General features: G+C 36.7%; 1 long non-coding RNA gene across 1 annotated transcript; it reads right to left on the bottom strand.

Annotated features, from left to right (window-relative positions):
- Positions 1 to 35,828: 35,828 nt before the first annotated feature.
- On the bottom strand, positions 35,829 to 42,414 carry LOC129150055 (uncharacterized). Its single transcript, XR_008556825.1, has 3 exons — positions 42,206 to 42,414; positions 36,221 to 36,265; positions 35,829 to 35,912 (listed from the first exon to the last, which is right to left on the bottom strand). It is a non-coding gene; the product is annotated as an uncharacterized LOC129150055 (long non-coding RNA).
- Positions 42,415 to 72,089: the final 29,675 nt, after the last annotated feature.

The following is a 72,089-nucleotide window of genomic DNA, read 5'->3' as shown; positions in this document are numbered from 1 at the left end:
TAAAACCAGCTACATAGCAACCACGATTCCATCTGCAAAGTACCTACACAGCAGTACCTAGATTTGTGTTTAATTCAGTCACCAAGGGATAGAAATTTTGGAGCATCATCTCTAGAATTCAGTCTACTACAGTAACCTAAAAACACCCATTCTGCTTACTTTCTGTGTTAATAAATCAGTTATAGTTTTATCATAACTAAGTTATAACAGTTATTCTTTGAACTGTGCTATCAGAAAATTTAATATGTGCATATTTAAACACTAGTAGCCCTGTGCACGAATCCTTGCGCCGGTAACTCTCTGCAGGGCCTGGCCACTCCGCACCTGCTGCCCAGAGGCTCTCCACGGCCAGAGGCCCATCTGCAGCCGGGCTCGGAATGCTTGCCTCGTCACCAGGGTGACATTGCAAGCATCCCCCCCGCCCCGCCCTGGCCACTCTGTGCCCACTGCCCAGAGGCCCTCCGCAGCCGGGGTGGAATACTTGCCTCATCAGTGCGGCGATGAAGCAAACATTCCTCCAGGCCACTCATGCTGCCCACTCTCAGTGCCCCCCCCCCGGCCCTCCACCATGGGACTGGGGTACTCTGGCGAGCCTGAGAGGAATGGGTGCCACCATCTTGTGGCTATGGGCGCTGCCTGCCATCTTTGTGATGGAGTGATGGTTAATTTCTATATTACCCCTTTATTAGATAAGATATATCTAGAAACATTTGAATTTCTAAGCTGTTACTCTGTGTCCTTAACTGAAAAAGTTTGATCACTTTCATTTGGAGGTGTAATTACATTTGTATCTGATATTATTCTTTAGTTATATGGCTTTGTATGAGATGTTTTTCCAATTGATCTTTAAATTAATGATAGAAGCATCACAAATTATATTTTTTGTAAAAGTACCTTGCCTACCTTAATTGAAAGGATATTATAAAATTGCATGATCATTTCATTTAATAATGTCATTCCCTTTCTCTCAACATGGGGAATTGACTTTATAAATATTTTATATAATTAAAATAGCTACTTAAATCTTCTGCAGTACCTAGTACACTGCTAACTCCTAGTGTTGATTTGGATGCATTAGACCAGTGGTCGGCAAACTCATTAGTCAACAGAGCCAAATATCAACAGTACAACAACTGAAATTTCTTTTGAGAGCCGAAAACTGACTTCTGCGCATGGGCCACGAAGTTTCAATCGCACTGCACGTGAGCGCCCACACGTGGTATTTTGTGGAAGAGCCACACTCAAGGGGCCAAAGAGCCGCATGAGGCTTTCAAGCTGCAGTTTGCCGACCACTGCATTAGACTAACTCACCCTTGGAAAGCACGCATTGTCATTTCACAGAAATACAGTAAGTCTAAGTATTTTTGCTTAAAATATCCACCTGTCCAGTTTACTATTCCTACCAAGAATTGAAATACTAGTCCTTGGTTTGAATTCCTAACTTATTTTAATGTAAAGCAAAAATTCCCCATAAACTGAAATAAATTTTATGTGGGGAAATCAGCCACAATATTACATTTTTTGTTTTGTTTTATTAAAGCTCATGCTCCTTTTCCACCCCTGCCTTAGAAAAGGCCAAGCAAGACTGATAGTCTTTAATCACCATAATTTCACTGTAGCCTGCTTCTTTTTTTAAAAAAAGAATGATTAGCAGGCAAAAGGTAATTCCCTGCCTCTAAGACTATTATTAGTTACACTAGTATACTGTAATGCAGTATCATTTTAAAAATTGCATTCTCCCGGGTTTAATCAGTAATAAATCCTAGCAAAACTGAGGTAAATTCATCAGCCTTGTTAATCCACTAAAATCCTCCAAGATAGGCAGGGACACAGTTCTGAACACTTTCCTTACATTTTAATGAAAATATGTTCTCCAGCCTTAGATCTCATTTGTAAAGTTTAAAATGAATGTCTCCTTTTAAATCAAGACAACCGGGAAGTACGTGACTTTTTGACACAATCACTTGGTTAGCTGGAAACTTTGCCCTTGCCTCAAATTACTTTTTCAGCTTCGTCTCTTACTTCTGTCATCTATTCGACAAATATACCTGGGCTACAACGCTCTGTGCCAGGCAATAGAAATAAAGAGAAGTAAAACACCGCCCCTGTTTGCAGAGTGCTCAGAATGGTGGAGGCACAGGGAGACGCGGTGCAGTGTGGTGAGGACTGTGATAGACATGATATACCCAGCCTCCTGGGAGCATAGAACAGAGGCAGATGCGCCCTGGCCCCAGCAGTCAACCTGCCTTATTTCAAACCCACCATGCACGTTCCTGCCTCTGTGTCTCCCATCACAGAGCATCCTAATTCTGTGATGTGTTTTCATCGTTGTATAACTACAGGACATTTTTCACTTCTCAAATGCAACGGAAAAACTGAATTGCCCATAATTCCACTTCCCATTCCAGCACATGTACACACACAGTTCCCCAAATTGGAGTAAAGGCTTAGGTCCTTTGCATCTATATTATATAATATGTAACTCTAAATATGAGTTACGATTATTTGTAATTCCAAATATGATTTAGCCTGTTTTTTAAAGAAAGTTTTATTGAAACCCATTGCACCTTTCTTTATGTTTTGTCTATGGTTGTTTTTATGTTACAGTGGAAGAGGTTAACAATGACAGAGTTGCATATAGTCTACATAAATTAAAATATTTATACATTAGACAAACTTTATGATTTTTTTTCATTTTTAGTATAGTATTGTATACTAACAGTATCATGTAGTTATAAAATAAATTTAAATATTACATAAAATTTCTAATGCGTATCATCAATACAATTAAGTCACATTAGTTTCTCCATTTTCTTTTTCTAAGTACTTCATGCTATATCCCTTCCTAAGATTTACATTAACTTATTTTTTTTTATTCTCCAAATATACTAAAACATATTTAAAAAGTAATAATTTATTTTATCTGCAGAATATTCTCTATGAAACTTCCAAGTAATACACTATAGGTGTTTGGAATTTTATCTGAAAAGCAAAATATATGGTGATGAAAGGCAACTACACTTCAGCTGGAGAACAAAATGGAGTTTATCAATGTCATATTATAAAGTTGTACACCTAAAATACATGTAATGTTAATCAAAGTTACTCCAAAATTATTAGGGTGTATAATTAAAAACCTGAACACTGTTGTCAAGTGTTTAAAGAAAAATGATTTGATTTTAAGTCAATAATTCTATACCCAGAGCAAATATCAATTAAATGTAAAGGTAGAATAAAAATGTTTTTAAGTCTGCGGGCTGATGCTCTAGCCACTGAGCCAAAGGGACCAGGGCAGCAGACTGGATTTAAAAATCACCATTGATTATGTATTATAGAATGTACACCTGAAACCTATGTAATTTTATTAAACAGTGTGACCCCTAATAAATTCAATAAAAATAACATCTGAAAATCCACTAAAGTAAAATAAATCACCATAGAAAATATCTCCATTTTTTTTTATATAGAAGACTTGTCCATAAATGGTCATCAGGGTTTGAGTAGCACAAATATTTATTGGTTCTATTGTCACACTTGCCACTTAAAATGCACATTAAACTTGAGTAGAATAAATCAGAAATAATGGGCAGCAGCAATCTTTCTTAATAGGAGATTAGCTTAACTGAGGCTGCCACCAACATACCATCTGATCTGCATTTTTTCTTAGATTAAAACAATATACTTCAGCATATGGGCCTAGGTGGTGAACAATGGGGATTTTGAACATTTTGGCTTTCTTTTTTGGATTTCTCTTTTGTTTTGCTTTTGTTTGTTGTGATTTGTTTGATTTTTCAACCAATGTATGTTTTTATGCCTCTCGGTTAATTTAAATGTCATGCTGATTGAATGATAAAAGGAACCACATGCCTTTTGAAGAATATTTTGTTTCCTAATTTGAGATTGGGCAACAACTGATAGCTAGAAATTTTAAGAACATTTTCCCTGCCCCATCTCTTCAGTGGTAAGTTTAATGTGTTGACAACCACTTCTATTGTAACAAAACTTCCCCTCATTGTTTTTCACTCCTGTCCCTATTCTCCTTGCCTCCTGAGAGTTCATAGGTCCAAGTGCATAGATGGCCTCTTATATAACCATCCTGTGTTGCCCTGCATGCTAATAGCAGTAATAATGAAGATAATATCTAATATTAATCCTATGTTTACTATGTGTCACATGTTGCTCTAACTCCCTTATAATTATTAATTAATTTCATAAGAACATACATGTTAGGCATTATTATTATAAACAGACCATTTTATAAATGCTGAATCAGAAGAACAATATTCAGTAGCATTTTGAGCATGATAATTGAAAGATACCTTAAAGTACTGAGACAGAATATATCACTCTCAGTCAAAACAGTCTAAGGTCAAAATGGAACTTTAGGACAATTTGAGTAATGAAATGTTGAACCTCTATATCAAGACATACATAATTTATTAAGTTTTCTTTTCATTTAGAAAATTGTATTTTCAAATCAGAAATGCCATTATACTTGACTTGATATTTAAATATTATACCTTCTATCTATCCCTTATTGAGCTAGACATTTGCATCCAAACGAAGCCACTTACTTTTCTAAAATATATATTTTTATTGATTTCAGAGAAAGGAAGGGAGAGGTAGAGAGAGAGAGAAACATCAATGAGAGAGAATCATTGATCAGCTGTCTCCTGCATACCTCCTACTAGAGATGGAGCCTGCAACCCGGGAATCAAACTGTGATTTCCTGGTTCACAGGTTGACGCTCAACCACTGAGCCACACAAGCCAGGCTGCAATTGCCTTTTTAGATCTGTATGAAAAGAAAGGCTAAGATGAAATTCATCACTTCATTGTTTTAGTCTGTCCAGTCAGGGGAAAAAAATCAGCATTTTGATTACTGAATTGTTCCCTTCTCATCATTTTTACTGTGAGACACAAATGAGTGCCTCTAAAGTATTCTTTTCAGTGTTTTCTATCAGTTCTGATGTAAATCTAGTCATGACACTTCCTTGTTATTAGTTCCTTGTCTGCTTACATGAATGGCTTGCACAAAGTTGGTTCTGCCTATCAGTCAGACAGGACAAGAGAAAGACGAATTTCTGGAGACCTAGGACAGAAGAAGAGAGAACGGAAAAATGAAAAAGACATGCAACATCCGATTCAAAAGATGTGGAAGCCTTTCTTGTTCATAGCGTCAGTTCCTGTCAGATTTACTAGTGTCGCTGCCCAAAACACCCAAATGTAGGAGAACAGCCAATAGGATGGAAAGGAAATAGTGTTAAAGTGTGAGAATTTATTTCACTCTAAAACGTTTTAAAACCCAAAAAATCCTCAAACCTCAGACTGATTGAATTACAGTTCAGCTTTCTCACTTTTTTAGTTTTCCTACTAAGAAATAGTTTAAAACAAAACAAAACATCTGTGCCTTGGTTTCTACCTCTGAAAAAGGAAAATGATAATTACCTGTGCACATAAAACTTGCCATGTAGATTAAATTAATTCAGGCAAGAAAATACTTCAAATATTTTCTTAAATTTAGTACATGCTTAATAAATACCACTTATTAACAACATTATTTTTTTTTGACATTCAATTCAATAATACTTTTTGGAATAAATGATGAGTTGTGAAAAGTGATAAGAACTCAATAATGAAGTGAGGTGTTTGAGTAAGAGCCTAAATTTAATTTTTTTAAGCATAACCAATGGACAGAGATAGCAGGGGGGTGAGGGCATGTACAGGAGTGGCGTGGAGGGGCAATGGGGCATATGGACACATATGTAATACCTTAATCAATAAAAAAACAAATTAATTTAAAAAAGAAATAAAAAAAATTAAAGCAATTTATTACAAGTTACATTCTTATTTAGAATTAGCATAAATTAAGGAATTCACTTGAACTAGAATTACAATGAAGTACAGCTAAAATTTTTAATTGAATTAAAAAATCTTACAGTTCTATTGCCAATTTAGTGGACTGAAAGAATTAACTTAGAAAAGATAATTTTTACTCAAAAGATTTTAAGTAGACAGTTTCTCTACTGGTTAGATTTAAAGTAACTAAAAGACATGATCAGTTATCCAATCATTACCTTAAGTAAAGTATAAAAAGAGAATACTAAATTCTGTGAGACTTAGATGAAACTGATAAGCTTATAATTTGCTAAGGAGAAAGTTAGACTTCTTGCAAACTGATTTGGCAAAATGCATTGAAAATCTTAGCATAATCAAAATTTTGAATCAAATATTTTTTACATATTGCCAAATCTTTAAAATGATTATAAATATGAACAATGATTTATGTCAAGCAATATCTATTGCAATCTAGTATATAGTAACAAAATTGAATGTTTCAAACTGAGAAAAGTCTTCAATAACTTTTTTCTTATTGAATATTAAGGGAATATATATACTATTAAAGTATTTTTAAATCTTTTTTACAATTTATTGACATAACTGATATGCAAATATGTGCATGTTTAATGTATACAATTTGACAGGGTTAGCCTTGAATAGACATTTCTCCAAAGAAGACCTATAAATGACCTCCAAATCTGGGGCAAGTTATTATAATTGTTTTCATGTTAGTCTGAAATAAAATTAAACATAAAGAAAGAAATAAACAAAGACTATAAGTCAAAGCAAGTATAGCTTAAAATGTTCATGTGAATGGGCATAATCTAACATTCCTCTTAGTAAAGCCATTTTCCTTCATTTTTTTAATATAACGGATTTTTTTTTTCTATTGGACTTTAATACTGCCTCCCTTTTTTACATGGTGAAGAGTTAATCGTGGGAGCATGATTGAACTTACTTTTAAATTGGCTTATACATAAAATTGTATCTTCTTGCTGTGATTAATATATATATGGTGCCAAGAAGCAGAACTCCTCATAAACATATTCTGTTAACCGAACATGGTGAAGGGAGGTTATTACAAAGATAAAAGATAATTTTAGAGTACTCTAGAAGTTCTGATGTCATAGTGGCTCATAAAGAGGGAGAATGGTGAGTGAATTGACTATTTAAGATGGTGTGCTTTGGATGTGGTACCTACAAGATGATCAAACTTTCCATAAAATCCTTAATCCTTTATGGTATCCTATATAATAAAAGGCTAATATGCAAATCGACCGAAAGGCAGAACGACCGGTCGCTATGATGCACACTGACCACCAAGGGGCAGACGATCGACACAGGAGCTGCCCCCTGGTGGTCAGTGTGCTCCCACAGGGGGGAGGGGGGGCACCACTCAACCAGAGGCCGGGCTCATGGCTGGCAAGCACAGGGGCAGTGGCAGGAGCCTCTCCCACCTCCGCAGTAGCACTAAGGATGTCCGACTGCCGAGCAGGCCTAAGCCATCAGTTGGACATCCACCGAGGGCTCCCAGACTGTGAGAGGGAGCAGCCTGAGCTGAGGGACCCCCTGAGTGCACGATTTTTGTGCACCGGGCCTCTAGTCTTTTATATAATACTTGAGGCCCGGAGCACAAAATTTGTGCCCTCGGAGAGGTCCCTCAGCCTGGCCTGTGCCCTCTCACAGTCCAGGAGCTCTCGGGGATGTCTGACTGATGGCTTAAGCCAGCAGTTGGACATTCTTAGCGTTGCTGCTGGGGAGGCGGGAGAGGCTCCTGCCACCGCTGCTGTACTCGCCATCCGTGAGCCCAGCTTCTGGCTGAGCAGCGCTCCCCCTGTGGGAGTGCACTGACCATCAGGAGGCAACTCCTGCCTTGAGCATCTGCCCCTGGTAGTCAGTGCATGCCATAGTGACAGGTTGTTCCACCGTTCGGTCGATTTGCATATTAACCTTTTATTATATAAGATTCTTCCAAAAGAGTGTCTTTTTTTAATATTCCATGACTAACTTTCTAAATGTCAGAAAGAAAAGAGATATAGGAGGAAAATATTCTGCCATATGTGATCAATTCAAATCCTTGTCCATAAACACTCCTTAAACAGATGCATTTGCAAGGCATTGTTCCAGTAGTTATAAGTATCCAAAAGATGTGAGATATGATTTTTGCCTCCAAACAATTGCAAGGTTATACATCATATTAATATACAATTTTAAGTCAGCTAGAATGTGGAAAGGAGAAGGAAGGAAATTAACAACTCTGGGGGTGGGAAGCCTTTGTATATAAAATTGCATTAGTCTTTAAAGGTGAGAGATGGAGTTGAAAGAAATGGAGATAGGTAGATTAATGTAATAGTTAAGGGGGTACAAAGTAAGTAACAGTTTGGAGGAAAGAAAGCTGCCAATCATATGCAAGTAATTCTCTAGGGCTAAATGGAAGTGTCATGTGATTATAGGCTTATATAATGACATACAACTAATCTAAGATGTGGTAGATAGTGAGAAGCAGGACATTTTTACTAATTGAATCTGATTGTTTCACCTCTGTTTTTATAACTCTTACTAGAGGCCTTGTGCACGGATTTATGTACCAGTGGGGTCCCTTGACATGGCCTGCAATAATTAGGCCAAAACTGGCAGTCCAACACTGCCTGCCACTCCTGCCTGCTGCTCCTGCTGATCCAGGCCCCACTGCACCTGCCGCCATTGCCGCTCGCTGCCACTCCACTGCAGTCTCCGTGCGCCCATCCTAGGGTGATACCGGCATGCCCATGACTTAGAAGTGGCTGTGGGCTTGTGCCCAGTCAGTCCTGATGTCAGCCGTGAGCCTTGTGTCTGGTGCCTGTCTGTCAGCTGAGTGGCACTCCCACTGTGGGAGCACATTGACCACCAAGGGGCAGCTCCTGCATTGAGCGTATGCCCCCTGGTGGTCAATGTGCATCATAACAACTGGTCAACTGGTCGACTTGTCGAACGGTCACTTAGGCTTTTATATCTACACTAATAAAAGAGTAACATGCTAATTGACTGTACTTTCACAATGCCCACAAGCCAATCAGGAATGAGTATGCAAATTAACCCAACAAAGATGGCAGGTTAATTTACATACTCAGGCGCCGAGCAGCTGGGGGCGGGGACGCAGGCATCCCGCACCACCCCAGCCACTCCAAGCCTCTGGGCAGCGTGGGAAGGCAGAAAGGCGGCTCTGGCCAGAGCGAAGGTGGTGCTGGCAGCCAGGGGAAGGAAGGCACATTCTTGCACAAATCTTCATGCACTGGGCCTCTAGTATATAGATATTTAAAAACTCAGGTCTATGATAAAACTTATTTCCTATCCTCTAAGTTTGGTATTGAATTATTTTGCTACTTTACCAGTAAAGTAAAGTGTACTTTTCATTTTTCACAAATCGTGAATCCAGATTATTTTAAATATGAGCTTAGGCTATAACTTGTTATTTGAATATGAGTTTCTCTTATGAATAATGTGTACATCTTCAATTTTAGTTTTCAAATATCCCTGACAAATATGACTTCATTTTTTTAATGTTTACTAGTATATTGAATTAAAACCACTGAGATACAGAATTCATCCAGATTTCTAATTCACTAATGAAATGAAGAATAAGGGAGGGAAAGAAAAGGGAAGGGAGGAGAGAGAGAAAAAAAGAGAGAGAGAGAGAGGGAACAATAGGTAATGGGGGAAGGGAAGAGAGAAATTAGAAATCTTGGTTGTTCAATTGGTTAGGGCCTGCAGAAGGGGACTGTGGTAACAGGATTTCAACGTTGTATGAGAAATGTTTTATCCTTAGAGTTGCAATATGAATAAAAAGTTATTGGAATTTAATCAAGAAATTATGTAACAAAAGTTCTTACCAAATGCAACTGAAAGCACATCATACAACATTAAACATTTAGGTGTATGAGTTATACTTCACTGGGTTCTGATAAAAGAATTATTTTCTGAAAGATCTGAAATTCATACCCTCTGAGCTTCACATTGCTTATTTGTAAATAGAAGTAAGGTGTTTAGCACAAGACCCATGAAACAACAAAGTAGCACTTCGCTGGCATATAATATGCACTTAGTAAATGGTTGCAATTTTTAAATCATAAAACTTTACAGTAAGTCTTGGGTACTTAATGTTTACCTTACTTGTCCAACAAGGGGTAGAGAGTATCAAGCATTCCTCATGACCCAATCTGGATCTGGATTGACCCCAATTCTTACATTAGAATCACCTCTGCTCTGGAGAAGGCTCATTGACCTATTTCTGGTAACTTTATTATTTGGTCCTAAAGAACATATTCATTTGGATTAGGAGAGTTTGCCTTACTCTTTCTTACTCTGAAGGTTAATAATACATGTATCTACCTCTGCATGCACCACACTTCCTAATCATTGATAATAACTATTCATTTAGAATACACCAAACAAGGTAGGGACTTTCACAGATCCTCGTTTTTGCTAGTTCTGTTCTTTCAGGCTAAATTTCCCCACACACCCAGTCCCCACCCTGCCTTGTCCCTATCTCACAAAATCCTGCCAGTTCTTCAGAAACTCTCTCCCGTGTATCCAAATCTGAACTACTCACTTTCAAGTGACTCAATACCCTATAATGAGAGTAGTGTATCAAAATGCCAGGTGAAGGAAAATAAAAGTTAATTTTGGCAATGAGAGAAGCAAACATTTAAAAGTTTATGGGCACATGTGTCTAGAACAGTGGCTCTCAGCCAGAGGTAATTTTGTCCTCTACGGGACAGTTGACAATATCTGCAGACATTTCCCTTGACATCCTTGAAAGGGGAGAAGGTGCTCCTGGCATCTAGTGGGTGGAGGCCAGAGATGCTGCTGAACATCCTATAAATCACATTAGAGTCTCCCCACAGCAAAAACTTATCCTGTCAAAAATGTCAGTAGGGCTGAGGTTGAGAAACCCTGGCCTGGAGCAGAATATCAAGACCCCATTCTGCTTCCTCATTGCTAAAGTACTGAGCCCGGGAATGTGCCATTAAGACAGCTGTGGCTCTTGTCATCACTGTTGATCAAGTGTGCAAGAGCTCCTGTATTCACGCTGGGGTCGGGGTGGGGCAGGAGGGGCGGACTGAGGCGCCATGTCAGGTAAAAGGCTGTGCTGGTGAACATTTTCTATTTTATTTTTCTAAGGCCATAACGCAGCTTTCATGGACATGGACATATTATGGGAAAATGATACTCATTACCATAGTAATTTATGCCTGTCATTCTAAACATTAATTTTTTTAAATGTGATAATTTTTATGACATAATAATAAAGCTAAATGCATTTGTTGTAACCATAACTGATTCTGAACATTCACCATTTTATGGTTTTAATCTTCATAAGAACTCTGTGAGGTAGGCACTGTTATCTGCATTTTACAATATTTTGTTTATTCTCATTTTATCCTTACTTCATTTTTTCCCCTTTATCTTAGAATAAACTGGTAGTGAGGTGTTCCAAAGGAAAAGATGTTATTTATATGTAAATCCTTGTGATTTGTATAGTAATCTACAATAATAAAAGCATAATATGCAAACCAACCGAATGACTGAACAGCAGAACGACCCTCAGGGTGACCTTCCGGACAACCACACTATGACACCCACTGGCACCAAGACAGCTAAGGCGGGTGCAATGCGATTGGTTGGGGGCCCGGCCATTGCCCCATGATTGCCCTGCAGAGGGAGGCCCAGGCCACTGGCTAGTGGGGCAATCGATCAGTTGGGGGGCTCCATGATTGCCCTGCAGAGGGAGGCCTAGGCCACCGACCAGCGGGCTGCGGCAGGTGAGTGGGGCCTCCCTCTTTAGGGCAATTGATCACGGGGGTCCCGGACTGTGAGAGGGCACACACGCCCCCCGCCCCGAGTGCATCAATTTTGTGCACCAGGCCTCTAGTAAAAATAATAATAGAATGGTGGTGATAATGATAATGATGATGATAACAACTAACCTCACTCCGTGCCTTTTATGCTTGAAGTACATTGAATCTCTTTGCAATAAAATTTCTTATTCTAAGTACCTCACTTCTAGTAACTCAATTTAGTCTTCCCACAACACTATGGGAGAGATACTTAAAGATTAGAATAATAATTTTTAAACCACACGGAAATGCCCCAAATCCCCCAATTACTGATGTGTTGGGACTAAGGGAACAGTAGGCAGCCTGAGTCCAGTGCCTCCGGTTGGAATCACTCTGCAATAAAGAAGAAGCTTTATATGCTTATCAGTATCGATTCAATAAATCATTTATGAAAGTTGTGCTTGGATAACATTCACGAAAAGTTGCATGGAGCATGCAGTGATGTGTCATACCTGAGGGCAACTGGCTGGCTGCCCAGAAAAGTCTCCCCTTTAAGATTTAACTTAAACCTTTAACCTTTAACTTAAACCTTTAACCTCAGTCCAGAATTTGTATCAGACTAAGGCAGCCTAATTGTAAACAGCAAGGGGATCTATTTCTCTGAGATAGCTGCAGATAAACCAAGCTTGATATAATTAACCAGAATAATAACACAGTCAGCTTATAGTGAGAAGTAAAATAGGATAGAGAATTCAATATGTAATCTCTTTCTGGAGTTACTAAGTAGAAAATGCCGAACTTCATATTTGAAGATTTCTCGGTGAACATAAAGTTAAATTGGGAGTGTTAATAATAGGAATTCAATATTTAATGTTATCTTATTAAATTAGCTTCAGAGATAGATCGTTATCATAGGTTATGATCAAATCTTACGGTAGGGGATCTACTCTGTGTATAAGAGTAATTCCATTTTGATACATTAGTATTACATTTTCATCACCAAAACCTCTGTCATTCCACATATTTTCAAGTTAAAATGAGACACAATGATTCATTCCACTATTTAGGACAACTCCAAAGGGCCATTGGAACTTCGGTTTCCTAATTGGTGGAAGCCTTGTTTGTTGCAGCATCAGTGTTCAAATTCTCTTCCTGTCTTCCCTCAACTCTGTTCCATGTGCTTCTCAGGACACTTTCTCCACATGTAATTTGATGTCAGAGTCTGTTTTTTGGGATTCCAGTTTTAAGACAGTGTGAATTTTCTCTTTTTGTTTACTATCCCATGTGGCTCTGAAACTCTTTCCTGTTTATCCATAATGGATAACGGAGTGCCAAAATGACACTTACGTAAGAAAAAAAAATTAATAAAAAAAATAAAATAAAATAAATAAAATAAAATAAAATAAAATAAAATGTATGTGGAGCACATTTTGAAAGACTTGAAACATATGTTGTCCTTTATTTTGAAGGAAAAATCTTGGAATGAACCTTAAAAACTTGACCAATGTGGCAGGCTCTTGAATCTTTGGAGTGTTTATCTCATACCTTCTCAAGTGCTTGTTCATTACAAGTCCTCTTACGTATGCTTTCCTTCTTGTTCCGCTATTCTGAATAACATAATATTATCAAAATTGTAATCTGATGGGAATTTCTGTGGAGTGTTTAGGGGGCCCAGGTCCTGGAAATTACATTATGACTGACCAAGGGATACTATACTTGTTTGTAGGAATGTTATACACTAGAGGCCTGATGAAGGAAAATTCATGCAAGAGTAGGCCTTCCTTCCCCCAGCTGCCATCACCACTTCCCTCTGGCACCTGGGACCCAGGCTTTCCTCCTCTGGCCACCTGAAGGCACCTGGGATGCTGGCTGGCTTTCCCCGTGCTACCTACAGGCATGCGGGACCTGGGCTGGCTTCCCTCTGGCCCCGGCTTTGTCAGAAAGGACATCCGGAATGATGTCTGGAAGACATTTGGTCTAATTAGCATTTTACCTATTTATTATTATAGACTAGAGGCCCAGTGCATGAATTCGTGCACTCTGGGGGGGGGTCCCTCAGCTCAGCCAGCACCCTCTCGCAGTCCAGGACCCTTTGCTCCTTACTGCCCACCTGCTTGCTACTCCTTACCTCTCGGCTTGCTGCTCCTTAGCACTGCTGCAGAGGTGGGTGAGGCTCCCGCCACGGCCGCTGCACTCGCCAGCTGTGAACCCAGTTTCTGGCTGAGCGGTGCTCCCCGTATGGGAGCACACTGACCACCAGGAGGCAGCTCCTGCATTGAGCATGTGCCCCCTGGTGGTCAGTGCACGTCATATTGACAGGTCATTCTGCCATTCTATCGATTTGCATATTAGGTTTTTATTATATAGGATTGCAGTAATACTATACTTTTTCAGAGTCTCTCTGATTTTTATAAGTGCCAGATAAAACCTTTCGAAAATGGTAAATTAAATGAGGAAATAATGAGGTTTGCTATCCATGCATTTTTTAGATTCTTAAAGGTCTTATTAATTTCTGCCATAGGATGAGGTTTTTTTTTATTTTTATTAAATGCATTTTTATAGTAGCTGGGTGGATGCAGATGCATGTGCTTCACCTCTCCTGTGTGATAGCTGTTACCCATAGGGCAACAGACACATGGGTGTTCTGTCAATGACTGTGTATATCCATTCCAAATATGCATGCTGGTGAAATAACCTTTGAAAGGGTCCATGAACTCAGTAGAAACATAGAACTTAAGAGAAGGCTAGGTTCAATTTTTCACTTGTTCTAATATGCTTCTACTCTAAGAGGAGTGACGTAATAACACTTTGAGTCCATAACTATCAATGTCAACTTAGTCTCTATTTCTCAACAGTTCTTGAAATATTTGTATTCCAATTTCTCTGGTGTATTTTTACCCAAGTGAATGGCCATAGTCCTCTGTGGTGAGATAGATGAATCATAACTGTACATACTTGTTGTGCTATGATAATGCCCTTCCTCTTGGAAAATTGAACTTTTAATTAATCAGTGCAATACCAGGTCTTAAATTGACTCAAACCCAGAATGATAATTATTTTTCATTGCAACAGCTTCCCTCCAACTTCAGATAATCTGTAATTTATCATCACCATCTCTTACTATTAGGGAGTCAATATATCTGAACAGTAGTATGTTTTTTAAACTGTGGAACACAGAAGACATTCACTATTGTGCTTCTCAAAATTACTGGTGCCCGTCTCAACAAAAAATTCTTCATCACTCTCATAAACAGTGTCCTCCAGTCCTTCCTAGAGAACAGTTTGGCAGTGGCTCTTTTGATCTTCATCGTATATCCACCATAGCTTGTCACTTCCTTGAACCATTTTATTCCTGCCTTCACTATTTTCCTTGGTAGTTCTTGTATTTTTACTTTGTATTTGAATGACCATTGCTGTCTCCAAGCTTCAAAGAGTCAAATTAACCATGTATTAGCACTATCTGCTAGAGGCATGCAGGGTGTTAAATCCTGTAGTAAGAGAGTAATTCCATATCAATGAACTCTGTCTTATCCAAATTTATATTCCATTCCCCATATTCCAGCTCTCAAGATTTTCTCTCATATCTACTCTCCCAGCTCCTACCAGTATTCATTGGCTGGATCCTACAGATCCTTCCATTTATAATGTCTTTCCTCTCTTAATAGACCCAGTACTTCCCTGACTCTGTTACATTATGATTTGACCTTAGTTAGGTACTGATGACCAGCATTTAAGGTGGCTATTAATCTAGAGAGGAATGCCACCTATCTTGCAAGGCATTAATAACCCTCTGCATTAGCTCTAAACAAGAGGGTGTGCTCATCTTATTAACAACAAATGGGCTGTGTCTGCTGGCCCAGAATGTTTAGAAAACCTGAGTTTTCAAGTTCTTGAGCATATCAATACTTATGTTCATATCTCAAGTCTTTAAATCGACTTTTTCTCAATGAGGTCCCTGATCTTCACAAAACCAACACTCAAGAGTCTAGAATTTAACGTTGCATGGAATCTAATGAAGTCTAGTTCAAGATTTCACTGACTTACAGATGCAGAGATGAATATCATTTTATATACTGCCAGTGAAACCATTGAAATTTCCACATTTTCCCTTATTCTCAAATAATTACCCTCACTCCTCAATGTCTTTGTGGTAGTAATGGTACTGAGGCATGTGGTTTCACAGAATTAAAATTGAAATTTACTTCTTCCCCAAATAATCAAATGTCTGAGGTATTACACCCACCAGTATTCTGCCTTCCACCAATGCTCCAAAGAGTCATTACTTGTGAAAGTTTTTACAACCAAGTTGACACTACGTGCAGTTGTAATTCAGTTCTAAGACATTTTAATGTCTACCTCCTCAAATAATTTCTCGTATTTTAGGTCAGGTTACCACAGGAAAAACAACAACACACACACACAAACAAACCAAACCAAACAACTTTAAAAGTGGGTGTGTTTACTGGGAAGTTAGGGAGTGCTCTCAGAAAACACACACACACACACACACACACACACACACACACACTCACACACACACACACACACACACACACACACACACACACACAAACACACACACCAGTGAGGTAGCATGGGCAACAAGACTGGACTGAAGGAAAAGTTGGACCATAATGTAGTTTGAACAAAGGTTGAGATAGCACTTCAGAAATGACCCAAATTGGAGAGGAGTCCAGGTCTTTGTACCCTTGCAAAAGCCAGTCATTGGGTGTTTGCAGTCCATAGTGAGGAGGTGTAAACTTAGATAATAAAGTCCCTTCGTTTAAGAGCTCCATTAGCTCCCTGGGGCAGGAGGAGGACAAAAGTACCTGAAGATATGCTCACACACAAAACAATTCATCACAAGAGAAATAACAGTGATAATGAAAGTAAAGAGATACTGGAAATAAGTGATGATAACCCCAAAATTATAAATATAAAGTAATCTAAATACACCTATAAATTGGGAAGGTGTGAAATTATTAAAGAGATGCATGTCATAATAAAAGAATAGCACATTGTGAAAAATATTTTAAAAAGTAGACTACCTAGATGTGAAAAAATATAGTTATTTGAATTAAAAACTCAATTGACAGAATAAACAGCAGAGTAGCAAATTAGTGACAGAAAGACAATGGAGGAAATTATTTTTTATAAAAAATAACTAATTTGAGATGTCTTTATCAGTGAAATAAAATCACATCTTCTTTAACATACTGTATTGAAAGGATAGAAAGGCAAAATGAAAGTATTTAAAACAATCAGAAACAAAAGATATACAACAGTAATGATACTTAGTCTGATAATTGATCTCTCATCATCAGTAGCAGAGCCTGTAGAAAATGATCCTGGCCATGAAACTACTGAGGTGATATTGTAAACTGAATATTATATGCTCAGCTAAATACTATGACAGTGTGATAGAAAAATTAAAACATTTTAAAAAACAAAGAGAAAAGTCTTTACTAGTTATAGAGCTCTGTGGAACATGAACCTCAGAAAAAGAAAATTGAAGTTAGAAGTATGACTAGCAATGCTGAACAAAACATAATGGTTAACATCTGGTCACATATAAATATTGATTAAGTAAGAGTGACAAATTTGAAATTTTTCAAAAAGTGGAACTTAAATAATGAAAACAATATAACATTAAATAATTCTAAGATATGTATTTTATAGGGAGAATAATAAAATATTAATTTTGCTAATTTGTGTTGAACCAAATATACATGTTTAAAAACCTAAGGATGATCACTTACAAATTACAGAGAATATAATTATTCAAATCAATAGAGAAGCTGAAAGACACACAGAGACAGACACAAAAATACTCACACTCAATACCATGAAAGAATGAAGTAAAACTGAGCCAAATAAAAAAATATGGTAAAAAGAAAGTTCCAAGTGATATAATAAGAATATTTCAAGCTAATCAGGAATATAGCAATGACAGTAAACAAAAACATTTTTCAAAACAAATTTCATGTTATATATTTTTTTAATAAGTAAAACAAAATGATTCAGAAATGCAACTAAAATATGACACAGAAAGATTGAAATTTAAGGATTCCAAGAAAGTATTCCAGGCAAATTGAAAAAAAAAAATAAGTTGTTGCAGGAATGTTATCTATTATTAGTATAAAAAAGATTAGGTAAAAAGAGTGCCATTACATAATGATAAATTAAGCAGTTTATTAGATAGTACTAGAGGCCCGGTGCATGAAATTCGTGCACGGGCAGAGTCCCTAGGCCTGGCCAGCAATCAGGGCTGATCAGGGCTTTCCAGCTGCTAGCAGGGACCTCCCTTCCACAGCTGCCAGATGCCAGCTGCTGGCTGGGGCCTCCCTTCTCCGGCTGCCAGTTGGGGTATTCCTTCATTCAGCACCACCCCCTGGTGGTCAGCGCATGTCATAGCAAGTGATTGAACTCCTGGTCTCCCAGTTGAACTCCTGAGGGGACAATTTGCTTGAGCCCCCTGGACACAGCCTCCAGCCTCATGGAGGGGCTGACAGGCCCAGACACTCCAATGGCGGTGGATCCAGCCTCGCCGCTGGGCTCCCGTGGCCCCCAGCCAGGCTGACAGGCTTGGACACTCCAGCAGTGCCATCTTTGTTGTGTCGATTTGCATACTTGCTCCTGATTGGCTGGTGGGTGTAGTGGAGTGATGGTCAATTTGCATGTTTCTCTTTTATTAGTGTAGATGGCAGTGAACTTCATATACCTAATGTATGTCTACATGCATACATAAAATGTGATTGAGATGAGTATATTATGTATATCCTATAAGAGGATAAAATTAACTAAAGCTCATGACTTTATTAAATACTAGAGGCCCAGTGCACAAAATTCGTGCATGGGTGGGAGGATCCCCTCAGCCCAGCCTGCACCCTCTTCAATCAGGGACCCCTTGGGGATGTCTGACTGCCGATTTAGGCCAATCCCAGGGATCGGCCTAAACTGGCAGTCGGACATCCCTCTCACAATCTGGAAATGCTGGCTCCTAACTGCTCATCTGCCTGCTTGCCTGATTGCCCCTAACTGCCACTCCTGCCAGCCTGATGAGCCCTAACCACCTCTGCCTGCCAGCCTGATTGCCCCTCACTGCCCCCCTCTGCCAGCCTGGTTGCCCCTCAGGCCCCCCTTGCTGGCCTGGTTGCCCCCAACAGCCCCCCCCATGCCAGCCTAGTTGCTCCCAACTTTCCCCTGCCGGTCTGGTCGTCCCTCACTGCCCCCCTGCCAGCCTGGTCGCCCCACACAGCCTGCTGTTCAGTTGTTTGGTCATCCCTTATCCCCCTGCCGGCCTGGTCGTCCCACGCAGCATGCTGTTCAGTCATTTGGTCGTCCCTCACTAACGCCCCTGCTGGCCTGGTTGCCCCATGCAGCCTGCTGTTCAGTTGTTACTATGAGGGCGTCCTGACCAATTTGCATATTACCCTTTTATTAGTATAGATTACAATGAGAGATCAGCAATGGAGAGTATTCTCAAGAGAGGAAATGGAATAGATTGAGGAATATCAGTCAAAATTAAGCCGAAACCAGTTTGGCTCAGTGGATAGAGCGTCGGCCTGCAGACTCAAGGGTCCCAGGTTCGATTCTGGTCAAGGGCATGTACCTTGGTTGCAGGCACATCCCCGGTGGGGGGTATGCAGGAGGCAGCTGATCGATGTTTCTCTCTCATCGATGTTTCTAACTCTCTATCCCTCTCTCTTCCTCTCTGTAAAAAATCAATAAAATATATTTTAAAAAAATTAAGATTGTTCCTATACTCTTTCACTACTCACACCTTCAAACATTATGGAGAAACATAGAATTAATTTGCCCCAGACAGTACATAGGGGTAACAGAAAGACTGGGATTGCCCTCTAAAACTATTGGCTGGACAATATGTGTTTACCAAAAAGAGTGAGAAACAGTTGGAGAATAATCTCCTGCAAAGGTTAAAATGGAAAAATTTAATATTTCAATATCTTTCTATAGCAATATTTTTTCATCAGAATTAAAATAAGTTTAAAAAAAAAGAATGAAATTTTAAAATATTTATGAAATTTATAATTTTTGTACTGTGTTTTTCCAAAAGTAAAAATAAAGTGTTTTTCTATAACAGGTTGATTGAATGTAAATATTATGCAAAATATGACATTTATATTTTCTCCTAGCATTATGCAATATTTTCTCCTTATCTTTACATTGAAATAGCAGAATTCTATAATTTTATCTGTGTTATCTTTGGTCTTTTTCAGCCATTTGTGTGTGAGGTTGTGTGTATGTGAATGTTTGTGTATTTATAACCTCATTGCAGCTTGCTAATTTTGCAACCAGGACTGTAAATGTTAGGATTCATAGCAATTTAAAAATTGTAATTTGTCCATTATAGTAAGAATTTGAGTCATATAGAACTCATATATATGATTTGAACTTCATATAATTGTATAGTAATGATTTTAAATAAGTAATTTAATTTTCACTTAAAATTGTGAATGAAGCTTATCAATTACTATTTATATCTTATTAAAATCAATGAAAATTTATTGCATTTTAAATAAATGTACTTATGTGTAAAATGTTTTCATTTTACAAGTGATTTGAACTTCATTTATATTATGATGCATACACAAAGTTTGATTTTGCTACTTTTTGACATAAGTATGAATTATCTAATTTTAAAAGTAAATCAAGCAGGCTTAGCTATATATCCTATATAATAAAAGTGTAGTATGCAAATTGTCCCCTTGAACAGGAATTCATCAGAGAGTTCGACCAAGGGGCAGGGTCAGCTGGGGGAAGGGAGGGAGGCCCTGGCCAGCAGCCGGCAGCCACTAGGGATCCTACTAGTGCATGAATGTCATGCACTGAGCCTCTAGTCTATAGTAGTCAACCTTCAAGATGGCCCCAGGATCCTGACCTCCTGGCATGCATACTGTAGTATAATGTTTTCCTACATTCTACTGTGTTTTATCTGTGTGATCAACAGTATACTCTTTAGACTATTGTATATATAGTATATAGTTTCATTATTATACATTACATTTGAACTTAGGTTATAAAAGATTTTGGTCTCCATCTTGGGAATTTTCCCCTTCTCCCTCCCCCATCCTTGCCCCTTCTTCCATATCTCTCCCCTGCTCTGGAGGAAGCAAAGCTGCCTTATTATAAAAAGATATAGAGAGGCTGACAGGAAGAGCAACAGAACTCTCTGGTGCGTAGCCATATAGGAATGTGCTGCCTTGCAAACAGATATGTGAGTCAGCTTATAAAGAGGTCCTACCATCCCACACTGGCCTTGAGATGACAGCAGTGTGGTGCATAGTTTGACTGAAATCTCATGAGAGACCCTGAGGCAGACTTTAGCTAAGCCACTCCCACATTCCTGATACTCAGAAATAGGGAGACATACAAAAATATGTATTGTTTTAAGATGCTAAATTGTGGGGTATTTTGTTATGTAGCAATAGATAACAAATACATACATCAAGCAACATTTTAATGAATGGGAATTTACACAAATTCATACTCTTTAAAACTTAAAAGTATTATATCACTCTCATATTAAAACCATGTAAAAGAAACCATTTGTAATGCATTCAACTGAATGTGTTCCATATATGTTCCCTATTAACATGCAGATATAAATTGAGTGGTAAGCAGTTTGTTTTCACCTCTAAAATGCCTATAGATTTATTATTTAAAAAGCTAGAATGCAATGATCAGTAAGAGAGATGAATGTATTTATAAAAGGGAGCATATATATTTTAAAACTATATACAGCTTCAAATTAAAAGAAAAATTGCTAAAGTAGACTTAGTTGTATAGAACCAAAACCACTTTCATTCCTAAAAGCAGTCTCCACCTTAAGAACACCAGGTATAGCCCTTTTCTCTCCAGCAGGTGTAACCTGTTATTCTCTGCCTCATTTGTCCAAAATATGTTTATAAAGAAAAAAAAAAAACTTGGAAAAATATTCCTTATATTTCATGTGAGAAAAATGGAAATATGGAAGAAGAATTCAACTCTTGTTCTAGCAAATCTCTGCCCCATTTGCACCCATGATTTTTATCCACTTAAACATACAGATTTGAAATCCATGTGACAATCTAGGTAACTTTCTGAGCAAAGGAGAAGAAGTAAGTCAGAAAATATAAAATAAGCAATGGTATTATTCTCAGAATAAAGATTTCTAAGGGGCAGAGACCTGAAAACTCACTTAGAAGGTTGAGACTTCGACTCATTAATGAAACTAAAAGGGAGAGGAAAATAAAGAGATCTGCAGAAATGATGCAAAAACAAAGCAAAGACACTTAGTTTGGGGCAAAATCCTTGAAGAGAGTGGTATCATTTTGTAGATAAACAAATACAGAATTACATTACTATAAACTATGCAAAATTAATTAATGAGAGCAGAATATTTGAAAACATATTTTATTGACTTGAGCTAAAGAATTTATTATAAATTACACTTGAGGGTTTGCTATGTATTTAAGAATGCAGAATGATCAAGCCGGGTAATTGGGGAACTAGCCAAAAATAGAAACTGACTGCATATATTAAACATTATGTCTCTGTATTTTTAGGAAGCTCTTCAGAAAAGCTCATCAATCTTGCAGTACTTGGAATCTTGAGCAGTGGTTGTGTTAGACTGCCTTGCATGGTATTGTTGGCAATAAATAGCTATGAATTATTGGGCAGCTTGTCAACCACATTTATTTGTTCTTCTGGAAGAAAAATTTATCAATGGAGAAGTGAAATCTACTGCAAGGCCTCCTTTTTGGTATGAAATGGAACACTATGGGACAAGATCTGAGTTTCTTATTTGCCCTCTGAGATGTCAGTTTCTTTTATTGAATTAGCTAAGTTTTCTTCTTTCTAATTATATAATGTGTCTTATTTCTTATCTTATGTATTCTAAATTAAATGGGAAATTTTACTTTCTTTGTGTAGAATAAGATTAAATTACTGTGATCTGCAACAAGGGAGTGGGTGACTGGAAATAGGCCAGTATTCATGAAAAAAAGGAGTGTGAATGTGAGCTCTGTATTTTCCATTTTAGCCATTACAGTCTTGCTGACAGCATCAGAGAGGTGAGGTGAGCAGAAAACAGCTGTTGAAATAAAAAATAAAAAAGTATCTGAGAACTGAAATAGATAAGCAGCCCCAATTTTTAACTAAATAGGTTAGAAAAGCAGCATCATTCATAATAATTCTACATTGTAATAAACACTGTGTTAAACAGTCTGTCTTGCTTTTAAGCAAGCTCTGTAATTAAAAATGTAATGACTCGATGTGGGAGAGACGGCTCTGTATACCTCATGCTGGTTTTCAAGTTATTCTCATACATTCCTCCCTAAAAATCTTAATGACTTCAATAAACCTAAGTGATTCCTCTAGAACTCTAGTTTATTGAACTCTCCTCTATATTTACCTTTGCCCTACTTCAGCCACTACTGTCATGTTCTTGTCAATTTCATAAATTGAATCCTCCACTGTCTCTATTCTTTGCAGCTCTCTCCCTTATTACCACCTCCTTTGATTCCTGTGAACTTCCTCTACCAGGATACCATTAATGTGGTTCCATGAGATTTTTGTTGTCACTCAACTCATTGATGTCTTCTGTCCTAAATCCCATGATAAATCATTATAAAACTACTAGAGGTGCTTGGATTCATACACTGGTGGGGTCCCTTGGACTGGCCTGTGCCCTCTCACAATCCGGGACCCCTCGGGGGATGTTGGACTGCCGGTTTTGGCCCAATCCCCTTTGCTTAAAAGTTCTCCTCTAGATGAATTCTAATATGAATACTCTCTTTAAAACTAACAATTCCTCTCCATCTCACTCATATTTCCCTTTCAAATTCTACATATATGGCTGTACTACTTATTGTACTTATCATAACAATGCAACATGCAATTATTTATTTTTGTTTCTTGCTTAATATCATGGTCACTATGAAAAGTTAAGCTCCAGAAAGGCAGCACTTTTTGTCTGCTTTTGTTTACAGATGCATCTCAAATTCCTTGAACTGAGTCTGCAAATAGTGGATAGTTAATATGTACTTGTCAGAGAAACAAAAGAGATTTAGTCAATGGTAGTAGGATAAGATTGAAGTGAGAAAACATAGGTTCAACATCAGAACTTAATTTCCTTTATTCACTACTGGCTGTGTAACCAGTGTTAAAGAAAGTTAAATGTGTAAAATGGAATAATAATATTTACCATATAAGACAATTGTAAGATTGCCTAAAATTTTAAATCACTGTATAAGTACACAGTAATAATAAGAATATCATGACAGCAAATTTAACATGTGATATTCATTTTTGTTATTACAGCTATTTTAATAAAAATCAAAGTACTGCCGAAACCGGTTTGGCTCAGTGGATAGAGGGTCGGCCTGCAGACTCAAGGGTCCCAGGTTCGATTCTGGTCAAGGGCATGTACCTTGGTTGCGGGCACATCCCCAGTAGGGGGTGTGTAAGAGGCAGCTGATTGATGTTTCTCTCTCATCGATGTTTCTAACTCTCTATTCCTCTCTCTTCCTCTCTGTAAAAAATCAATAAAATAAAAATCAAAGTACTTAGAACCTATCAAATAATCTGTAAAAGTAAATTCTCCACAAACTATATGTAGCTGTTCCAGTGCAATATAGTGTCCAACAATCTGGACACTATATTATATTTAGTAGTTGAAATAAAACTTTCTAAATCTAGGATTTCATCATATTTATCATCTTACTTTGGGGATTAATACAATGGGCACATAGTAGGTATTTAAGCTGTCCATTGGAATTGAATGAAATTGGCTACAAAATAGGATAAATGAATAGATCGCTTTGTCAATTGTAATGGTTTTATATAAAAAAGGAAATTATTACATTGTCCCCTTGCCTCCAATATAAGCAAAGAAACCAAACTCTCAACTCACCATTCATTGAATACCTAGATTTAAATGAGTTGATCACTTCTATCTAATTTCTAGTCAAGATTCAAAAGAATAAGTATCAGTTAGAGCTGCTCTTAGATTATGACTGAACATCTTGGTTGACGTGAATAACAAAGGTGGTTGAGATCAATTGAACTGGAATGGAAATACTAAAAGCAGTCATTTATCCAGTAGAGATTTATCAAAAGATTAAAAAGACAGCATGGAAGAATCACATTTACAGGAAATAGGATTTGCCTGTTGCTGTTAATTCTATTTGGCTATCTCTTGGAGGCCCTTGGAGGAAAATATAAGATCAGAAATGGAAAACATTGTGCTGGCAGTAATCAGGATCAAGACAGTTGGAAAGTTACCTGCATGTCTGAATGAATTTGTATCATTTTGCATGTGTGGAGAGCCTTGCTTTCCTGCTACCTCTACACACTCTTCAATTTTGATAGGTTTCTAAGTCATTGTTATTGTGTCTGAGGCTGACCTAGGCATTCTGGCTTGAATCCTTTAAGCTCCCGTGATTCTTCTTCTTTGACAGTGCCTGTTCTTGTAGACTTCAGTTATTTGTTTTCTGTCTCAGGCTATGTTTTTAGATTTACCTCCAACTACATGTCTAGGCAAGGCTACCAACACACCATTGCCTTGCTCGAGACCTCTAAGAGATTTAGCTCATCTCTTGGTTTCGCTTTTATTAGTCCCATCCTGTAGGCAGTAAAATCACTAAGCCTTTGAAGGTCTCTTACAGACAATCATTAGCTGACTTACCTTTCTCTTTCTCATATAGCTACAATATTGCCATCCAACATTCAAGCACAGACTCTCTGGATACCATGTAGTGATTTCTACAAAGATGAAGAACCCTAACTATATAATCACATATTTCAGCACTATAGTGGAAAAAGAGCTAATGCAAAATAAGTAATTGCTTTCCTTCATTGTTTAACTACAGAGGAGGTTCCTTCACAAAATTCCAACTAGATGTTATAAAATCTGTAATTTAATTTAAAATACATCCACCTGGACAAAAAGGTTCATTGATGTAAGCTATACTCTAAGGCCCACTACATTTGCCCCACTTCAGAACTGGCCAGCAGGTAACATTTGTCTATCTTCAATCAACTCAATAAAGGCTAGAAATTGGCTCTCTCTCTGATGAGATTTGATAGATGACACACGTAAAATTGCTAAAATATTTTATAGATGTATGAATCCCATATATCCCAAGAAACTAGAAACACCAATCAGAAAGGATATATGCACCCCTATGTTCATAGCAGCACAATTAAGATTTGGAAACAGCCTAAGTGCCCATCAGCAGATGAGTGGATTAAAAACCTGTGGTACATCTACACAATAGAATACTATGCTGTGGTAAAAAAATAAGGAATTCTTATCATTTGCAACAGCATGGATGGAACTGGAGAGCATTGTGCTGAGCGAAATAAGCCAATCAGAGAAAGATAAATATCACATGATCTTACTCATTTATGAAATATAATGAACAACATAAAATGATGAACAAAAACAGATCCAGAGACAGAGAAGCATTGATTAGACCGTTAAACCATGAAGGGAAGGTGGGGAGGGTGGGGGTAAGGGGGAGAGATCAACTAAAGGACTTGTGTGCATGCATATGAGCCTATCCAATGGACACAGACACCAGGGGGGTGAAGGCGTGAGTGGGAGGGTGGGGGAGCAATGGGGCAATAAGGATACATGAAATACCTTAATCAATAAAGAAAAAATAATAAAATTTGTACTTGAAAGTTAAAAAAAAATAGTAATTCCAGGACTGAGGAGCAGTGCATGTATAAATGAAATTTATAATCAGATAAAAATCATAGTTCACAAAAGGGATTCATCCAATGGTAGGTTGAGTGAATGGAATCTTTTATTCAGTATAATTCAATGGTTTTTCAATTAATCTAATTTAGAATTACATTAGGAAATTTTATATTTTTGTCACTATCTAAGATTGGGAAAGCTAGATTCTTTCACTAAAGTATAGAGTCTTTTATAAAAGTTAGAGATGTGTATAATTAGGCATGTTAAGCTTAGCATGCCATAATAATAGGGAAATGGAGTATTTGAAAGCCTGGTACATAATGCTCATTTATTTTACCTAATCATGGGAGTCATTTGAAAGAGAAATATCTGTTCTTCAGGCAAGAAAATCAGAAAATTGCCACCCTGCTAAGATTTTTTTTTTGTTATATTTTCAGAAACAGAACAATTCAAAAATCTGTCCTTTAGTAGGGAAAAAATCTTAAGAAAGATGAATTAGTGAAAATTATCTTCAGTTATGTTTAAAGGGAAGGATTCCTGAAAAGAAATGGCAAATATAATGAGATTAATTTCCTTTGTGCTTTCTTAAATGTGCTACACATTGTCACAATCACAGATATTCCTGACCTCTTTTTTCCAAGCTACTCTAACTGATGAGCAAAATCCAACGATTTCATGATTTGGTATCTTGGCAGTATTTTTTTAATCTGATGTGTCAATCTCAGTATTTCCTTGAAAAGAAGATAAATGAGCTGAGTCAAGAAGGTACAACTATAATTAAAGGATGAAAAAAATGTGGAAAAGGATTGTGAGACTATTTTATGGCATTTAAACCTACTATTAGAAATATCTGACTATATGTAACAGTCACTAGGAATGACCTAGAAAACAAAACAAAACAAAATAACACATTGATAAGTACTTGCCTCTTATTTTATGTTACAGTATACAAATTCAGTCATAAGATTTGATATATAGCTGTCATCTCTCCCAGTTTTGTTATGGTTTATGTCAAAATTCCTTACTATTAAGAGAATTCCCAACATACTTCATAGTCATCATTCTGTTCAATGCACCTTCTATTAGTCCTTATTATTCTGATTTATCTCTATTTTTTAAAGTTTCAAGTATATATTTTGGCTAATCATCTGATTTTTAATTTCTTTCTATTCTAGAAGGTTTCCTACAAGTTAAATCTTAATAAAAGTTAATATTCACTTATAAGTAGACTTGTTTATACTTTAAATACATATGGATTTTCTAACATATACAATTTGAAGTTTTGATTTTGATTGCTTATTACATCAATTCTAGGTAAATGAGTAAGTTTATTATTTAACTATATGTTATTTCTACTATCAAATTAGAAACCTAGTTTATTATGTCTCAGTTTTACTTTATAGAGATTTTTAAAATAATTTTATCATTTCAGGATATTCTTATATCTATACTAAGCCACATCACTGTTTCTATCTTATAAATTGGGGATAGCTGTGTGATCATGAAAGTAAAATTAATATAATCTCTTAGAACCTCAGTTTCCTCACTTGAAATGTAGTGCAACTCATGATAGTTACAGTTGTACACTATGATAATAGTTTTATAGCTGTGAAAAGAATTCCAGCCTTATTTAAATTCTTATTAGGCCAAAGACACACTGTTTTAGTCAGATTTTCCATCCACATTGTTAGTATATAACATGCTCTATCAGTGAGACTCTGACTTGGAATAGGGGAAAGAAAAAGAGATTAAAAGCTAGAGGTCTATTCATTGTCATATCTGTGTCTTTGCCTATCACATTTGTTTTGTGGTTCTGATATAAACAATGGATTGCATTGTATTTCCATACATAATGCAAAAATTGTTTACATCAAAAATATTTTGTGGACTTTAAGAAATACTTTACATTTAACAGTCTGTTCAGTGCTTTATCATAGCGGGAAGGCTGGGGAGTGTTGGGGAGGGGGGGAAAGAGATCACCCAAAGGACTTGTATGCATGCATGTAAGCACAACCAATGGACACAAGACAATGTGGGGGTGGGATGAGGGCATGTGACAGGGGGTAGCGGAGGCTGGGGGAAGGTCTATGGGGGGAAAAAATGAGATATATGTACTACTATATGTAATACTTTAAACAATAAAATAAAATTTAAAAAAATAAATACTTTACTGATGAATATGGTTAACATAATAGCATTTAAATAGCATTTACTAAATTCCATACACTACTAAATTTATGTTTCAAATGGGAGGAAGGTTTAATTTTTATATCCGTTTTTGTATTTGTGAAAACTGGAACACTAAAAGATGATGTGAATTTCTCCTAACCATTCTGGAGGTAACAGTGGTGGGAATCACGGCCAGACCCTCTAGCTCCAGACTCCACCTTTCAAGGAATAAGTAAATTATGAGCTCTGAGGAAGTACAAAACAGCCTGAAATGGAAAGAGTAAAAAGTAAAACCAAACCAAACCTGTTCAGCATAGAGACAGTAAAAATCAGCAATCAGGACTATGATAAGGGACACTGATACCTTATGAATCAAGGTCAGTGTGATACTGAGTGTTGGCCTCCATTGCCTCATGACAGCAGCCAGTCCTGAGCTCAAAACTACCTTTCATTCCTCCACCTTAGAAACTGCAATCAAAGCAGAGACTATCCTTCCTATCTCACCCCCTTGGAGTCAATCATGGCAACTTACTAAAAATGTTTCCTGTCCTTGCTCCCTTACATGAACAACTCATGGGCACGTGGCATGCAGGCTACTTTGATGCAACTAGTTAAATAATGTGTTTGCTAGGCTTCAGGTTTGTCCCTGGTGGTCTTTGTGAGACACATTTGAGAAGTCCAGAATTTTATAACCTCATGACCATTCACAGTCATCTCATAAATGTAATAGTTTTTTGTTGTTGTTTTATTTAGGTGTTTTTTTTCTAGTTTCCCTAATTTCCATGAGATTTCATACATCTTGATTTACTGGTTTTCTAACTTACTCCTTAAAATTTATTTAGTATTTGTGTTTACTAAAAATCCACTGTGGTTCTTCTAGGACCTGTATTCCTCTATTGGAAAATACAAGAAAATTTTTTCATTAAGGTAGAGTTGCTTATCTATAAAAGAATAATAAGGGTCCAAAACTCAAACAATTTTGTAAGAATTAAGTGTACCAGTCTAAATTGACAGAGCCTAACTTATGATAAGCAGTGAGAAGATGTTAATCATTTTCATTATTGTTTATATATAACATTATTTATTTTTAACTGACATTGTTCCAAACTAATTTTAAATGGAACAGTTATACAGATATAAAAACAGGCTGATATGTTTTTTCTAGACATATAAATAGGCAGGTAGGTAGATAATATTATGAAAGAAAAAAATTAGGATATTTATGTTACTGCTCTAAGTTTATGCAGTAAGATGAATTCAGAAAAAAATGCATTTTATAAGATTGCATTCAATTGATTTAAAAGGGTTAACTGTACTTTCAGCTTATTTTAGACTTTCTTGTATTTTTCTGAAATTTGTTCAGTGTACTTCCAAATTTCAACGTTTAGAAAAAATGGTATATACTTTGAAACATTTTAATGTATTCACTCATTCTTTATTTATTCATCAAATTTTTCTTGAATCTAAATGTAAGCTGAGGCTAGCTGTGAAAGAGTATTTTTGCATTTTTTAAAATATATTTTGCTTATTGATTTTAGAGTGAGAGAAAGGGAGAGGGAGAGATAGAAACATCAATGAGAAACATCGATTGATCAACTGCCTCCTGCACTCCTCCTCTTCTCTCCCCCTCTCCTCTCCTCTCTTCTCCTCTTCTTTCTCTTAACTTCTCTCCCTCCTTCTCCTTCTTTTGTTGTATATTGTATATACAGTATTGAGTTAATTTTGCTTCCCTTGTAATGGCATATTTTGACCATTAATTCCTGTAAGACCATTCTTGTGTTTGATTTATTCTCCTTGCATTTATCACTCTAACTAAACCTCATTCTTTAGAAAGTATTTTTGCTTTGCAATGAGGATCTTATTGTTTGTGTCTATTCTTAAAAAATGCATATTACTTTATGTGTGTTTATTTTTTTTTACTCATACAAATACATAAATGAAATGGATTATATATCTTATTTTCTTTCTCTTTTTAAAAAATCTTGTCATCGTTGTTTAAAGATTCACTCCTTTTAGTATGCACACATCCAGTATCTTTCTTCTAACAAATGTATAGTTATCAGTGTGCATCTACAACAATGTTGTCTCAATTTCCCCATGTTAAATTTAAAAGAGAGATGCTAATCTTACAGTTGTGATGCTTTTAGATAATATATCTAAACCCTTATCATACTTCATACTCTGCTAAAGATAATCAGTAAATGGTTACCAATATGAGCCCAAGATGGGATGGTAGACAGAAAACAAATTAGAATCATGTTTCAACTATACTGCTTATTATCGGTGTGACCATGAATTCATTTATCTTATTGGAACTTAGATATTCCCTTCTGTTAAAAGTATGTGAAACCTACTTTCAGGGTTATTTGAGGATTAGAGACAATGGCTATAATTGCTGATGAGTGTACATTACATATCCTATATGCTTAATGTCGGTTTTAAGAATGTGAGAATCTTGAGTGTTAAAGTTCTATGTCATTTTAGCTTCCCAGTGGCTAGTATAATGCATGGAACAGAATATGAAATGAATACATTTTATAAATCAGCTAGAGGCCTGGTGCACTAAATTCCTGCATGAGGTTGGGGGTCACCTCAGGCTGGCCTGCACCCTCTCACAATCTGGGACCTCTTGAGGGATGTCCTACTGTCAGTTTAGGCCCTGTTGGATCGGTCCTAAACTGGCAGTTGGACATCCCTCTCATAATCCAGGACCACTGGCTCCTAACCACTCACCTGCCTACCTTCCTGATGGCCCCTAACCACTGGCCTGCCTGACTGATGGCCCCTATCAACTCATCTGCCTGCCTAATCACCCCTAACCACTCTGCTTGCCTGCTTGATAGCCCCTAACTGCTTGCCTGCCTGCCTACTCACCCCTTACCGCCTATGCCTGCCTGTCTGATCACTCCTAACCACTTGCCTGCCTGCCTGATCACCCCTAACTGCTCACCTGCCTGCCTGACTGCCCCTAACTGCATCTGCCTTGGCCTCTGCCCACTGTGGCTTCATCCAGAAGGTCATCTGGAAGGATGTCTGGAATGATATCCGGAAGGTCGTTTGGCTGGTTGGTCTAATTAGCATATTATGCTTTTATTATTATAGATGAATGGAAATAGAGACTAGCATCTGGAGTATTGAGTTGGCAAAATAATACATAATATAAAAAGGCAATTTGTATAATATATTACATTTATTTAGTTAATAATATGTCTGGAACTTTCCCATCTGCTTTGCATGAAGTATCTCAATCTGCATTCCACCTCAAACCACTGTGGTAGATTCTATTAGCACAGCTGAGAAAACTGGAAGGCAAAGTAATTTCCCTCAAATCATACCTTTTGTTATTCAAACTGAAGTTCTTGGGATAGAGACTCTATACTCATCTCCAGAAAAGGTTCTGCCTGTCTTGAAAAATTAATCTTATGTGGATGATATTGTCTGGTAGAAGGGAGATTAATGTCAATATAGCATGCAAGTACATAAACTCACAATACCTGCATGGTTTTGGATGGGCCAAAACTTTAATCTAAAACACACGTTTAGTTCTGACACAACTCTTATAAATGTATCAGAGGAAAAAACAAAAGTAAGAAGAGGAGTCCCTTGGTGAAAGGCCAAACATGAATGTTCAGATTAAGATGTTTGGATTTCTTCTTGTTAGTGTGAAGTCATTAAGTATTTTAAGAAAGAGATGCAATGATGAAAGTTGGCCTATTCTTAGGTTTCTATATGGAATGAATTGAACAAGGAAAGGACTGAATTTTGGGTGTTCAGTTAGAAAATTATTTCACAAATTCAGATAAGAAAATGAAGCAAGTCACTGGTGTCAAGAAAAGCTTATGGATAAATTTTAGAGATAAATTTTACAATTAAAATATTTGATAAATAGGGTTGCTATCAAATGAAACAGTCAATAAAGACAAAAAGAAGCTTTGAGGAAAATTGAATAAATATTATTATGAACACTAGAGGCCCAGTGCATGAAATTTATGCATGGGGGTGAGGGGGTGTCCCTCAGCCCAGCCTTCACCCTCTCCAATCTGGGGCCCTCTCACAATCCAGGACTGCTGGCTCCCAATTGCTCGCCTTCCTGCCTTCCTGATTGCCCCTAACCACTTCTGTCTGTCAGCCTGATCACCCCCTAACCACTCCTCTGAGAGTCTGATTGATGTATAACTGCTCCCCTGCCAGCCTGTTTGCCCCCAACTTCCCTCCTCTGCCAGCCTGGTTACCCCTAACTTCCCTCCCCTGCAGGGTTGATTACCCCCAACTGCCCTCCCTTGCAGGCCAGGTGCCTCCCAACTGCCCTTTCCTGCTGGCCATCTTGTGGTGGCCATCTTGTGTCCACATGGGGGCAGGATCTTTGACCACATGGGGGCAGCCATATTGTGTGTTGGAGTGATGGTCAATCTGCATATTACTCTTTTATTAGATAGGAGGATAGAGGCCTGATGCACAGGTGGGGGCCATCTGGTTTGCCCTGAAGGGCGTCCCTGATCAGGGTGGGGGTTCCCTTGGGGCATTGGGAAGCCTGAGCGAGGGGCCTGTGGTGGTTTGCAGGCCAGCCACTCCCCCTGGCAACCCAAGTGGAGGCCCTGGTATCTGGAATTTATTTACCTTCTACAATTGAAACATTGTAGCCTGGAGCTGAGCCAAGCCTCCTGCTTGCTCCGTGGCCGGCAGCCATTTCTGTTGCGATCTTCTATAATTGAAACTTTGTAGCCTGGAGTGGAGGCCTGGGCCGGCCAGGGTGTGCAGAAAGCTTTGCTTCTTCCATTACCAGGAGCAACCCTAGCCTCCTGCTCTTTCCAGCTCTGTGGCTGCTGCCATTTCTGTTTGGATTTGTTTATCTTCTATAATTGAAACTTTGTAGCCTTGAGTGGAGGCTTAGGCCAGCAAGGGCAGGGGGAAAGCTTGGCTTCCTCCATTGCCTGGTAAACCCAAGCCTCCCTCCTGCTCTCTATGGCTGTAGCCATCTTGGTTGGGTTTATTTGCATACTTGCTCTGATTGGCTGGTGGGCGTGGCTGGTGGGTGTAGCTGCGTGATGGTTAATTTGCATATTACTCTTTTATTAGGTAGGATACTAGAAGCCTGATGCACAAAATTCGTGAAAGGGACTCGGCCCTCGCAGCCCCGGCTTTGTCTGGAAGGTCATCCAGAAGGACGTCTGGAAGGTTGTTCGGCTGTCCGGTCTAATTAGTATATTACGCTTTTATCATTATAGATTACCTTTAAGGTATCTATGTGATATCCTTTGAGGAGATGGTATCATGGGGAGTTGGCTATAAATATTTCAGTTCAGTTCAAAGCAAAGCCCTGAATAGATATTTAGTTTTAGTATTCAGCTAGGCTGATAGAAATTGTGATAGTGGTTAAGAGAATATAGAGGTTAAAAGATTTTAGTCAGTGACCTGAAATGTAAGGGTGAGCATGAGGATCCATGCATAGGCTTTATATGTATCAACCCCCCTAATGAATTCCTTCTTATTATTTGAAAACTCTTAGACTCTCTCTTTTTTTTTCTATTTGAGGCTTACTTTTAGCAAAGAATTTTAAAATTTTTGTAGATATTTTATTACAAAAGTAATGCACATTCCTTATGTAAAAAAAAATTGAGAGAATGCAGAGGAATATAAAGTAGAATAGATGGTATTCTCTTCTCCCTGCTCAGCAATCTTCCTTTGAATCACATTCTTTAGGGATAATAACAATCCAATATATAGCCTTATGCCTCTATTTTTAATAAATTGTTTCTCTACAAACAAATTTCCCACTAGATTAAATAAAAATACAAGCTGGCATTTGGATTATGGAGTCATTATGGTTATGAACTTCTCTTTATTTTGACATTTACTTAGTTTTTGTTTTTAAAGAAGGAAAGATGGGTGGAAGGAAGGAAAGACAGCAGGAAGGAGGGAAGGAAGCAGTTCATCTATTGAATTTAGTCACTGTGCAAAATATAATGCTGTAAACAAGCTGCAATGACTCTGTTTTGGCCAGGAATTTGGCAGTGGAAGCATGGAGCCAGCAGTACTAAAGGAGCAGTTTATAGCTGTCCAAACTGAAGACATATGTGGAAAATAAGCTCAAATTGAAAAAGCGTGGGCACTAATTAAATCTTGGATTTGCCCCAATTCTTACCTTAAAACATTTTATAATTTGCTTATCAATCAAACATGTGTGTGTGTGTGTGTGTGTGTGTGTGTGTGTGTGTGTGTGTATAAATTTGGCAAAATTTGGTGATGCTATTTGTACTGAAAGTGGCTGAGTGAAGTTGTGGCTTGGTGGAAAGAATCACTATAACAAATGAATTGCCTTTTGACACATGACACCAACCACCCAACATGCCCAAACACATTTATTCTGACGTTTTGAAACTAGTCATGGAAAAATAGACTCTACATGTTCTTCTTTTCAACATGCAGTTGGATAGGAATGCTCAAAACGCTCTTTGTGGCCAACGTCTGGGCGTACACAATTGTGTCTCCTACCACTTCATTAGTTTAAACAGGGTCAAAGTATTGCCCTGGCCAGCATGGTTCAGAGCGTCAGCATGTGTGCTAAAGTGTTGCAGGTTCAATTCCCTGTCAAGGGCAAGTGCCTGGCATGCAGGTTCGATCCCAGGCCCAGGTTAGGGCTCATGCTGGAAGCAACCAATCCATGTGTCTCTCTCATATCAATGTTTTTCTCTCTCCTCTGTCTTTCTTCCCGTCTCTCCCTCCTTTCCTCTCTGAAAAGCAATGAAAATATACTTGGGTGAGGATGAAAAAATAAAAAAAAGTGTCAAAGGTTTGAATGAGTTAAAATTTTATTGAGAAATACATCTTGAAATGAGGTAAAATGAGAGCACTTCGTGTGTAGCACTTTGATATTTAATGTATCTGATTCTGTGGTTCTGGATCTGACACTAGCACCACACTTTATGAAATCATAATTTGACACATTTGTGTATAATGCTATAAAATCTCAGTCTACACTACTGGGGTATGTCTTGTTTTACTCTGAATGTCATCAGCTTCATTAGAGGCAAGATGTTGAATTATTTTCTCTATCAACAATGTTGCTTTTTACAAAATGGTGCCATAATATGTCATTTTCATTTACGTGTAGAAAGTTCCTGGGTTTCCAGAGTTAAAAAATCTTAAAGAACTTGATTGAACTTCAAGCACAAGTTTTATCTTTTATTTTGAAAAGAAAAAGAGATCTCCTTCTTAGAACAATTTGACTAGAAGCAGTTCTTTCATGGCAAAGTTTAGTTAGAAGATTGTTTACTTAGAGAGATGTGTCTCAAATTGTAATGTGCATGCAGCAGCATCCACCGCAGGGCATGATGTTAAAACACAGACTTCTGGGTCCCACTCGCAGAGTTTCTGTTTCTGAGGAGAATACAAGTATTAGCACTTTGATACCCGATGAGCTAGGCAATGTTTTCATCACATGAATAATTTATTCTTTAGTTAAAATTGCATTCAGGTTTATGGATACTGATGATAAACTATAAACTCTTTTGACTGAAATGATACTTGGAAAAGGAGATTAAATTAGCCACATGAACTTTCTGATGTTCAGGTTTGAGGGTGATTACAGTCTTCTAGATTGGCAGGTAGAAAGAACTGCAGACACCAAACACCTGAAAATGCTGTCCTATTTTTTAGGTTACATTAAATTAAAAATGTAGAATTACCGTAGAAAAGAGGTATAACTTTCCATTGGTGGCCTCACCGTTGACCTGAGGACAAAGAGCAACATGGTTCCAACTTTAAAGTAGCATGGCTCAACTCCAGTCTTGCTGAATTCTAGAAATGATATTAAGCTCACATTGCAGAGTGAACTGAGAGAAATAACTCTGGTCACATTTTCTCTCCCAATATGTTTGTAAACCAGTGTTTTCAATATTGTTGCTAAAAATGAGAATTTTTTTCTGATTAAATTAAAAAGATGATATGCATACTTACATTGAACTCTTTATTTGTGTCATATAAATACAGTTTTGTTGAAATAATTTTGAGCAAACAGATTATAATTGTTGACTTGAATTTCTGGTATTTTTATCAACTGATTATTATTTTTTTTATTTAAAAAAGATCAGAAGAAAATAAATCTTTGTTTAGTAAAGTCTTTGTTTAGATATATTAATAATATGCAGTTAATACAGGCAACTTGAAGTATGAACAATCATATCCATTGTAGAGGGCCCCCTGGGAAGACACATGGACATTCTTTAGCTTGCTGTTGATTAAGCCCAAGATATTTGAGAGAGTCATGTCAGTTGCACCCCGCCCCAGGAGTGCAGAGGTGTTGTCATTTCCTGGCTTACCTTTGGCTAGGTTCTGGAAGAGGGCTTTGAGATGTGGAACCAGTCTAGCACAGGAAAAGAGGAAATGAAATAGACCTGGGCCCTCCCAAGCTCCTTTAATCTTAAGTTTTTCAGTGAACCCGCCTTGTATATGGGAGTATAAATAAATGTGCTGCGTGGCTCAGGGGGTCGTCTGTCTCTCCAGCAGAGGAGGTCAGTGACCCACCTGGGACCCAGCTTGCATCTACTTCTGTGTCTCTTTATTTCTTTATTTCTCAATCCCTGGACGCCTCTATCAAGAACCAGTTTCATCTCTCTCCATGCTGGCCACAGAAAAGGGAGATCCCCGCCGCATCAGGCCCCTACATATTGACACCCAACGTGGGGCAAGAGGCAAGGGATCGCTCCTAGAAGTGTGCACGCACCACAGACTTAAGGTAAGAAGGAGTGGATTGTTGTAAAAATTAAATCAACCGGGTGTAAAACGTGGGTAATCCTTCTAAATGCTTTAAACTATGCTCAGAGCTCAAAGATGCTGTTAAGCATAGTCAGATTCTTGATTTCTTTCTTTAGTTTTGTTGATGAAACCTGGGAAAAGGTTAGAAAGCAGTTGTGTGACCAATACTCAGCAAAAGTCCAGAAAAAAAAAATTCCTATTTTAAATGGTGATGGCCTTGATTCAGCACAGGAGAGCTTAAGAATGTCTATGTGGGGTGCACTGGAAGGGTGCAAGTCTCAAAGAATACCATCTGCACCTCCTCTGCCTCCATGTGTAAACTACTTGTAACCAGGTAGAAAAAGTCTAAAAGGAACTTCTCAGCAACTGCCAATAATTCTTTATCTTAAAAAATCTTTTTCTTTCCTTAAAAAATAAAAAAAAAAACAAATAAAAATTGAAAAAATAAATAAGATAAAAATAGTAGATGCCAGACCATTACTGAAACTTCCCCTGAAGAAAGAAGGAGGTGGGGGAAAGGCCACTTTGAGAGGCCTCATCTTCGCCATCTTTATTTATTTTCCAGCTAATGACTTAAAGCTTTTACAAATTCATAAATGCATCTGGGGTTTCTGTGCACATGTAAAGGGAAAAGGCCAGTTTAAAAACGAGTGTGCATAGTTTTGAGCTGAACTTAACTTTTTGCTGTGTACAGAATAAAAACCCGAGACTGTTTTGGCCTTAAAAATGGTGAAGATGAACCAGAGAAAGAAATACAGGCCAGTTTTCCAAGACATCTAAAGTAACTCTTGAAATTTCCCGCCAGAGGCAAGTAAATAGCAGGAAGAAAATAGTCAAGTTTACATATGAATGGCTGAGAGTTTGCTTCTTGACTTCCCCAGCAGGAAAATTGTGACCGTTTTGAAATTTAGAGGCTGGTCCAGGCCTATCGGCTGGAAATTTAAAAAGAACTTGGAAGTTTACTAAATCAAATGATAAATTTAAAAGATCTAAATGTATTGAATTGTTATAATACTGAAATGTTGATCTGAGTATGCATTGCATGAAACCTAGAGGACAGAATTGAAGCTCTTAATTGATTATGTCTTGTATTTATTCTTAGAAATATAAAGTGTTATTGTGTTATTAATCTAGGACATGCTAAAAATATTTGACTGGCCAGCTCTAAAAGTTTAAATTTGATATATTAAGATAATTATAAAAAAGTATTATAATCTATAAATCATATACGGATATATATATATATATATATATATATATATATATATATATATATTTGATGGTTTTTTTACCATGTTAAAATTTCAAGGTCTTAACAGAGATGATTCTTGGAAAGCTCCAAGGGCCCGGAGTAATACAAGAAATTTATCCTCTCTTCTTAAAGGAAATCTTTTAAAAAGAGATCTAATATACTTGAAATTGCATGGAAAGCCTTATCAAATAAAAATTAATAAATATACTTTAAATGTTATGAAGGTTTTGGCCCCAAAAATGGCAAAACAGAGTAACTAAATAATTGACAGCCAGTTTGAAATTGGATTGCCATGGCCTAGAGCAAAGGATATCCTTACATGATATTATTCTACAATGTCATTATAATTTTTGATATTTTACAACAGCATATACCAAACAAACTTACAAACTAATTCTTTGAATGATTGGCAGCAATTTAAAAAGGATATGAAAGGATTTAATCCCTTCCACTGTGTGGAAGGCCCCCTTGGGAAGGCAATTGAGCATTCTATATTGGTCCTTTTTGCCAAGAGGGACCCTCCCACAGCTGTTGCCTGAGTTTTCAGTTCATGCTGAGGTTGAAGCCTCATGGTGGCTGGTACCATGGATCTGTCTCTCGCACAATGGCGTGAGCTGGGCCCTCCCTGGAGAAGAAACCTGGGTTCCCCAAGATATGTGATCAATGCCAGGGCCCCGCCAGCAGGCGAGGGGATCCCAAGGCAGGTGCTGGGCATGGAGGCCATAGGGGCATAGGCTACCAAGGAGACAGAACTGAACCTCACATCACCCTGCTTGGCCCCGGAGGATGGCTGGTTAATCAAAGACGGGTAAGATTCCTCAAGGGAGGAACAACCTAAGATAGGCACAGTCGCAAGGGGCCATCAGGAGAGAAAAAGGGGGTCAACAGAGGTGGGGCACAGAACCTCACCTCCCCAACATTGCAGGGGCCTGAACACTCGCCCCTTCTGAGGGAGGTCTCCTGCCCCATGGCTGCTTCGCGCTTCCCATGCCCAGCTCAGATCGGGACCCAGGCAACATACAGAGACTTGGCCCAGCTCAAATCGGAAAGAGACCCATATAACAGAGAGACATGGCCCAGCTTGGATTGGGACCCAGGCAACAGAGAGTTGGCCCATGGCAGCTGCCCTATGTCTAAATCCAGCCTAAATCCAGGAATGCTCAGGGCTTTTCTCAAGGATGCAAATAAACCTTTCCATTTAACATTTACAGGATAAACTAACATTGTTGTTAAGAGTATTAAAATTTTAACAGTAAAATAGTCAAATTTTCAGATTAATTTAAATTGGCTAAATGAAATAATTGAATATTCAATAAAATTTAATTGTACAAAAGGCTGTTCCTAAAGTATTAACTAAAATTTCTATTGGTAGTTCATTTCATGGTAAAATTACTTAACATGTAATGAACCTAAAAGCAGTCATATTTTTGTGCAAAAAAATTAAAATTTAAAGTGATCAAGACTGCATTATAAAAATTTTGCAAAAGCCTCCTAATAATTAAATCAAAAACAAAGGGGGGATAGTGGAAAAAATATTATGTAAGGAAAAATATCCAGAAAAAATTTTACTTTGAAAACTAATTTTCATTTATAATACTAAGAGCAGGACACCTATGAAAAAACACACTTGGTATCAGAATAAGCCAAAGGAAAATCATTTTGGGCAAAAAATGAAAAAGGATCCCAAGTCAAATTTATAGAAAAGATTGTTTTACTAACTTTTGGTCGAGAATATGTTTGTATATTTTCAGAAAACAACTCCAAGACCATGTGGATTCCTGCAGGAGAGGAATTGACAGGAATGCTCCAGCCATGAAGACAAGAGGAGAAACAGTCCAGGGATGGAAGACGCTGATGACACCTTGCCATGCTAGCAGTCAGCAGCAGTGCATCACTGCAGGATGCCCAGGACCAAACCAGAGACGGTCGGGCCTGCATCGCCACCGTTTGTCCGCCATCCAGATATCACTGCTGACATGTACACACGAGGAACTGCTGGACATTGAAATTGGGACTCAAACATTTTTCATTCTTATATGTTTATTTCTGGTCTGTAAATGCAAAATTTAAAAAAAAAATTAAAAATGGGGGAGATGTAGAGGGCCCCCTGGGAAGACACATGGACATTCTTTAGCTTGCTGTTGATTAAGCCCAAGATATTTGAGAGAGTCATGTCAGTTGCACCCCGCCCCAGGAGTGCAGAGGTGTTGTCATTTCCTGGCTTACCTTTGTCTAGGTTCTGGAAGAGGGCTTTGAGATGTGGAACCAGTCTAGCACAGGAAAAGAGGAAATGAAATAGACCTGGGCCCTCCCAAGCTCCTTTAATCTTAAGTTTTTCAGTGAACCCGCCTTGTATATGGGAGTATAAATAAATGTGCTGCGTGGCTCAGGGGGTCGTCTGTCTCTCCAGCAGAGGAGGTCAGTGACCCACCTGGGACCCAGCTTGCATCTACTTCTGTGTCTCTTTATTTCTTTATTTCTCAATCCCTGGACGCCTCTATCAAGAACCAGTTTCATCTCTCTCCATGCTGGCCACGGAAAAGGGAGATCCCCGCCGCATCAGGCCCCCACAATCCATTTCATTTTTTTCAATATTCCTTGATTCCCCTAATGGCAATCAGTGCAAATATCTATCCTTGAATCTTGCTCCTTTCTTTCTACCTTAGAATGTTTCACAAAAAATTTGATATTTCTGGCATCCAACTCCTACATTCCATACAGGTACAGAACTGCTCACCATGCCCTTTTGCAGTATCCCTCATCAGTTATGAAGTTCTGCAAAGCCAGAGGTTTCATCACTGCTGGGGTGATTCATTGGTGTCTAGATCTCAGCACAGAATGCAGTGTTTCTTCATGGAGTGATGACTGTCCTTCCTCAGTGTTATAGTAGCCCCATGCTTGGAATCTTATGGTTGCAGCCCTAAGCCATCACTGATTTTAGTTCACATGCTCTGCTCAAGGTAGAAGATAGCTGCAAATATGCTAGGCAAGATGGGGTCTAACAATTTCCTTCCCGGGAGTCAGAATTATTTTTCTGACTTTCCCAGGGATAAAGTAGCATCTCTAGTATTGCCTGAAAACATATATTATTTTACTTTTTTCCCTTGGAAAATCTATAACCTCTATTTTCCAACTAGCGTGGTCAGAATGACTATCTTCAAAGATTTCCACGTGTCTTGCCTTTTTAAGGGATATTACTGTAACTGATACAAAGTTGATTTTCATCCTGGCTTATTATTATACGAAAACTTATTTATTAAAAACAAAAAAAGAGAAAATAAATTATGTGTGTAGTAGACAAATGTAAAGTCAATTTTTAAGTGCATGTGTTCATGGTATTTTTAAAAGGGGGTGCTTCTATACCATATTTCACTGATTTTTCACGAGATCCATGACCAAAACCAAATTCATAACCCGTTGGTTAGACGGATGTGACTTTAAGGATAGAACATGTAATAACAATTTTTCAAAATAGGAGTCAGCACAGAAGATAGGGAGGGTAGTATCTTGGGCACAGGAAAGAATAAAATACGTTGACATGATGGAAGTCAGGGAAGAAGAGAGGAATGCTGAGGAATCCATTAGATAAAGAATACTGTGATCGTTGCTGCTGGGAACATTTCTGGAGTGCGCTGTTAAGGTTGTCACTTTCCGTGTGAGTTACCTCTGGCAACATTGTCAATGAGCGGGCCTCCAGGGAGAGCCCCAGCAGCAGCAGTGGACGGAAGCAGTCGGGGTGCAGAAACCTCGCTTGCTCTCCAGGGCTGATAAATAACTGAGAGCCCAGACTGACCGTGAAGGCATTTATCTGGCCTTATTCTGCCTTGTCCTTCCGCATGTCCTCATTTATCACCGGCTGCTACCGCACCACACCAGTGCTTCTCAAATTATTCCTGGTTAAAAAAGGGGTCAGGATTTTAGCCAAATCTATTGTGGCCCAATAAAATGCAATGAAAATAAATTAGCAGAAACATGAGATTTTAAAAATACATATAAAGTACAAATATTGTTATTATTAGAATTCCAAAGTTCCCATACTCTGCAACTTGTTGTAGATTATTCTTGAAAGGACAAAATTACAGAAATGGAGAACTAATCGGTAGTGCCAGGGGTTAAGGAGAGGGCAACAGCAACAGGAAAACGGGTACGGATATAAAAGAGCAACATGTGGAACTTTGTGCGATGGATGATGGGTGTGCTCTGTATTTTGACTATATTTCAATATCCTGGTTACAATATTCCTGGTAGTTTCACAAGTTATTGGGGGAAATGAAGTCAAGTATACATAGGATCTCTCCATATTATGTCTTACAACTTCATGTGCTTCTATATCTCAAATAAAAAGATTATTTTGCATAAATAGACATAAAATACTCTGGAAAATTGCAATTGCTGCACGTGTTTTTAGATGCTTTGACTCATTGAATGGTAACCTATGATGGATAGACACGGATTCACAGACCACACTTGGAGTAGCACAAGCCAGTACATTTTTTGGTTAATGCTTGAGTTCAAAATCGATCGTACATCCTTTCTCTAACTGTTCTTCTGAAAACAGACAATTATTTTTCAGCCTCATTACCCACCTCTTTATCTTAAACCATCCTCAATAGATGAGGGACCTCTGCTTTTCTCTCCTTAGCTTAACTATAACTCCTACTTAGACTCCTACCCCCTAAATCATCTCCGCTTCCCCAAACCCACCTTTCTTTTGCATCCCAGGATGACTGTTTTCATCCCTATAGTTTTTTTTTCTAGATTCTACCACTCAAAATTAATATACCCCATTGCAGTTTTCGGTGTTTTTCTTTATCACCTTTAACGATTTCATTTAAAATAACTCTTTATGCATTTGCCTTTCTCCTCACTCTAATGAAAAGGTATGAACATCACACCCAGGAGTCACACATAACTGTTGGCTGAAATATATTAAACCAAATAGGAAGAGTTGCCAACATCCAGTTGGTGCCTGAGAAGGTCCCTGTCTGATTGAACAGGTTCCCTAATGTCAGCCTGGGAAGCAGTGGCAGGTGCCTTCAGTTCAGGAGATCTTTTGAATGTGTTTTACTTGAAGTGGATTTTTCCTTGATAGTTCAGATGAGCATTGAGAACACAACAAATCATCATGCAGGGTCATGGTGGAATTGGAACTTTAGAAACTTAGGATTTGGGGTGTTGGAACCACTAGTGACTTGATAGTAGTTGACTATCTTAGTCATCAGAATTCTGGTTGAGACTATTACTCAGGAAAAACATGCCACATTAATCTAGGGCAGCTATAGGAAACAGAGTCTGGTAAGGAGAGCAATTGCAATGAAAAAGCCAAATACTGATTAGGCAGCTTGATTTCCTATTTCCATTAAGTATACATGCATATAATCAATATAATAACTGTAGTGATATAATTAAAAATAGTATCACAGTCATTACTTTAGAAAATGGTTTAGCTACGTGTGGTTCAAAATCTTTTCTATTTCCATAAAATTTATGGAATCCTTTCGCTTATTTATATTTACAGAATATTTATCAAAAGTAGTAATCTGAAGGGTTAGAGCTTTAGTGGCAAAAAAAACCCAAAAAAACAAAAATACAACATACTTCAACTTGGCTCCATTTTCTGTATTACATTTAACTGAGTTAAGATTTCCATTTCTGTGATTAGTGCACACTGTGAGACTAAAGGCTGTGCAAATTGCACTTCATCGTCTACAATAAATTTAGCTCCCCACGAAGATTTGTCCCTGACTGTAATTAAACTGGGCAGTGCAATCTGATTATCTGTCAAATATAAATGACTCACCCTGCTACTTTCAAATACTAGTTCTCTGTGTCTACAATGAATTAAAACACTTCAATCCAGGATGCAAAAGTGTTAATAAAATCTCCATTCAGTCAGCACGTATTTATTGAATGTCTGCTGTGTGCCAAGTAGTCTTATATTTGAAGAGCAGTTTTCAGATAAACTTTACATATTTTTGCAACTGATCCTCAGAATAGCTCTCTAATCGACAGAAGCAGAAATATTGGTCTCAATTTACAGATGAGGAAACAGTACTTCAGAGAGGGAAAATGATTTCATGGTTTTAAACGGTATAGTTCTAATTAACACTTGCATTGTCTGACTCTTCACCATTTACTCTTTTCATAGAGCATGCTTTATTTCCAAGAAAAGATGTTCTGTGCATAATAATGGAGTTCTAGTATTTTTTGCATGATTTTTTTTTTTATCATCAAAGTGCTTATATTTATGGATAATCTATTTTTCAGTCCAAAAGTATTGGCCCTATGGGAGGCCAGTGAGAGTCATGCATCACAGATCTTTAAAATTAAATCAATAAAAGTTGCAAACATTTTTTCTGAGAACAGCCAACTTGAACCTATGGCAAATAATTTTTAATGGTAACATCGGTACTGTTCCTCAGTATTAATTCACAAGATAATATCTAATGAGATAAATTCTTGAATAGCTGTTAAACGTGTACACATTGCTTTGTAATTAAGCCTTCAAGTGTCCCTCACTTGATTTTAATTTTCTAGCTTAATTTTCTAGCTAAGGATATACAATCTAATCAAAGGTGCCAGGGTGAACAGCATCATGTATTTGCCACCATGCTACTGTCCTTTTATGAAGACTAGTATAGTAAAGGTAGATAAACTCCACTGTAATGTAAGCTACCATAGGGCAGAATTTCTGTTTGTTTTGTTCATTGCTATATCTGTAACACTAGAATAGTACATGGCATACAGTATGCAGTCAATAAGTGTCTGTCAAATGTATACAATACTTTGAACATAAGTCTATTTTCTTCCTGATTCTTACCTGATTGCATTCATGTCTGTGAAGATAGAGGGCATTGTCCCTGAGTGATAATTTGTTTATATGTGGCAAATGCAACTGAAGCAGCATAATGATGATCCTGGGATGCCCAGGTAGTTCACATTGTACCTCAGCCACAGTTAGCACCTGCTGTTCCAATAGTCATCTTTAAATACAACAATGAACACCCACCAGTGGAATCGATAGACTGAGAGGATACATTCACAAGTTAGGACTTTCAGATATTCAGAATAATATCACAGTTTCTAGCCTAGTGCTGGAATAGAAAATTTCCAATAAACATTCAGTGAATCTCCACTTGATTTTATGTCTCTACTAGAGGCCCGATGCACGAAATTCATGCAAGAGTAGGCCTTCCTTTCTCTGGCTTCCCTCTGGCACCCGGGACCCAGGCTTCCCTTGCAGCCCCGGCTTCATCCAGAAGGTCGTCCGGTCTAATTAGCATATTACACTTTTATTATTATAGATAAACAGGAACTTGTGTCTATAATATAATCTTATGTAATTCACATGAAGGTAAAACTAAAACTCCTAATGACTTCATATGTGTATTTAATAATATTTAAGGAAACTGTCTTTTTAATATAGTTGTTAAACTAATAGAATTTGGAGATAGAGAGACCTTGGCTCAGAGCTTGACTTTGTCAATCACCAGCTTTCTAAAAATTTTCAAGTTACTCAATGTTTCCAAGTTTAAATTTCCATTTCTTCATAGTGAGACTAGTAACAGTAACAACTTTTAAGATGGTAGGGTGTGGTATTGAGTTACCTGCATTGGGAGGCAGCAAGGAATGTTGGGTCAATGGAAAGAGGTCAAGTACAAACTTGCAATATGGCTCAAGTGGTTCTGTTTATATAAATCATATTCCAGTGAAGGCCACTTTGTTCCCTTAGGTCTAAATATGATATTGGCTTAAATAAGAGTTCCACAATCCACATAAATCTAAATTCCTCTTCTTCAAGTGTTTGAGGATTTTGAAGTGTTGTTGCCATGCCTTTTATTATTTTTTGACCAAATGTTTTTATTGATTACAGTGAGAAAATTAGGCTTTTCCTAAAATTCTACCCACTTCCAAAAATGCATACTCATACCAGGTATTTTTATTTTATTGATTTTTAGGGAGAGAGAGAGAGAGAGAAAGGGAGAGATGTCGATATGTTGTTCCACTTAGTTGTGCATTCACTGGTTGCTTCTTGTATATGCCCTGATGGAGATACCCACAACCTTGGCATCTCAGGACAATGCTCTAACCAACTGAGCTTCCCAGCCAGCCCTATGCAAGGTATCAATGAAAAGGCTTTACCAAAGATCTTGGAGCCAAAGGAGAGAGATCACAATAAGATAGCAAAACAAAGTCAAATTATATATTGCATCATTATGTTATTACTTTTTATTATTTTATTTTAAAATATATTTTTATTGATTTCAGAGAGGAAAGGAGAGGGAGAGAGATAGATAGAAACATCAATAGAGATAATAGTTGATCAGCTGCCTCCTGCACCCCCTCCACACTGGGGATTGAGCCCACAACCTGGGCATGTGCCCTGACTGGGAATTGAACCATGACCTCCTGGTTCATAGGTAGATGCTCAACCACCGAACAACACTGGCCAGGATGCTGTTTCTTTTTTAACTTAATTTTTATTTTTTTTAAATTCTCACTGGAGGATATTGTTTTCATTGGTTTTAGAGAGAGAGGAAGGAAAAGAGAGAGAAACATCAATGTGAGAGAGTAACATCCATCAGTTGCCTACTTCACACATCCTTGCCAGGCATGGAACTCGCAACCTGGGTATGTGCCCTAACTGGGAATCTAACCCGCAACCTTTCTGTATATTGATGACACTTCAGCCAACTGAGCCTTCTGGCTAGGGCTTTACTTTTTTATTTTTATATTAGAGGCCTGGTGCATGAAATTCATACACTCCAAAAGGAGGGTCCCTCAGCCCGGCCTTATTGTACAAATGTTACAATAATGTAACATCATTACACTGAGAACTAATCGCCAATGCCTCATCATGAAAAGAACCAGATGTCCCTTATTTGCTTACTTATTGCTACTACTGCAATTATACTTACTCTAGCTACCACTGCTAATTGACCATATGAAATACTGACTGTGACTCTTACACTGGACCAGTCTTCCAAACTGAAGTTGATTCCTACTACTCATAATTATTTTTCTCCTCGGATTGACAGGGATAAATTTTAAATATGTGTATGCTGTGTGTGTGTGTGTGTGTGTGTGTGTGTGTGTTTTGAGGTCTCCTCAAATATTCTCTTGAGGCTATGTATATTTCCCATGATCCAATCTTTCTAAAAGCACTCTTCACTATCTATAAATGTCCCTTGTCCTTTGAGCATTCCTGGCTTCATGACCAATTGCCATGTTCTTTTGATTTTGGTATCATATTCCAACTTTCTGGAAAATCTTTACATTCTTTGCAGACTTTACCATGTTTCCACTGTTGCTCTCTTCCTGATTTCCCATGGGCACCTTCCATGTGAACATCACGTTTATCGATCTGATACATTTCCTTGGTTAGAAAAATATGTTTTATATTTTTCCATCAAGCTCTACAGATTTTTAAAAATCATCAATGAAAACATTTCTTATTTTGACCATGGCCTACCATTCTACCTATAATTCAATTATTCTAATCTAGTTATTCATGAACTCATTGGGACAATCAATTGATTAACCTTCAATCTTTAACTATCCATTATCAATTCTCTAACTTTAGTTTCCTTCTTACAACATAGTTTTCATGACTTTATTTGTAATTACTCTCTTATAAATGCTTTAACTTAAAATTTTTTATTTTCCCTTAGAATCCACATGATTAAACACTAACATTGGAATAAGTTAGGATAGGCTATGACTGTTTTACTATTATATTACCTAAGATAGAACAATTTGTGTTTGGAAACCAAGCCACATCTCAGTGGTGTATCATAATTACAACTTATTATTTTCATCTCTGTCCAATTCAGTCAGCCGAAGGAAGGAAAAGGGGGAACTTATTTTTAAAATATATTTTATTGATTTTTTACAGAGAGAAAGGGAGAGGGATAGAGAGTTAGAAACATCAATGAGAGAGAAACATCAATCAGCTGCCTCTTGCACACCTCCTACTGGGGATATGCCTGCAACCAATGTACATGGCCTTGACCGGAATCGAACCCAGGGCCCTTCAGTACACAGGCCAATGCTCTATCCACTGAGCCAAACCAGTTAGGGCAAGGGAGAACTTTTTGCAGTCATTTGGGGATTTATCAAACTCCTTCCATTCTGATTGCTATGAGCATATGTGGAAAAGGCATATCTTTTCTTAACTGCTTTGAACCCAGAATTATATATCTCATCTTTACACATTTAATCTATGGAAACTAGTTACATGGCCCCAACTAGATGCAGAGAATCTAGAAAATGAAGTTTATTTGTGTATCCAGAAAAAAAAAAAACAAACACAAAAAAACCACTACTTTTCTTCTGTAATGACAGATTATGCCACACTAGCAATCCTTTCACTCAAAAAGCTGAGTACTAATAATGAAAGACAAAGACAAAACATCAGTGACATCAATAACAACTGGTATGTATACACATAGTCCTATAAATGTTGTACATTGTTCAGGAGTTTTGCCACATTTTCTAGTTAGTTCACTCTTCTTTCATATGTTCTTTTCTTCCAATCTCGGGCCTTCTTTCCTTCTCTTCCTTCAATTTTCATAGAGGAAATAAAAGAAACTTCCAAGTCAAAATTTTATCTATCCCTTGCCACTGTATCTTAAAACATTGCTATATCTGTCTTGTGGTTCTGCTGCACTGAAGGAATTGTACATCTTGCATTTCAAGGACAATCTTCCAATATGCAATATCTCACATAATTATATCCCTTTTAAAGAGACATTTCCCATTAACATTCATTCATGCCAGTCATTCCATCACTGAATCTCTTTGCACTGATTGTGCAATGTTCTACGCTCCTCTCATTGTCCTCTCTGTACTGTAATGAAATATCTTGAAAGGGTCCTCTGTCTTGCTCCATCTGCTTCTTGATACCTCAAATACATCAACCTACTTCAGTCTGCCTTCTGCCCACAACACTCAATGGAACTTGCTCATTCCGAGATCTTAATAACTTCTACCATTAAATCAATAGCAATGTTTCATTTTCGCTGTTATTTTACACTTTACCAACTTTCAATACTCTTGAATATTAATCCTATTTTAAACATGCTTTCTTCTCATAATATAACCTTTATTTTTATCTTTACTTTTAGTTCCATTACTAGGTGTGGTTTTGTTTGTTTGTTTGTTTGTTTGTTGTTGTTTTTGGCCTGGAATTTTGAAATTTTTGGCCTGCAGCTCTTGAAATTCACTTCTCAATATTTCTCAGCTTTTTAAAGACAACTCAAACTAAATATATCCAAAAGCAAATGTTTGATTTCCTCTTTTATTTCCAAATCTATACTTCCTCCATATTCTCCCATCTTTATATCTTACTCAGAAGTTCAAGTAAGAAATCTGGGAATTATGAGGATATCTCACTTGATTTGAGCCACCAAATCAAACAGTAATAAAGTCCTGTTCACTGTAAAGTGATCTTTCCATTGTTTTTATCCTAATAGAAACCACCATCATTTTCTCAACAACATCCCAAAAGCACAAAATCCTAATTTCTTTGAATCTATTATTTATTACCATCTTTTTTATTTCTTCAAAAATATTCAGAATGATCTTACTAACCAGGTCTTTTCCTCTTAAAGCTCTGCCCTGGATTAAAAGAGCATGCCTATTTCCCTTGGTCTGCAAGGCCTTTTATTGTCAGGTCCTATTTTATTCTTCCATTATATGTTGGGCCATGCTCTCTTCCTATGTCATTGCTTTAGTCAAAATTGTCCTTATTTGATTATTCAAACATGTCCAGCTCTTTCTAGCCAGAGAAATGTTGGAATATTTAATTCTACCCACTCTAACTTTTACCTGGAAACTTGGTCCTAATGTTCAGTTCTCAGTTCAATTCTCACTTTTCCAAGGAAATGTAAGGCCATTTTACATTTTATCAATGTATCTAAAAAAAAACACACAAAACTTTCTGAATCAGCATCATACATTGAATTGAGTCATATTTGAAATAAAACACACCTGTATATAATGTGACTCAAAGCTGTCAATGAGTGCAGTTACCTAGTATGAACTTATGCTATTGTCTCCCTTCTGTTGAAGGGAACTCTCCTGGGAAAGTAAAATTAGTAATACAGAAAAATTTCTATATGTGTTCTCATTTCTCACTTGTTATTCTTTCTTCTGTGCAATGCCATTATACTTTACTTACTACTCCAGATTAAACAAAAAAATATTTTAAGTTTTACATTTATTAATAAGCAGTTTATTTAGGTGTTAGAAATGCATTTGTGTTATAACACTTTAAATGCATTTGTGTTATAACACTATAATCCTATATAATAAAACCCTAATATGCAAATAGACTGAACGGCAGAATGACTGGTCACTATGACATGCACTGATCACCAGAGGGCAGACGCTCAATGCAGGAACTTCCCCCTGGTGGTCAGTGCGCTCCTACAGGGGAAGCGCCGCTAAGCCAGAAGCTGGGCTCATGGCTGGTGAGTGCAGCAGTGGTGGCAGGAGCCTCTCCCACCTCCACTGCGGGCAGGCAGTAAGGAGCAAGGGGTCCAGGACTGTAAGAGCCCTAGACTGCAAAAGGGATGTCTGACTGCCAGCTTAGGCCCCATGGGAATAGGGCCTAAGCCGGCAGGCGGACATCCCCCGAGGGGTCCCAGACTGTGAGAGGGCACAGGCTGGCTGAGGGACCACCACTTCCCGAGTGCACGAATTTCGTGCACCGGACTTCTAGTTATTTTATAAAATTTGGTATTTATTCTTTTAAGATATTTTCTGTGAAATGGGGTTTGAAGGAAATTAAGTAAGACTACATTTATAGTATGTTGTTCTCATATGAAAACACTTCTCTTGAGAGGACAATTGGAAACTGAGTAGCATTTTCTACAGATTACATGATAGCTGTAATTTCTTTACTTCAATCCCTTTTAGTGAGTTTTGCCATCAATAGAAGATAAAACCTATTGAGTGCTCAGTCCTTTTCACATGTGACTTCATTTCAACTTAAAAGAACTTCAGGATATGTACTTCTATTACCATTTAATAAAAAACACTAATGGCTAATGGTTACAAAGATTGCCTACCTTGCTTTAAGTCACACAGTTAGTAAATAGGGCTGAGCTATGAAGCTAGACTTTGTGGCCGCAGGGCCCTCACTTCTAAATAATAAGTTATATACATTTTGTATAACTATAGAGAATACTCATCTGATATAATCTATGTATGTATTCTGTAAAGGGAAAATTTGCCTGACTTTCTCTATGCACTGAGCTTAATCTTAATTGTAAAATTCAGAGGATGCTCAGACCATAAATATCCAAAGTAAATTTGGAATTTTATAAGAATAACTGTAAGATTTATTGAAATTCCATAAATTGATTCTCATTAAAGCAAGTATACATCATTTATTATATATTTTTAGAGGTTATAATTTTTTTTTAATATCAGTAATCAAGTGACCCTTATAAGAGCCCCTCCAGATCTTGCCTGTGACTCATTTATCTATCCTGCCTACAAAACATTGTTTTTGTTGCTGTTGTTTTGTTCCCTTGTCTGTATTATTCATCCCAGATAATTGTCTGTCTCTGGTACCTAAAAATTCTGTAAAGACTTCCCAGGAGTTCAGGGTTCCTATGGGAAAGAAAAGTGTTTAATATCTCTCCAGTGGAAAAAAAAGTTCATGTTTAGCCTTAAAAACTAAAATAAATTATGCTATTTATATTATGCCATTTATCATATCCATACGGTAGATTGTTACAGTAATAGTCTCCAGCCCGTCTGGTGTTCTCAGTGGTTAGCATTGATCTATGAACCAGGAGGCCACTGTTTGATTCCTGTCAGGGCACATGTTCAGGTTGTGGGCTCAATCCCCAGTAAGGGGCATGCAGGAGGCAGTAGATCAATGATTCTTTCTCATCATTGATGTTTCTATCTCTCTCTCCCTCTCTTTTCCTCTCTGAAATCAATAAAAATCTATTTTTAAAAAATAGTCTCCAATTTTTTTCTGACTTCCCTGCATTTCTCCTTGCTAAGTCTTCCCTCATTCATTTATTTCTTACAGTTCTGGAGGCTAGGGAGTCCACGGTCAAGACACCAGTAGATCTGATGTGTGATGAGGAAATGCTTCCTGGTTCATTGACAGCCATTTGTGTCCTCATTTGTCAGAAGGGGCAGGCCAAGGAGCTCTCTTAGGTTTCTTTTATAAGGGCACTGATCTCTTTTATGAGGGCTGCATTTTTATAACATAATCAACTCCCAAAGTACCACTTCCAAATACCATGATATTAGTGATTAAGTTTCAATATATGAGTTTTGGGAGAACACAAACATTTAGTATATAGCATTTTTTTAGTCCTGGTATTGGTTCTTTCTTACTTATCTTAGTCTTGATAATTGCAACTTGCTCTGGCTAATGAAAAAAGGTAAACTAGAAAATGTGGCATAGAGACTTGAAAAATGCTTGTATGTTAGGGTTTGATTTGTCTTGTTGCTCTTCTTACTTTGAGTTGCCCATGAGCAAGCCCAGGCTAGCCTGCAGGATGGTGCATGGCCCTGTTTTTCCTGTCTCTGCAGTCAAACAGAGCAGCAGAGCCCCTTTGTTGGATGGCTGCTGGTGACAGGTACAAAGCTGAGCCCAAGAGAGACTAACGAGAGCACTGCTCATCTAAGCCTCACCCATTTGGTGATCCCCATATATTTTTGAGCTAAATAAGTGATGGTGTTTTAAGCCATTAAGTTCTGGTGTCTTGTTACACAGTAAAAGCTAACTGATGTAAGCATTCTCCCAGCTAAACTCACTACAGAGTTTGCTACTTAACTACTATTGATTGGCCCTAAAGTATGTGAATTACACTACTACATTTCAAGTTAGTAATATTCAGTTTTATAGGCATCATAGCTGGAAGAGCAATAGTATTTAGACAAGAAGAATAAACACACACATACACACACACACACACACACACACACACATACACACACACGCACACGCCCGCGCACACACACTTAAATTGAGTGCTCAGTCAGTGCCAAACACTGTATTATGTACCTCTATCCATATTATTAAATGAATGTGTTTAAGGTAGTTCAAATACCAGCAGAAGTCCAAACATCAATTATCTTGGTATGTGATAAAAATGCATCTACCTCCTTGGTTCTTCAATTAAGGGACTTACCACCAGCTGCTCATAATAAAAGGGCCTATACAGGAGATATATGTCTAGATGCATAAGCAGAGAAGGAAAAGCTAGATGTTGCAATCATAATTATCAGGAAAATAACAGACTTATTATTCTTTGGTGCTGAAATATCCCTGACATATAAGTATTGTAACAAAGGGTATTTAAGTATTTCTTTGGATTTTAAACACAAGACTATGTGATAATGGAATATAACCCAATGATAATTTCCAAGGTAATAATAATTCTCTTTTGAAGAGTTCTATAACATACAAAATTAGAACCTGATTATTTAATGAATTATGTGCAGCATGATGGATAGAAATGCTTCTCTCCCACTTCATACACACTAGGAAATAAGGTCTTACAATGGACTAAAATTTCACAAATCCACTTACATCCTAAATCCACTTAAAGTCATTCACACCTTAGGAAGTTTCTCTTTTATTCATCATCCTATTGTGGGAGGTTTTTCAACTATTTGTCAGACAGTACTCTAAGCAGAAGGGGTAGCAACTAAAATAGACAAGTTGTTAGTGGTATTCATAAATAAGCAGAATAATGAATCTCTATAGATTATAATAATATTAGAAAACTGAAAATATGTCATGCTCTCTGATATTTTGATATTTTCTCTCTTTTTAAAGTATGCTAAGTAAAATGTTCCCATTACAAAACAATTGATACCAATCTTATTAAATGCCCATATTATATAACTTTAAAAGAGTAAATTGTGCCATATTTAATTACTTTAATTTGTTGAATTAGAATTTGAGGTTATACAGCAGTTAAAAATGGAGAGGATGGGATTAATTGATAATTAATGTAAAAAATTGAACCTTTCACACTTGTTAATAGAGAATAAGAGTAACTTACTTCCAAATTTATAAAATTAGAATTGTTAATGTACCAGAAAGTATGAGAGAGTTTTTTTGTCTATTAGCATAAATCAAAAATTATCCTTCTAAAATCTATGCAAAATATAAAACAATGTTAAACATTACCTTTTAGCAAGTAGATAAGATGTTTTAAGTTGCCTAGGATATGAATACAAAAAATTACTTGGAGGCAGGTATAATTTTACATTGCTTCTATAGCCCTGACTGTTTTGTTTTTTTAATTCCTTAAACTATTTAAAATCTTTTCAAGATTCAATTTTTTCTCCAGAAAGTGTGTTGCGTAAACAAAGTTATCTCACTTTCATTATATTACCTATGCTTTAGAAAGTTGCAAATTTGTCAGGCACAAATTTTTAATCAGGTAAATTATTGCTTGCTGATATTTCTGTAATAAAATATATTTTTCATATGTTGAGTTTAAGCAAAGGGTTGGGACCACATTCCAAAATATGTATCCTTTTACTGATGCAACTTTTCTTTCTTTTTAAAATGTGCTAAGTGAAATATTCCCATTATAAAACAATTGATACCTATTAAAATATTTTAGCAATTTTAAAAAATGTTTTGCCTTATATGTGATTTTATAAAAGTTTTGTACAACAAACCTATATAGCTGTTCATCTCAAAATATAAAAGTATCAAGCTTTAAACAGTTATCTTACAGGAATTTAGGTAATAGCTGGTGAATCTTCTGTTATAGAGTGAAAAAAACACACAGCAGTTAAAATTGATGTGTGAGAAAAATTGAAGAGAAAACATTAAAGAATACTAAAGAAAGGGGGAAAGTGCAGGGAAGAGGAAAAGGAAAAGAAAGAATAGAGTCAGGGAGATGTCAAGTAAGGAAAGATATAATGGCTGAGGGAATTTTTACCTCTTCTCAAGATATATAGTCAAATCAAAGTAAGGGCTAAAAGATGCTTGGGCTTAACAGAAAAAATAAAAATCAGACAGGATGGAGGATAAGGCTAGCAATCACGTTAAGGGACAGTTATGACTCAGTCTGGCATTGGCTAGAGAAGAATTATCACTATTAATCCTGAAGCAACAGTGGGTAAGGGTTAATGGATTCTCAGACTTTCTATAGCATTATTATTTAACATCTTTATAATAAATATGATTGAAATGTTAAATTTGTATAGAATTGAAGTTCAAGTGGTGGCAGAGGCAAAGATCTATTGCCCTAAAATAGATGAATCAATGAATAATTAGGATATATCCTTGCTGGAAGGAGTGTCATAAATAAGAATTTTATGAATAGAGTGGCAATGGTAGTATTTTTCATTATTTATTTTTTAATGTTTATTCTTCAAAAAGAGATAAACAATCTATAAGACATAGAATTAAAAATGGTTATAAAAATGCTCAAGGAACTTAGTGAGAACTTCAACAACATTAATAAGGACAGAAGCCATAAGTTAAAAATAATGTCAGAAATGAAGAACGCAATATCTGAAATGAGGAATACACTAAAAGATTATTTGAAGAGAGGATTAAATCATTGATTTAAAGAAAATGTAGCAGAAAACAATCAAAGCAGCAAGAAGAAAAAGTAGTTTTAAAAAATGAAGACAGTTTCAGGAACCTTTGGCACAATATAAAGTACCAACATCCTCATCATAGGGCTACCAGAAGGAGAAGAGAAAAAACAAAGGATCAAGAGCCTATTCCAAGAAATAGTGACCCAAATTTCCCTAACCTGATGAAGGAAAAAGACACAAGTCCAGGAAGCACAGAGAGTGCCAAATAAGTTGCACAAAAATAAGCCCTCACCAAGACACATCAAAATTAAAATGGCAAAGGACAAAAACAAAGAGAGAATATTAAAAGCAGTAAGAGAAAGACAGTTAGTTGCCTATAAGGGAGCTCCCATAATACTGTCAGCTGTCTTCTCAACAGAAACATTACAGGCCAGAAGGAATTGGCATGAAATATTCAAAGTGATAAATATCAAGGACTTATGACCAGAACTTCTTTACAGAGACTGGCTATCATTTAAAATCAGAAGAAATAAAGTGCTTCCCAGACAACAAAAAACTAAAGGAGTTTATTACCACCAAACCAGAGTAGACCTGGCATGTGAGTGGTCTACCAGCCATAATTGCTCATACCCAAATTGTCCATTGCCCGAGAAAAATAAATAAATATTTCATTTGTTAAATAACTGTTTTATACAGCCAGAGAAAATCACAACTGATATTTAATGTTTTTATTCAAAATCTTTTATGGTTGTGAAGATTTATTAATCCAAATATTGAGGCATGGTATTAAAAAATAATAATCTATAAAATTAAAAGAAGCCACTAAAGCAGAAGAACAATCTGGCCACTATTCTCAAAATAAAAATTATGCCTTTCATCACAATTTTCAAAAGTTTTTCTGCCTAAACTGGAAACAGTCTATGTTTTGTTTCAGGGTCATTGGGCAAGATAAATAAGTAAATGAATTTTTTTAAAGATAGTAGTCTTAAATATTGACTGTTAAAACTATGTTAGATGGGAATGATACTGAATTTCTCTTTTCAAACAGCTCAGCACAGAATAAGCTCTAAAAAAATCTATACCATGAGCAAGGGGCTTCAGATCTTTCTTGCTAGTTGCAAGTCCTTCTTTATTCCCTGATGCCATAGATACTTAATTTACACTAGAGTCAGAATCTTAGGAGACAAGCTCATCCACTGAGGAATGCCCTGCTGCTTCTACTACAACAAATAAAATGACCATTTTCTCACCATGTAGGGTCTTATGAATCCTGAATTAAGTATATATAAAGAAATAAAATGGGCTTAGAGAAATTTTTGTTGGGTTATTTCTAAAACTCTTTTGGTTTGCTTAGAGGTTGAGGTGAAATCTATGACTTTGACAATTACATAAATTCTACCATGCTCAGATGATGCAGAACATGGTTTAAAGCCGCTTTCCAAAGGCTTTAGTTACTTTAAAATGAACAGAGCCTTTACTTCACAGCTTGACTTCCTTATTCAAGAATAAAATAGAACTTGCAGAGCAGCAATAAAAATGATACCAAATAAAAGCTTGTGCTTTGTTGAGTGGGGTAAGAGCCCAGAGCAATATTTTAATTCAAGCAGAAAAGCAAAAGTTTCACATTATTGGTCCGACACACCACTTCATGCTCAAAGAGACACATCTCTCCTGTGATGAATATATGCATAGCAAAGAAGCATTTCTCATGCCCTTAGCCTTGGAGAATTTTATTTTTTTTTAAGATAGTGAGACTTTGAACATATATAGACTCTCTACTAAAAGATAAAAAGACATATAGATTTGGAAAAGGTAAATTCTATAAACACCAAAATGATAATCTTTTTAGTCACTGATAAATAAAATAAAGGGGGCTCAGATTCTAGGCTTTAAGTCTCTTCATAGGCTTAAACTCACAGGCTTCTACTGTTCCTGTTATATTATTGGGGGGAGCAGTTTTTTTACTTGCAGATATTTATTTCTTGAATATTGACAATGAGTTTGCTACCAGACTGATATCAAAAATGTCACTGGTAGGGAGACTCCAGCTCTAAATAATGATCTACGATTCAAGGGGAAAATCAAAGGGAGAAGAAAAAAGTTTAGGAATTAATCATTTGCTACATGGAACATTGCAATTCAAATATTAGAATAAATTTATAGTATGAATTTCTTCTTAAAAGTCAGAAAACTATTGAAGTCTAAAGCTAGTATAGCTCAGTAAAAGCTTTTGTTGCCTGTGTTTTTACAATCATTGATAAGACTAAGGTCATGAAGATTTTCCCTATCCTTTCCTCTGGTACTTTTAGTTTCAAGTCTTACACTTATATATTTAATTCTTTAATCCATCCTGTCAGGATGCCTATTATAAAAACAAAAAACAAACAAATAGAAAAAAATAAGTGAGTGTTGGTGAGTATGTGGGGGAATTGTAATTATTGTTACTTTTTAAGGTTACTCTTCCAAACTAAAATAGTCTCAGAACAGTGAATGTGCAATTAACATATCTATGTTAGTGAAGATAACTGTGCCCACAACTATGGATCTAGGATATATTTTTTCTAGGGCTGGATTTCGTAATTTTTCTTTTAATTCTGAATTTTTATTTTATCCCAAATAATGAAAGCTGAACTGTGGAGAGTGGCTACAGAGTTTGAACAGGATCAAGCCTTGGACTGACTTGTGGCAAAGCCACATACAAGTCCCAGCTTGGAGGGCAAAGTCCTGCCAGCACAATTATAGCCAAAAGGCTATGGTCATAAGCTTGACCTTATAGTCTGACCCTGCAGTCCTAGGTAGCTAAGGGATGTGGGCTGCAGGGGGTGCAGAAGGTACTGCCTAAACAAAGCTTGATAGAGTTCAGAGCATGGCAACAACAGGAAAGAAGCAGATTTGAAATTCGCAAGAACATTGTAAACATCTTGCCCTTATTTTGCTTTGTGTGACCTGACTATAAAATAAAGCTTTGGCTTACAGGCTGTGTCACGGTTTCCTCATCCAGGCACAGTGATCCACCTGGTCCCGATTACATTCTCTTTGTCTTCTTTAATCCTTCACTGCCCCTCCTCAGGTTCACCCCTGGCCATGCTAGATGCTGTTCACTGAGCAATTTAGGTAAATGAAGAGACTATGAATAGTCACAGGTAAAGTTAGGCAAGCTATGATAAGTATTATGATATTAATATACATTTTGCATCTCTATGTGTTTACATATTTTTTTCAATATGTAAGCTCATTAAATTAAGGAATTTTAATGTATATTAATATAGGTATAGAAATATAGAGAACTAAGAATGAATAGTAAGCAAGAGGTTACAAATATGCAAAATAGACATTATATAAGCAAGGAAAATGATGATATGAAAATAGAGAATAGGAAGAAAATATAAAATTGGTGTTCACTTAAAAATTTTGAGCATGGGCATTAAGTTTTTACCAGATATGTTTCAAGCATGCAGTTATAAGGAAAATAATGGCAATAAAGCCTTTTAAAAGGTTTCTACCTTCCTCATTTTTCATATTATGATTATTTTTAAATTTTTACTGTTGCTGACACCTCAAACCTTTTATTCTCCAAATGTAAGTATTTTCTACCATCTTTCCAATGTTTTACCACTAATAATTCATTTCAAATGTAAGCAGTACTGCCATTCTTTTCTTGGAAAATTTGTAATATTTTGTCTTTAATTTCCATCTCTCTCATCTATTTAGTTATTTATTTTACTTATTTACTTATTCTCTCTATAATTGCCTGACAGAGAAAGTGGATCTATAATTATTTGTCATGTGGATTAATGTTAAATGATAAACACAAATAGCCTCCTACTTCTTTCAGTAATTCTTATCACACTGCTTTATTTTTAACAACCCAGCAATAGGTTTAAAATAATCTTCTTAATGTCAGAGCTGCTCTTTGACACTATCATAGATCACATTTCTCTGAAAGAACTTACATTTCACCTATTTTAATCTCATCCTTCTCTGTCATCCTTGAATGAGCCTCCATTCCACCAGTTTTATGAGATGATCATTTTCATCCTTATTTAACCTATGAGAAGACAGATTAGAGAGTTTCAATGCTTGTCACAGAACTAGTGCATCTTAAAACCAGACTTCAAGTCCAGGTGAGCCAACCACACAGCTTCACAATAACAAATTATTAATAAAGACAATAAATGAAGAAGAGAGAAATTTGCTTTATAGGACTCTGTCTCGAGGCAAGGAATCAGGAAACTTATGCCTAAAAAACAAAAAGAAACACAAAATAGGACACTTTTAATTCAGACAGCAGTGGAAATCACCTTTAGCTACAAAAACCTAGAATTTCTGGACAAAATATGACAAGAAACTAATAAGTCCAGCCAAGTGTATAAGAAATAGAAACAAAAAGAAAACTATAAACTAAATTGCCCTGCCCTGGCCAGTTTTCTCAGTGGTTAGAGCATCAGGTCATAGTTTTGATTCCCAGTCAAGAGCATGTACCTTAGTTGCAGGTTCAATCCCCAGCCCCAGTCAGGGTGTGTCAGGGAGACAACTAATTGATGTGTCTCTGTCACCTCTCTCTCTCTTTCTCTATCTCTTCCACTTCCCTCCCCTCCATTCTCTCTAAAAAAAATCAATGGAAAAAATATCCTTGGGTGAAGATAAAAAAGAAAAAATAATAAATTCCCCAATCAAATGGCATGTTTACCCCTTTGTAGGGAGAAATAGTAACAAGCAGAAATAAATTGCTAAGTAATTTGATTTATTTTTAATTTTTATAAATTTCAGTTTTGATATAAGCTAAATTTATGGAAAAGTTGTTTTTTTTTAAATATATTTTATTGATTTTCACAGAGAGGAAGAGAGAGGGATAGAGAGTTAGAAACATCAATGAGAGAGAATCATCAATCAGCTGCTTCCTGCACACCCCCCACTGGGGATGCGCCCGCAACCAAGGCACATGCCCCTGACCGGAATCGAACCCGGGACCCTTCAGTCCGCAGGCCGACGCTCTATCCACTGAGCCAAACCGGTTTTGGCAAATTTATGGAAAAGTTTTAAATAAGTAAATATTTTCCAATTTTTGGTTTATTTGGTTTATCATTTTCTATTTCTTTGTATATACATATGTAAATATGTAAATATATATACACATATATGTTTTTTTCTGGAGCATTTGAGAATAGATTACAGTTTTCAGGACCCTTTATTATTACATATTTTAGTGTGAATTCTTAGAAACAGGATATTCTCTTTTATAACCACAGTGTAAGTATTAAAATCAGAAAAATTAGCACTGATGACATTGATAACAATAACCCATAGCCCAAATCTAAACTTTGCCAGTTATCCTAATAATGCCCATAATAGAAATTTCTCCCTGAAAAAGGAACCAATTAAATATCATGTATTAAATTCTAATATCTTTCTAGACTTCTTAATCTGGAATGCTTATTTATCCATTTTTATTCTTTTTTAATATTGACATTTTTAAGAGTCCTGGAAGGTTCCTTTGTATTCTATCCCTTAGTTTAGGTGAGTCTGAAGTTTTCTTTTTATTATATTTGAATTATACATTTCTAAACAATTTTTGGCAAAAATATCACAGATGTGAATTGATCTTGTCAATTAACAGGAAGCATGTGCTGTCAGTTTTCCTAATTATTGGTGATATTAAATTAATCAATTGAATTTGTGAAAACAATACTGTTCCACTGTAAAGTTACCAATGTTTCTTTATAATTTGTGGGGAGATACTTTTAAGACTGGAAATTCTTAAAATTTATCACTATTTTTAGCATTCATTTATTGATGATTTTAGTTAATCAGTTATGCCTATGTTGGTGAAAAATAGTATTCCACCGTTTCTTCTATTTTTATTAGTTGGAATTTCACTGTGGGGAGAAGGTCTCACTTCTACCTCATTTATGTGTGTATATATGAATGCATTTTATTATTGATTGATTCAGTTTCAATATCCTCTCAGGAACAGGGCATGAGGCCTTAGAGATTGTGCAAAATTTTGGCATTGGAACTGAATAACCCTGTATATATTTGAGACTCTGAAATATTTAACTTAAGGGAAACCAGCAAATCTGAACAGCAGCCAAGGAAGACACTATAATAAGCAATAAGAATTAAAAATACATGCTTGGCCCGGCCGGTGTAGCTCAGTGGTTGAGCATCAACCTATGAACCAGGAGGTCATGGTTTGATTCCTGGTCAGGGCATATATGCCTGGGTTAAGCTAGATCTCCAGTGTGGGGCATGCAGGAGGCAACCAATCATGATTCCCTCTCATAATTGATGTTTCTATCTCTCTCTCCCTCTCCCTTCCTTTCTAAAATCAATAAAAATGTATTTTTTAAAAATACATGCTTGTACCAACTACACATTTTTGGTTTGAGTTTATATAATCTGCATGGTGCAGAAATAACAAATCTTCGCCGAAACCGGTTTGGCTCGGTGGATAGAGCGTAGGTCTGAGGACTGAAAGGTCCCAGGTTCGATTCCGGTCAAGGGCATGTACATTGGTTGCGGGCACATCCCCAGCAGGGGGTGTGCAGGAGGCAGCTGGTCGATGTTTCTCTCTCATCGATGTTTCTAGCTCTCTGTCCCTCTCCCTTCCTCTCTGTAAAAAATCAATAAAATATATTAAAAATAAAATAAAAAAAAAGAAATAACAAATCTTCAAAAGTTACTATAATTGTTACTATTCTAATAAAATCCCTGGATTTCCTGAAAGAAGGCAAAAATTATGGCAGATGAGTATTTCTAAAGGAACACAATTGAAATTTCAAAAATATAACAGTAAACGAATATAGTAGAGTCAGAAAATACAGCCAAAAAATAATAATAAGCTACAAGAACTCCTTATAGAAATACATGTTTATAATAACTAAAGAAATAAAAGGAAGAATGAAGACAATGAGCAAAGCAGCTAATAATATGAAAAAATATAAAGAATATGAAAAAAGAGATTAAAGTATGAAAAACAGAGCCACATGTAATAAATGGGCAGACAACAGATTAGAAAACATTTGGTCACCTAGAAGGTAACTAAAAGTTAGATTAGAGAATAGATTTAATAATAATATTCAAATGTGAGAGTCTAGAAGTACTCTTATGAAGTTCAGCATTGTCAACTTTTAAACCAGTATAAGAAAAAAATTAAAGAAAAATGGAGAAACATACAGCAGTTTATACTTAAGAGTAGAATGATAAAGACAGGCAAAAGATAATGCAAAATTTCCTATTCAATAAACTTTTATCTAGCAGAGGTTATGTACTAGGTAACGTTGAAAATCCACGAGTGAAATAAATAACACCCATAACTTTAAATGGCATCCAATATAATGTAAGGGATTTTTTGAGGTCTACAGAATAACTCCTATAACTTAGATATAAACTAAAAGCTTCTGTAGCCCAGTGGGAAAATAGATCCTTCTTAGATGTAGGACATAGAAATGCTTCCTGAACAAGGTATATTTGAGTTGACTCAATCTAATAAAGTTTTGCTCCTTTCAACTTGCTTTTACATAATGTAATGTGACTTAAAAATTACAAAACATCATAAGTTAATCATAAGAGGCATGGTTTTCCTCATTTTACAGTTGGAGAAATATGGCCAATAAAATGGTGGAATTAATTCTTCAGACTCCAGTTTGCTTGACTGCCAGTACTGTAAATATTTTCCAATCTCTGCTATTATACTTTAAGGGCAGTCAAAGGTAAAGAGTGCAAAAAAAAGAAGTAGATCCCTTTAGGATGACAGGAAAAATTAAAGAGGAAAAAGACAATAAGAAGAATACAAGTAAAAGTAGTAATATATACCACTGAGCCTAGAGTTTGGAAAGAAAACTAATGAAGAACTCTGGGAGGATAGGTGGGAGTATAGCCTTACATGGCATACTAAAATTGACCCTTATACTGTGGAATGTCTGAAGATTTCTGGAAACACTTATACAATGGCTTTCTTTTCTTTCTAATCTATCCCCAAATCAATATTATATATTATAATCTATAATAATAAAAGTTTAATATGCAAATCGACCCAATGACCGAACAGCAGAAGGACCGTCTGGATGACCTTCCGGTCGACCACGCTATGACATGCACTGGCACCAGGTCAGCCAAGGTGGGTGCCATGCGATTGGTCGGGGGGCTCCACCGTCTCCCCATGATCGCCCCGCAGTGGAAAGCCCAGGGCGATCGATCGGGGTGGGGGCATGGGGGTGGGGGGCTCTGCAGAACCGGGAACCCAGGGTGTGTGGCGGCAGCAGACACGGGTAGCACCAGACCAAGGCAGGTGGGGGCAGGGTGCAGGGCTGGAGTTGTGAGTCAGGGCTGCGAGAGCTGGGGCTACAAAGTTGGGGCTGTGAAGCCAGCAGCCAAGGAAAGGAAGGCTTAACCTTGTATCAATTTCATACATCAGGCCTCTAGTATATTATAATAATGATATGATGTGACATTAATTATGTGTATATTTTTATACACACACATACTTGCAATGATTATGTGCAGAAATAATGCAAACAACCATGAATGGCCTACAGTTGATATTGAGACAATTATCATGCAGTTTTAATGGTTTATCAAAATAATCTATTAATAAAGGGAAATAAATATAAATGCAACATTACTGAAATAAAAAAAACACATTGCAGATAATTAATCTTTTGCCTGTTTTTAGAATTCTTGTTTCATCTACTTAATAAAATGATTTTCAGAGAGTTGTAAAATAGATTACTTAAGTTTGTGGTGAGAACATCTCATCATTTACATGATTGTACCTTCAGTATACAGATGTGATTAATACTATTAAAGGCTGGGCAGTGTCATTAAATAAAAAGAATTTATAATTTATAATAATTATAATTTAAATTTAATTTATAATTTTCACCTTTTGAAAATTATATCTTCTAGATTACTTGGGGCTAGAAGAACATTCTCTATTCAAGAAGTAAAGTTAAAAATAAATTAATCATATATTGATAAAAATAGACTTTCAATAAAAAAGTAAAATGTTCCCTCACAAATGTTGCATTATTTCCCTTGGCTAAACACCAAATTCATTCTATTCTTCACACTATCGCTACAGTCACTCTGATAAAAGCAGGAAAAAAAATTCAATAAAAATCTATAGTGTCACATACAAAAAAGTTAAAACACTGTGCATGATAAGATTAGTGTTTGCTATGTGACGGACTTGAAGGAGCTATAATTGAAATATCCTGAAAAAGAACTGCATTTTAATTTGCAATTGCTGTGGCAGACACACTGGCTGGCAGAGGTAGAATATCAGTATTAAAGAACTCACACCACACAAAGGGAAGGTCCTAAGTGATCCAAGAAAAGAAGCTGCTGAAGTGAGCCAAATACTTTATATGGTAAATTGAAAATCATGGCAATTATTTTCCTACATATTCCCAGGCTTCTGCTATAAAACTGGGAAAAGGAAACCCAAATGGGCAAATAACAATGTTTTCTTATTTTTCATGGCACAATTAATAATTTTAAAAACCTACAACCTAACCTATAACATGAGCATGATAAGTGTTAATTAATTTGAAATATGAATTAAATATTGACCAAGCAATGACTGTGTTCAATACTTACTACTGAGCAGGTACCAAAAGGCATATAATGTGAATCAATCCTTCTGCCAAAGCCTTGTAATCTATTGAAATCTGTGAAGGAATAAATACATTAATGGTTAACAGCACTGCAAATGTTAAAATGACATCTAAGGTTAATATATGTCATTGTTACTTTGTCCAGCTCCAATGTGATCTCTTTTGAAGTCTGTGTGTCTATCCTTCATCTTTGGGAGCCTGTTTCTACTGTCTGACCTCTACTGTCTTTAGAAGATTATGTTCTACTAAAACTACATGATGCAAACAAGCCTCGACTCTACCCTGCCTCGCCTAGCACACCCCACCCCCAAGAGTGGCTTAATGTTACTAAACACTGAATCACTGCTAGGGTATTACAGCAACCCATCTCACTTGTATGGAGGTGGGATACACTGTGCTGTATATTTTGCATGCCAGACCTCCCCGGGCGATCCCAGTGAAACTAGGTTTTTATCTCAAATGACACTTTTGCTTGACTTCTTCCATTCTCCCAGAAATTCTAAAATCCTAAACTAGTCTAAAAGTAATTCTGAGATATTGTCATTACCAAATTACTAATTAAAAATAAATAAAAATATACATATACGTTGATGCCTTGGAAGAGAGAGACATCATTGTGGGTTGAAATAGGCTAGTTTTCCTGATGGAAGAAGTCTTTGGTGCTTGAAAAAAGAATAGGGTTTGGACAGGAAGATAAAATGAGCTTTTTGGCACAGGAAGCAACATAAGAAAGTCTTTAAAACAGAGTGTTCCAGTTTTTTCAGGGTGAGGAAAGCAATTCTGCCAGAGTAAAAGTCTTAATGATAAGTGGTGATTTTCCTACAAATCAATTATGGAAACCCATAAAAAGAGAAATAATTTTTTTTCTTTACAAAGAACAGTAGTACATAACCTAAAATGTGCTCTCTAGGACTGGAGGAATTATTTAATGTTTAGGAATAAAGGGGAGATATAATTATACTGGTGTCCTGAGATTCATCTAGTTGTAGTGTCCTACATGAAAGACAGAGACACCAGACACAGAGAATAATTTGGAGCCCAGTTCAGATGTACAAATGTGAGGTAACCAGTAGATCTAAATATAGAAGTTGGGGGAGAGCACTAATAGAAATGGAAATGGAAAGTATTTAGAATGACTGATGCTCTAAAAAGTTATTTAGAATCACTTACAAAGCTTTATGATTGACTAGATGAGGGATTAGTGTGAACAATATTTTTTGTACAAGTATTAAAAATACCTGGAGAGTAAACATGAAGCCACGTTTGATTCTTAGAGAAAATGTAATTAATAGCACTATCATGAGAAATGGGCACATATAAAGTAAGAGTTCTAGTGGAAAGAACATAGAATGAGAATGCAGGTGTCATGCATTTTAGGGCTATGTCTGTATCCAAACCTTCCATGCAATCTTAGGTAAATCATAAAATTTTTTTGGCTTTAAAAATCTACCCTCAGATAATTGTGAGGGCCATACTAGTCATCAGTTTATCTTTTGCTTTTGTGATACCAGAAAGAATATTAATAATGTTAACTTAGAATTATTTCTCTAGAGAGAATATTAGGACATATATGTAGCATTATCTAGAAGGTAGTTGCAAGAAATGTGGAAGTGATACTGAGAAGGTTTGATTAGGACAAGAGACTTATGTAATTTTTGGTTGCCACAACTGGGAGATTGCTACTGGAATGTAGTGGGTAGAGGCCAGGATGCTGCTAAACATCCCACTAACTACCCAACAGCCTCACAACATGAAATTGTCTACACCAAAATGTCCATAGTGCTTAGGCTGAGAGACACTGAGCTATTGGCATCATCCTGGAGTTATTGTGCATAGACAGACCAAACCAATTTTAGTTTCAAATTGGCTTCCTAGTCTTTCTTGCATTACATATCTTCTAATTCTCTACTTGATCTAGTATTATTATTTTTAAAACATATTTGTACGATTTCAGAGAGGAAGGAAGAGGTAGAGAGAGAGAAACATCAATGATGAGAGAGAATCATTGATTGACTGCCTCCTGCACACACCCCACTGGGGATCTAGCCAGCAACCTGGGCATGTGCCCTGCCCAGGAATCGAACCATGGCCTCCTGGTTCATAGATTGACACTCAACCTCTGAGCCACACCAGCTGGGCAACTTGATCTTATTTTTAAAGTTGTATATCACTATTTATGACACACCTAAATAATCTTCATGCACTTACCAGTGTCTACTCAGTGCTTGGCACAGTGTCTAACCAAGTGTTGGACCAGGAAACTATAGTTGTAGAATAAGTAGGGAAAATAATAATTTGCATTATGCCTAATAATGGATTTCCTTTTGAAATCACTTGCAAAGTAGTTTCCATGTTTTGGGAATAAATATTAATTATCTATGTGTTCCAAAATTAGACACCAATATGATAGTTAAAATTGAGTGGTTGCATGGCACATATTGGATGCCCGATATATACTTACTTAATGAATACTTGCTTGGCAGAACAGATAGTCTAAGAAAATTAGTAAATATATTTTTATAACAAGATACAAACATTTAAATCCTTTGAAAAAAAGAAAATAGTAAATATAATATTAACTGGTCATAAGGAATACTAATCCCAGTTTTGTTGCTATGACACTAAATTGTCATCTTTCTTTGTGTACTATGAACTTTTGTAGAACATTGATGATGGTTAAAAATTAACTCATAAAGCCAGATATCTATTTGATGTCACACTAAAATATTGAATAAGCATCTAAAGTTTATCATGCCTGAAATAGAGCCCTTCTTCCCCCTAACACATTTCTTTCTGATTCTCACCCATCTAGGGACATGGCATTATCCACGGTTCTCTGGAGCTTAAGCTTAAAACTTGAATGTTATTTTGTTCTTTATCTCATTCTAGAATCCAAAGGATGCTTACCTTTTCTCTTTCAACCACTACAAACCTTAACTGTGTTCTGTAGTACATTAATGACCATGGCACATGTTGCTTTAACTGTCTAATGCTCTGTAAACTGACCTTTGTATTGTCATCTGCTCATAATTTAATTCTCAAACCAAATGCTACATCTTTGCAGAAGTTTCCCCTGATGGCTGTACCTTCTACATTCCTCTTCATGCTCATGAGGCACTTTTCAATTCCATTGCTCTTTTTATCCCAACATTTGGAATAGAATTGGACACATGGTGGGTATGTTTTTATCATCTATACAAATAAAAGGGTAGTATGCTAATTAGACCAGGTGGACCAGCCATCTTCTGGATGTTCGACTTCCTTCCGGACAAAGCCATGGTGGTGAGGGCTGAGGCAGAGGCAGTTATGGGTGATCAGGCTGGCAGGGGAGAGCAGTTAGGGGTGAGATCAGGCTGGCAGAGGGTTAAGGGTGATCAGGCCAGCAGGGGAGGGCAATTGGAGGTGACCAGGCAGGCAGGGGAGGGAAGTTGGGGGCATTAGGCAGGCAGGCAGGTGAGCGGTTAGGACCGAGGGGTCCCAGATTGGAGAGGGTGCAGGCCAGGCTGAGGGACACCCCCTCCATGCACGAATTTTGTGCACCAGGCCTCTAGTTTATTAAATAAGGTAACACATTTGAATAAGAATTACTTATTTGAATAGTTGCTCTATTTTTATAAATATATAATGTCATTTTATACTATTTAACCATTAACAATTATTTTGCATCAACAATCTGTACCTCTCTCACCCTCAATTACCCTTTCCAAGGTTGATTTCTATCTATTTTCTTAAATACTATTTTTATACTAAACGTGTTATAGTTTCCAACTATTCTCATAACTGACTAGAAGAAATATTTCTTTTTTGTATTGCCGCTTCAGTCAGTTTACTTGTTCAATAAATGGGGGAGAGGGAAGCAATGCTGAAATGTACTGACACTTGCCACAAAATGTTGATGTAGAGGGCGATGAATTGTGGGCAGGGAAAAAGTGGAGAAAGCACCCTCCTGTACAAAATATGGTAGTAAAACAGACATTTGTCTTAGCTGTAAGATCATTCACTTCTTCCAGCACGTAGAGAAGACACGCTTACTCTGCAGCAGAGCAGGGCATAGGTAGTATTCACCTCCATGTCACTATTTAGTTGATTTTTTTCTGTAATTTCAGTTACCTTAAGTTAATTAACTGAAGAGTAAATGAATGGATCAGGTAGCACCAATAATAATAATAATAATAATAATAATAATAATAGTGAAAAATTGAAATCAGAAGTCCTAGTGAATATAAAGATTGTTTATGACTGTCATGGAGATGGGGGGAAAGAGACCATAGCCAGACACAAATTACATCCTACACACTAATTTACATTCATTATAAAGCATTTAGGTCCTAAACTCTATAGGATCTGAGTAAGAGGAACATATTTCACCACTTTGTATTGTTTGGTAATTGTCCTATTTAAATGAGACTAGAAGTAAAGCCATTGCTATTTGTCCTAGATAAGACAAGGTAAATCAGCATCTGCAGTCTTGCTTCAGTCATGCGCAGCTTTTTAGTTAGAGAAGAAATAATGCTGCTAGCACTCTACAATTTCCATCTCTGCAGCAAAGAGCACAATGATTTTCACTCTACAAAAATAGTCTCTATTAGTCTTGTTATACAAAACCATTTAACACAATTGATTTGCTATTATGTCACTAAAAATACAAACAAAATAACTATCCTCATGGCAGCATGAGACTGCATTGCATATATACTCTTTCTAGCTTTTATTGTTGTGTACGCACTAAAGGGTGGGATGAGAAGGAAATACACACACACACAGGCACACACATCAGATACTTGTGAAGAAATCAGTTGTCTAAAGATCATGTGTTTGTCAGCAAACAAGCAATGCTAACACTTACATACTCTCTTTTCCCTGTTTCACTTCATCAGTTGAAACCCAATAGGACACTGGGAGTCACATTTTACGTGCACTGCATAGGGAATTAGCCCTGCAGTTTCCAGGGACAACAGCAAATACTGTGTGCCGGATTTCTTTTTGTGTGATTTAAAGTGACTCAGATATTTTCAAGTCAGCTGATTTAGGGAAACTGAAAATATTTCTTAAGTGATTAAAAGGGGATAGGACATTGTTTTGTGTCATAATAATCTGTCAGAACCTTTGTTATATAGAATTTTTATTTTATTTGTATTTTCTCTTTTTAATTTTTGATTGATTGAAGAGAGAGAGAGAGAGAGAGAGAGAGAGAGAGAGAGAGAGAGAGAGAGAGAAATCATCAGTTGTTCTACTTACGCATTCATTGGTTGATTCTTATATGTGTCCTTGTGCCCTGACCAGGAATTAAACCCCCAACCTTGGCCTATCACATCAACACTCTAACCAAATGAGCTACCTCACTGAGGCTTATTTGTATTTTCAAATTCAAAATAATTACTGCAAAACCAGTAGTTTTAACCCAAAGAGAATAACATTTTATTCTTTATCATGTTCAAGAAATTTGAGTTAATAAGTGTTTAAAACATGAAAGCTGTGTTTTCTTTATAATTCAATGTTTAGATGAAATTTTATATGCTTTTGAAAAACATTGTGATTTTTTTTATTTTTTAATTTAAGTCTGAAACGGAATGCCTATTTCAAAGGAAATAAAAATAACTAACATAAATTGATTGCCTACAAGGCACTAGGAAATTCTACAGTGGTGAAGTGTAGTATGAAATAGACAGATTTCCTTCATTTTACAGTTGAAAATTTAAGTTTAAAAGGGGCACATGATTTCTTCATCTGATCCTGGCTATGATCCAGTTGGGCCTGCTTTGACCTCAAAGAACCTGCTCAGTGAGGTCCTACCTGGTCTTTCCTGTCTTTGGAATCCAATAAGCAACTTGGTACGAGTAAATTTTCTGTCTGTTTATTACCAAAACACTTCTGAACTAAAAATAACAGGGCAGTGAAGATAAGTATAAATTACAAAAAAATTAGTCATAAGGACTCTAAAATAATGGTCAATGTTTAGTAATAAGTATTAAGAATTGAAAACACACAATAATTTCTGGTATTGTATGTATTATATTTAACCATAATTTAGTTATTAAGAGTGAGGAAAGAGAGAGAGGAGAGAGAAGACAGAGGGATGAGACTATCAACTCAGCTGATGAAGTGTGGAGGTCAATAATTATCTACTCTGAGCCCACAGCACACTTAAATCACAGTGATGTGGTCTGATGTCATAGCCCTGTCATCATAGACAAATATTTAATCTCTTTATGGATTGTTTTATTTTTATTTTTTAAACTCAGTACAGTCAATCCTTGTTTCTTGAATATCTCTCATCTTGAACACTGCTGTTCTCGACCGAGTTCCTTATAGAAAAAATGTCTCGGTTCTGAAACCAAACTTTGGTTTTCAAACTGACAATCCTTTGTGTTGTTTTTTTTCTTTTTG

The sequence above is a fragment of the Eptesicus fuscus genome, chromosome 8, assembly GCF_027574615.1.
Source record: "Eptesicus fuscus isolate TK198812 chromosome 8, DD_ASM_mEF_20220401, whole genome shotgun sequence".
NCBI lineage: Eukaryota > Metazoa > Chordata > Mammalia > Chiroptera > Vespertilionidae > Eptesicus > Eptesicus fuscus.
This window is presented reverse-complemented; position numbering and strand designations above follow the sequence as displayed.